At 40.3% G+C, this 72,089-nt stretch overlaps 1 protein-coding gene and 1 pseudogene across 1 annotated transcript; both read left to right on the top strand.

Annotated features, from left to right (window-relative positions):
- Nucleotides 1-319: 319 nt before the first annotated feature.
- LOC115963180 (cytochrome P450 CYP82D47-like) lies at nt 320-2,908 on the top strand. The gene is made up of 2 exons (XM_031082094.1): nt 320-1,324; nt 2,115-2,908. The coding sequence occupies exons 1-2, from the start codon at nt 371-373 to the stop codon at nt 2,736-2,738; spliced, it is 1,578 nt and encodes a 525-aa protein (XP_030937954.1). The 5' UTR covers nt 320-370; the 3' UTR covers nt 2,739-2,908.
- Nucleotides 2,909-6,831: 3,923 nt separating this feature from the next.
- On the top strand, nt 6,832-13,797 carry LOC115964594 (annotated as a pseudogene).
- The last annotated feature ends 58,292 nt before the right edge of the window (nt 13,798-72,089 follow it).

Raw genomic sequence — 72,089 nt, forward strand, 5'->3', positions numbered from 1 at the left:
ATTTGATTTTGTGTGATTTATATGAATCTTTTAACACCATTGATTTTTTAAATATCACATATCTTATTTGTGTCGGAATTAAAATTAGAGAAAAATGAAGGATTTTAATGCGAAGATCCCTTCCCATCAATGTTTCTGTTTTTGGATTTTTGGGTCCGTGATTGGCTGAAAAATATTAGAAAAGTCAAACTTTGCGGCTACCGTTCATTAAACAATGCATGAACAGTAGCCGCAAGTCTCAAAAACGCGTAAAAAAAATAAAAAAACAACACAGCCGCGCGAAATCAGCCCAATCCAAACGTACTCTAAGTTCGGGCTATATATATTTTCCCACAAAACCATTAATTGTCACTCACCAGAAACATCAACCATGCTCTTCTCCTGCCCATTCTTCACAAATTCTATGGCTAGCATATTCACCATTTTCATGTTCATATTCTTTCTAATATGGATATCAAGAAGAGTTCAAAGAACTCTCACTAAACAAAGATCAGTTCTACCTGAAGCTGGTGGGGCTTGGCCTTTGATTGGCCACCTCCACCTGTTAGGAAGGTCACAACCGGCTCATATAGCCTTGGGTAACATGGCTGAAAAGTATGGACCAATCTTCACAATTTGGTTGGGTGTGCATCGAACAATAATAGTAAGCAGTTGGGAGATAGCCAAAGAGTGTTTTACTACCAATGACAAAGCCTTTGCCAACCGTCCTAAAGGTTTAGCTCTAGAAATCTTGGGCTACAACTATGCTGTGATGGGGTTCAGCCCTTATGGTCCCTTCTGGCGCCAAGTGAAAAAAATGGTCACACTAGAGGTCCTCTCAAACCACCGCCTTGAAACGCTCAAACACATTCGAGAGGCTGAGGTAAATGATTCTATAAAAGAGATACATAAGCTATTGGTCAAAAACAACAAGGTGTTACTGGAGATGGAGAGGTGGCTAGGGTGCACAGCCCTAAACATAATATGTAGGATGGTTGTAGGACAACGATTTGGTAAGGCTACAACCAAGGTTGAGAATGATAAAAATGATCAGTGTCGAAAGGCATTGAGAGAGTTTATGGATTTGAGTGGAGAGTTTGTGGTCTCAGATGCACTTCCATATCTAAGGTGGTTGGACATGGGGGGAAGCGAGAAAGCCCTGAAGAAAACTGCAAAAGAATTAGATGATGTGACTAAAGAATGGCTAGAGGAGCATAAGCACAGGAAAATTTATGGTGGGGTGAAGGAACCCCAAGATTTTATGGATGTAATGCTATCCATTGTCACTGATGATGATGAGACTTCCAGTTATGATGTTGATACAATTGTCAAAGCTACATGCCTGGTAAGCTTTTGATAACCCCATTAATTCACACATAGTATAATATATTTCCAAAATCCCATTTGCTACATATATTCAATTAAGTTAACTTGTTAAACACACGTTATTTTACACAATTTTTAATACGTGAAAAAAAAAATGAAATTATAACCTTTTTTTTGTGTTTGTAAAATTGTATAAAATAATTTGTGTAATAAACACTGCTCTATTGAATTTGTAGAGTTGATCCGTTGACTTTGTAGACTAATAATTAAATTTCTTAGATAGATGAACACATGCATGGCCCATGTAAGAAATACAAATTCTCTGTACTACTTTTTGTATTCTATTTTATATTCTACGAATCACAACTTATTATATATTGTTTTGACTTTTTTTAATTTTGTAAAATAATTGAAGTTTTAAATGAAATAAAATCAAATCCAACACATGGCATACTATAATTAATGGAGCATAAAGTACAACACAAAAAGTGATACAGAATATTCGTATTCCCCATGTCTCACATAAAATTCAACATGGATCTGGAACTTCATTTTACAGAATTAAAATGTTCAAAAAATTTCATGATAATTATCTTGTGCATAATGGTTTATTTAAATCCTGAACTTGAAGGCGTGTCATTTTCTTGTCGAATATTAAGCCATATATAATCAAATAGCACAAGTTTTGAATTCTTAATGCAATATGAATTCTTGCTGCTACTAAAGATTCTTGGACCATGGCTAGAAATCTTAAAGCTTTAGCCAACCATCTAACATTCTAACCAATTCATATTATGTTACTTTTGTAGGGCCTTATCTTAGCGGCTTCAGACACATCAACAATAACATTGACATGGGCTCTCTCTTTACTTCTCAACAACCCTGAGACCTTAACAAAAGTTCAAGAAGAATTAGATATCCATATCGGTAGAGAAAGGCAAGTGAAAGAATCAGATATGAAAAATTTGGTATATCTCCAAGCTATCCTCAAAGAAACAATGCGTTTGTACCCTCCTGCACCACTCCTAGTGCCACACGAGTCAATGGAAGACTGTACTTTGGTTGGTTACCACGTCCCCGCAGGCACACGACTTATTGTTAATCTTCCAAAACTCCATCGAGACCCAAATGTGTGGGTGGATCCTAGTGAATTTCGACCTGAAAGATTTCTTACAACTCACAAGGATGTTGATGTTAGAGGCCAAAATTTTGAATTGATACCATTTGGTAGTGGTAGAAGAATGTGCCCTGGGATTTCATTTGCCTTGCAAGTTACGCAACTCACACTTGCTACTTTGTTGCATGCTTTTGAAATTTCAAGCCCATCAAATGAACCTGTGGACATGACAGAGAAAGGTGGACTTACAAACCCGAAAGCTACCCCACTTGAAGTTTATCTCACTCCTCGCCTTCATGCTCAAGTTTATGCATAATTTGACCAGGTATAATAAAATATGGTGTGGTGCGATATGCATAATTTGACTACGTATCATTTGATAAATTAAAATATGCATGGTGTGGTGCAATGAATTGGTGTATGCCATTTCCATGTAACCATTCCAGAGGCAAACATTAGAAAAGTAAAAGTCATTTGAAAAAGTTATCATCTTAGTTAATTGTTTGAAAATAAGTTCTGTATTTGTCAAGTCATATTACGTGTGACTTGTAATTTGCATTTGTCTTGTGAGTTCTATTTTTGAACGTTGGATCTTTTTCTAAAAATAAGTTTTTTTTTTTTTTTTTTTTTTTTTTTTAATTTATTTTATGTGTGTCTTGTAATTCAGCATTTGACTTATATATGAGTTATATCTAAAAATAAGTGACTGCTTTTTAGGATTTAAAAAAGAAAAAATTGATGTTACATTATACCGTAATATTACATTATTGTAATCTTACATTAATGTAATCTTAATGTAAGAATATAACATTACTTTGTTTAGGAAGGTGATGTGATATATTTTGTAATGTTAGATTATGGTAATGTTAGGAAAAAAAAAATGTCACATCATCGTAATCTGCATCACATCAAGAGCGTATGATCACAATGAACCAAACGCCATTTAAATAGATAGTCAAGAGATGTGCCCATTTTAAAATATGTATGGTGCCCAGTCCAATTCACTCTCACACTAGAAGCAAACCAAACTTTGTGAAAAAAAAAAAAAAGAAAAAAAAAAAAGAAGGAAGAAGAAGAAGAAAAGATCAAATTCGTGACATCCAGCCGAAAATGGAATTCAACAAAGGCAACACATGTTTGAGGACATTCACGGACAAGGAATTTTGTTGACTTATTTGGGGAAGGTACAAGTCCATTCTCAAATTCTAGGTTTTAAATTTTGTGTTCATCTTTAATCTAACGTGGATCTAATGTTTAATTTTAATTCTGTTTTTTATTTAGTTAAAATTGATAATTTTAAATTTTAAATTTTAAATTTTAAATTTAAGTTGCTAATGTGGCATTTTTTAAATGCCAAATAATTTCTTTTTTTTTTTTTTAATTTTAATAGCCACATCAATATTTAGTATGTTAATAGTGCATTCCGTCTGTCACGTTGACAGTTTCCGCTAGTGAGATGATGATTGGGACCAAAATAAAATACATTTTTCATTTTGGGAACTAAAAGCAATAAAATAGAAAAGTAGAAACCGAAATGGAAAAAAGGTCAAATTATAGGGACGGAATATATATTTCCGCCTATTTTTAAGAAGCCAATGAGAATGATCTAAGGTAAAATATTATAGATGTGCAATCCTTGTCACATATCTAAGTATGTAACTCATGATATCATTATAGATGTGCAATTCTTGTCACATACCTAAGTATGTAACTCATGATATCATTAGTAGGTTTAGAGCATCACAAGATGATTGACAATCTCGATGGCTAGGGGTATTTTCAAGAAATTTCAACCTTTGCCAAGAGATTTCTCAAGTACCATCATGGAGAGCAGGAGAGGGACATCCTAGGGGGGAAAAAAGAGAAGACTTTTGTTCAGTATTTGAAAACACTGGATGGATAGTCAAGACATGTGCCCATTTTTTAATATGTATGGTGTCCATGACTCTAAAATGATGTTTAAAATATAATTTTTAGTTATTTTTTTTATAAATCTAATCTATCAAATTTTAACCAGACCATCGTTTATTAATAACCGAATCTTAATAATTTTTTACAATTAAAATATACTGAACAAAGACTTAACGTTAAAAGTTAGCAAAATAATTCCTAAAAGAATTATTATTTTTTAGCCAGACACTAAAGTCATGCAAGAAGCCGTGTCCGACACGGACATGCAGCCCATTCCGTTGTGTCTATACTCTATGCTACCTAGCCCTTAAAGCAAGTTAGAATAAAATTTACTTAAACACACTTTTTTTTAATAAATACTAAACCTTGGTGTGAAAGACCGGAAACGGCAACCAATTCCCATTTAAAATAGAAACAAAAGAAACAGCAACCATGCTCATCTCGTACCCATCCCACACAACTTCTATTGCCAGCATTTTTGGCCTTTTCCTGATTTTCTTCTTTCTACTCTGGATATCAAGAAGAGTTCAAAGAACTGCTAGTAAAAAGACAGTTACACCTATTGGGAGGGTCACAACCGCCCTATACAACTTTGGTTAACATGCTTGGCTGACAAGTACTGACCACTCTTCACTATCTACTTGGGTGTGCATCGAATGCTAGTAGTAACCAATTGGGAAATAGCTAAAGAATGTTTTACCACCAATGATAAAGCCTTTGCCAACCGTCCAAAAGCTTTAGCTGGAAAACTTTTGGGCAACAATTATAGCATGTTTGGTTTCAGCCCTTAAAGCGTTCGCATCTCATATTTTCATTCTATTCTATTTTACCATTTCAAAAAGTCATTTTATCAATTATACAATACCATTTTACAATACACCAGCATCCCAACTTTTATTTTACCATACTACACATTAAAATAATATAAATTATATAATAAAATATATTCAATTCTCTCTCTCATTTCTGTCTCCCTTCCTCTTTCTCAACCAGTGGTCAAGTACTAGAGAAAACTCAATACACCCATCTACATAGCAACCACCCTCTCAACCACACCACCTCCACACAACAACTCGGTCACCACCACACAGCAACCACCGTGACACCAAAACCCGTTAACCAACAAAACCTTTCTTCTTCTTCATCCTCGAGAGTCGTCACCTTCTTCATTGAGATCAGTCACTTCAACCCAAAACCCCAACTACAAGAACAAGCCTTTCCCACCACCACCGAGATCTTCCTCTTCCGTGACCCGATCATCGACCCAAACCCACACCACCACCACGGTCTCCGATCTCCGCCAGTCCACGCCGATCCCAAACCCAAAATCAACACCTAGCTCCGTCACGCCGATCCTAAATCCAAAATCAACACCCAAATCCAAAATCTCCAATCAATGCCCAAATCAACACCCAGCTCCGTCACGCCTAAATCAACCCGAATCCATAACCTATAACCCACAGCCCACCACACTAATCCACCACTTGACCCATGATACACTGATCAGAGCAAACCACCCCATATTGGAGCAAACCCATCGGAGCAAACAACACTGAGACAGAGGAAAGGGACAGGGAGAAATCTGAAAGAGAGAGAGACAAGGACATAGTTGAGAGAGTGGGAGAGTTAGAGCAGATGAGAGAGAAAAGGAATAAGATAATGTTTTTATTTGCACAATTGCAATTTTTTTTGCAATAGTGTACATATACAATTCCTTACATTTGGCATTTGCAATCCCTAGTGTGAATGCTCTTATGGTCCCTATTGGTGCCAATTATGCAAAATAGCAGTTTTTGAGGTAAATAAAGAAAGTTAAGAGATAGTTTTCCTTTGATCCATTTTTTTGAATACTACCAAATACGAGAAGATGTGAAAAATTATCTTCACATAATGGTTTCCATTAAAACAAACAGATCGATCGCATACCACTTATTAATTCCTCACATTACAATTATATTACTTTTGCAGGCCTTTATCTTAATGGCCATAGACACAACAACAGTAACATTGACATAGGCTCTCTTTACTTCTCAATAACTGTGAAGTTCTAAAGAAAGCTCAACAAGAGTTAGACAACCAAGTTGGTAGAGAAAGGCAAGTGAAGGAATCAAACGTGAATATTTTGGAATACCTCCAAGCTATCCTCAAAGAAACAATATGTTTATTCCCTGCTGGACCACCCTTAGTGCCACATGAGTCCTTGGAAGACTGTACTTTGGCTGGCTATAACATCCCAACCGGTACACGGCTCTTGTTAATATTCCAAAACTCCATCGAGACTCAAGTGTATGGGTGGATCCAACTGACTTTCGATCTGAAAGATTCCTTACAACTCACAAGGATGTTGATGTCAAGAGCCAACATTTTGAGTTGATGCCATTTGGCAGCGGTAAAAGAATGTGCCTACGATTTCATTTGCTCTACAAGTTACACAACTCATACTACGTATTTTGTTGCATGCTTTTGAAATCGCAACCCCATCTGATGATCCCGTGGACATGACTGAGAAAGTTGGACTTACCCACCTAAAAGCCACCCCAATGGAAGTCAATCTTACTCCTTGCCTTGCTACTCAAGCATATACGTATTTTGAACGGTATTATATGATAAATCATATCAATTGATCATATGTAATATGAAAATAATAAATAAAAAACTTTGATCTTATGAGTTGTACTACAAAGCTGGGTGTTTTCTTCATATAGGTCACTATAAATACATTAATTTTCTTTAGCTAAAACTATTCTGTCAAAGTTTTAAATATTACCTTCAATTTAAAACAGATCAGTTAGAGTGTTATTTAAATAATTAAATTTATTATTTCGTAAATTTAAATTTTTGGATAATCAATAATCTACTACAATATATCAAAGTAGGTGATTTGGTGTTAGAATTAATCTTGTCTCCTATTAGAGAAGCATTTGATTGCTAGCTACGCCTTGTTACATGTTTAAATCTGTAAAGTTGTAATTTACAACTATATTTTATGTTGGCTTTATTCTATGACAAAAAGTGTTGTAATTTCTTTAATTTTGTTCCTTGTATTTTGTGGGATTTTATTGTATTGGGTTTAGTATTAAGTTGTGAAGACTCAAGCTTAATTGAAGATCAGTAGATTTTGCGAGAAGCTCGCGAGAAGCTAACCTGCGAAAAGGGCATGTGAGAAATATATGATTGGAAGCTAAAGAGTCGTGCCAAGCTATCAATTTCACGAGTATTTCGCAGGTAAGGCCTTCCCGCGAGATACTCGCAAGACTCTCTGCCTTGAGGATTTTTAAGAGTGACTCTCTTACCCTTCATCCATATTATATATACTCTCATTAGCCACAAATGTAATAAAACCCCCAATATCTTGAAACTTTTATCGAGCTGGCCTGGGCATTTGGTACAACAAAAACCAAATAGTCTTCGGATATATTGACCACTCCACTTCGGATATATTACAATTTTTTACTTTTGTGAGCCACTCCACGTGACTAGCATTATAATAATACAATTCAAAAGGAGAGTTAATAGGTTGCAGGCTTTGTGTCTTTTCTATCCTCTGTGATTTTTTTTTTTTTTTTGGGTCTAGTAAATATTATTGTTATTACGTTTTAAAAAACTTGTTAGTTATTATAATAATAATTATTAATATTAAATATGGGCTTATAACTTTAAGATTCATGGTAATTTTTATAGGTTTGACCAAAAATATATATCAAAATGGTAAATATATATATTATGATGGTACTTCTGAAATAGTACACCAGTATTTATCGGTATTGATCGGTACCGAAATATTCCATTCCAATGAACAAACCGAAACAGGATCCAAAACGGTATTCATAACATTGGGAATACAATAAGGTAGCTCATGAGCTAGCTAGTTATGCTTGATGTAATGGTACTTATCAGGTTTGGAAGTGGATTGATCCTCCTATGGTTCAACATCTCCTCCAACTGGAACGTGCCTAAATTGTACCCTTAGTAGTTTAGTTGCCTTGTTGTACTTCAATTTCATCTTAATGAACTCAGTTTCCTATCCAAAAAAAAAAAAAAAAAGTTTAAATCCTATCATATTTATAGTAATAATATCTGTCATGTCAAAATTCTTTATCTCTAAAGTTTCCAGATGCAATATCAACCTAGAATTGATTTATTTTCATGTGTTAATACTATTCATTCAAGTCTAGTACAGGTTTGAATTTTTTTTTCTTATTTATAATTAGAAAGCTGGAAGTTTATTAGAACACACTAACAAACTCATTCATAGAAGCTTGAAACACTTGTTTGCAAACAAACTCGTTTATTGTTGGCAAAGAGAAAACTCTATAACTACAATTTTCTAATATACAAAACAGACAACGAAATTTATATATTATCTAAAGTTGAAATGTAGTATTTATTGTTGTTACGCTCTTATTGAGCCACATCAATATAGCATTAGGTGAAGTATTTCGATCATAATCAAAGTGATAGTAACGGCTACATTTGTAAAAGAGAAATTTTATGCCTACCAAATGATATTTTATCCAATTTCATTTTACTGACAAGGTAAGATGGATCTTGAACCATTAATATGATAATAACAATTATTGATATTTATGATATAATAAAGAAAATTGAGACAGAAGTTAAAAAATTGAGAAGAAGTTAATTGAAAAACTTGACAAGTTTCTAACTTATTTGAGCAAATTACAACTTACTCACCTATAGTTTAACTAAAATTTAAGTTGCTTACTTGTAGTTTAAAATTTGAAATTTTACCCATTTAAGATTTGACTGAAATTTAAGTTGTCTATCTGTGGTTTGAAATCTCATAATGCAAGTTCTGCTAGATTTTTATTTTATTTTATTTTATCTTATTTTATCTTATCTTATTTGATCTTGTATTATTATTATTATATATTTTTTTTGTATTCTTGGAGGAGAGAGACATAAAAGTGGAGCAAAATTATATATTTAGCCGAGTTTTTAACAGAGATAGGTTATAGAAATCTAACTGAGCTAACCTCAAATGGGTAAAGTGTCAAATTTCAAATCATGAGTAGGTAATTTAAATTTCGACCAAACCACAGGTAGGTAAGTTATAAGTTGTAATTTGCCAAACTTATTTTCTTGGATCCATCATACAAACTAATCCATTCTATAGAACCATGCATCAGCTTTAAAAAAAAAAAAAAAAAAAAAAAAAAAAAAAAATTAGAAGGATAAATGTTCTCATTTCATACCAAATTGCAGAGGTTTCTGAACTTTTTTTTTTGCAAAAGCCTACTCTACATTTTCGGGATTTTATTTTATTTTATTTTTCCTAGAATAAAGGTAGATTTGATTGCTTGGTATGGTTTCTAGCCCAACGTTTGATCCTTCTATTTCCCTCTCTAATCTTGCTGGGGCCTGGGGCATGTGCAGAATCGTTCTCTGTTCTGCGTGTATGGGAAAAGCAAGACCTTCTCAATAAGCTTGCATGCAGTTTTGAGTCCTCCACTAAATGACCTTCTCTTCTATTTTTCTGTCAAAATCCTTGACTTCACGCTCAAACAAACAAAGCAACAAGCTGACAAGCAAGCTGAAATGAGGTAAGACGAGAGAAGATATTTGGGTACGTAAGAGCATCCCAATAGCTTCTTCAGATTTTTATACTGTTTGAAGAGTAAACAGTTAATTTCACATTTTACCTACCTATTTTTTCAAATATACTTTCTAACATATTTTCTATCATTTCTTTATCTCATTTAAATATTATTTCTTCATTCCTTTTTTACTATATTTTTTTCAACCTTCCTTCATTCACTATAATTTTCAAATTCTCAAATACTATATATTTTAAATCTCCCAACAGTAATATTTTTAAATTTTCCGATGATGTTTTTTTAACAAATTTAGTGGAGCACTTGTAGCAATGATATAATGAGTCGGAGAATTGTCTAATTTTAATAAGAAGTGTTTCGTTCTAAACATTTTTATAATATTTTCACAAGTTATATGTGGTAAATTTTTATTGATTTTAATTTGAACACACAACTTAAATTATTTTTTTCTCACCAGTATTAGTTAGTAATAACCCACTACTTAAAATTTATTATGAAAACATTGTGAAAATATTGCATAAGCATATCTCAATTTTAATTTCTTATTCTTTATTTTATTTTCCCTTATCTCTTTATTTTATTTTTCATCCACATGTTTCTTTATTTTTTTTCCCCTCTTTTTTTCTCCACCACACACGTAATTCTTTCCCTTCTCTCTATCTTCACTTTTCTTTTAGCTTTTCTTCTCTACCACTCCAAAACAAACCAGATTCTCTCTCTCTCTCTCTCTCTCTCTCTCTCTCAAAGATCGCCAGCGGATGACAGAGGCTAGGAAGATAACATTTTAAATTAGCGTTCATGCATGCCTGTCCTTCTCTTGTCCCCCTGCCCACCACAGCTTGTCTTACTCCCTACTACTGCTAAAATGGGTCAAATTTGTCTTTTTTTTTTTTTTTTTTTTCTAATTTGATTAGTTTTAAAATTTTGATTTGAGTCCGTATTTTGATTGACATTGAGTTTAGAGATGTTTGAGAGAGAAAATATCTAGAATGATTTTTATGTTACCGTTGTGAATATTGAGTAAAAATTAAATATTTTAATTGGTCGTTGAATTTTTTATTTGAATTAATCATTTTGCTTAGTAGGTCATCAGATCAAGAGAGTGACTGTTCAATAGCAAACATTTTTTACTAATGAATAGTAACTTAGAAAGACTGTTGGAACATCATTTTGTTGCTTTAGTCTTTAAATTTTGGGTTTAGAGTATTTGTTGGAGATGCTCTAAGATGTTAAATTGACAATCCAAATTTATTTTCAGCTTGCTTGCCACGTATCTCGTAAGAACCAACTCGTTACTAGTTTGGGCTATATATATTTTACCACAAAACCATTAATTGTCAGTTTGTCACTCACCAGAAACATCAACCATGCTCTTCTCCTACGCATTCTTCACAAATTCTATGGCTAGCATATTCAACATTTTCATGTTCATATTCTTTCTAATATGGATATCAAGAAGAGTTCAAAGAACTGCTAGTTAAATAAAGTTCTACCTGAAGCTAGTGGCCGGCGCATTGCCTTTGATTGACCATCTCCACCAGTTTGGACGGTCACAACCGGCTCATATAGCCTTGGGTAACATGGCTGAAAAGTATGGACCAATCTTCACAATTTGGTTAGGTGTGCATCGAACAATAGTAGTAAGCAATTGGGAGATAGCCAAAGAGTGTTTTACTACCAATGACAAAGCCTTTGCCAACCGTCCAAAAGGTCTAGCTCTAGAAGTCTTGGGCTACAACTATGCCATGATTGGGTTCAGCCCTTATAGTCCCATCTGGCGCCAAGTGAGAAAAATGGCCACGCTAGAGGTCCTCTCAAACGACCACCTTGAAACGCTTAAACACATTTGAGAGGCTGAGGTAAATGATTCTATAAAAGAGATATATAAGCTATGTTTGGATTGCGTTTTTGGCTCACGTGTCTGCATCTGCCATTTTTTTTTTTTTTTTTAAGTCCATAGCCTGTTGCACTGTTCATGGGACATGAACAGTACAAACAGGCAAATGAACATTGATTTCATTAATAAATAGTAACCGAAATATATATATATTTTTTATTGTTTTCAGTTTTCAGTTTTCAATTTTCAACAAAATAAGTAGTATACCAACGCACACATAAGCTATTGGTCAAAAACAACAAGGTGTTATTGGAGATGGAGAGATGGCTTGGGTACACAACCCTAAACGTTATATGTTGGACAACGATTTGGTAAGGCTACGACCAAGGTTGAGAATGATAGAAATGATCAGTGCCGAAAGGCATTGAGAGAGATTATAGATTTGAGTGGAGAGTTTGTGGTCTCAGATGCACTACCGTATCTAAGGTGGTTTGACATAGGGGGGAGCGAGAAAGCCATGAAGAAAACTGCAAAAGAATTGGATGATGTGACTGAAAAATGGCTAAAGGAGCATAAGCAGAGGAAAATTTCTGGTGGGGTGAACGATTACCAAGATTTTATGGATGTAATAATATCCACTGTCACTGATGATGATGAGACTTCCGGTTATGGTGTTGATACAATCATCAAAGTTACATGCTTGGTAAGCTTTTGATAACCCTATTAATTCACACATAGTATAATATATTTCCAAAATCTCATTTGCTACATATTTTGAATTAGGTTAACTTGTTACACACACGTTATTTAAGACAATTTTTAACAGGTGAAAAAAAAAACTGAAATAATAACTTTTTTTTTTTTTCATGTTTGTAAAATTGTATAAAATAATTTGTGTAATAAACACTGCTTTATTGAATTTGTATTGACTTCCAAGAGTAACAATTAAATTTTTTAGATAGATAAACACATGGCTCATATAAGAAATACAAATTCTCTATACTACTACTTTTTGTATTCCACTTTATATTTTATGAATCTCAACTTATCATATATTGTTTTTACATTTTTTTTTTATAAAATAATTGAAGTTTATAATGAAATATAATAAAATCAAGCATATGACGTACCACAATTAATGGAGCATATATACATCACAAAAAGTAGTGTTGAATATTTATATTCCCCACGTAAGAAGCATTTACCACATCTATCTCACATAAAATTCAACGTGGATTTGGAACTTTATGTTACAGAATTAAAAGGTTCAAACAATTTCATGATAATTATCTTGTGCATAATGGTTTATTTAGATCCTAAACTTGAAGGCATGTCATTTTCTTGTCGAATATTAAGCCATATATAATCAAATAGCATAAGTTTTGAATTCTTAAAGCAATCTGAATTTTTGCTGCTATTGAATTTGATTCTTGGACCATGGCTAGAAAGCTTAAAGCTTTAGCCAACCATCTAACATTCTAACCTCCAATTCATATTATGTTACTTTTGTAGGTCCTTATCTCAGCGGCTTCAGACACATCAACAATAACATTGACATCGGCTCTCTCTTTGCTTCTTAGCAACCCTGAGACCTTAACAAAAGTTCAAGAAGAATTAGACATCCATATCTGTAGAGAAAGGCAAGTGAAGGAATTAGATATGAAAAATTTGGTATGTCTCCAAGCTATCCTCAAAGAAACAATGCGTTTATACCCTGCTGCACCACTCCTATTGCCACACGAGTCAATGGAAGACTGTACTTTGGTTGGTTACCACATCCTAGCAGGTACACGACTTATTGTTAATCTTCCAAAACTCCATCGAGACCAAAATGTGTGGGTGGATCCTAGTGAATTTCAACCTGAAAGATTTCTTACAACTCACAAGGATGCTGATGTTAGGGGCCAAAATTTTGAATTGATACCATTTGGTAGTGGTAGAAGAATGTGCCCTGGGATCTCATTTGCCTTGCAAGTTATGCAACTCACACTTGCTACTTTGTTGCATGCTTTAGAAATTCAGATGAACCTGTGGACATGACAGAGAATTTCTAAACAAATTTTCTAAACAATTATTTTTAGGGTAGTCTTATTAATATATATATATATATATATATAGAGAGAGAGAGAGAGAGAGAGAGAGAGAGAGAGAGAGAGAGAGAGAGAGAGAGAGAGAGAGAGAGAGAGAGAGGTTCAAGTTACACCGAGTGTAACTTTAAAGAGTTACACACTTTTTAAATCATTGGATTTAAGTAGATCTAACGGTAAAAAAAAGACCTTTATTAATGCTAATATTCTAATTCATCTCATTTATTATCCCTTATTTAATACATTTCATACTTATTTCTAAACCCAAAAAAAATTATAACACCACTATTGCTTTTAGTTGTTCTCTATCTCTACGTTTCTCTCTCTAGAACACTCTCTCTTTTGTTGCATCTCATGCCCAAATGTTTATCATCATTAGTAGATTGTTACGAAAGTTAAAAAATAGATAAACATAGGGACACTCTGCCAACAAAAACAAAAGTTAAAAACAAATATAAGAAACTCTGATTTTGAGGATAAATTTGATTTTTTAAGGGGCCATTACAATGACCAATGGCTTATTTCGAACTTTCAGCCTTAGAAACAAAAGGGTAAATTAGTTGATCTTCATAGCTACAACATCTAACGTTGTTGCAGTGGATCATGTCCAATTGTTTGTCATCATTAGCACATAGTTTACAAATTAATTTACACAAACATAATAACATAAGGAACTTAAATCTACAAACAAAAACAAAAGAGAAGGAGAAACACTTTCTTAATGAATAAAAAAAAAAAAAAATCCAAAGAAGTGTGTTCTAGAGAGAGAAAAATAGAGATAGAGAACAACTAAAAGCAATAGTTGTGTTATAAATTTTTTTGGGTTTAAAAATAAGTATGGAATGTATTAAATAATGGATAATAAATGAGTTGAAATAGAATAGTAGCATTAATGATGGTCTTTTTCTTACCATTGGATCTACTTAAATCTAATGGTTTAAAAAATGTGTAACTCTTTAAAGTTACACCAGGTATAACTTGAACCCATCTCATATATATATATATATATATATATAATTTGGACTAATTTAAAAAAGTGTAATGTAATTAATAGTCATATTTTCATTAATTATAGTGAAAATCACATATGTAATATATATAATTTTTGTCGTACAAAAATCAAAACAATATAACTTTTCTTTAGAATTCAAAAGGTAAGTTAATGAAAATATTAATTTTTTAATAAAATTTATTTATAATATTTTGTGTATTATTAAAAAGTATATAACATTTGGAAGTTATTCTTTTAGTTTTAAACAAAATTTCTCAACCCCAATTTTTCTACCATACAATCAAAAACACTGAGAAATGTATTTAAAAATTAATAAAACTCAACAAAATTAAAATTTAAAATAAAAAAGAAAGGGAAAAATAAAAGATTGTAACTATTTTTTTATTTTAGAAAAAAACAAAGAGTACAATTCCAAAGGGGAAAAAGTGGAGAATTAAAAAAAAAAAATAGAGGAAGTATTGTGTTAATGTTATCATAATCTAATCTAATCTAACATCTAATCCAACATGTGAAAAATCAATAGATAAATAAATAATATTAAACACAAAATTTATTTATTTTTCCTTAAAAATCTCAAAGAATACACTAATAAGATAAAGATGATGAAGAATAATATAAAATATTCGTAAACACTTAAAACAATTACTCAAGCATTTAAGAATGTCATATAACAAAAGCATAACAATTTACTACTAATTTGTTAAACAAAATATTTATAAATAGTGAAAGGAAATTGCAAGAAGACCATTGTTTTCAATTGCATTAACTGTTCTTCATTAGCTTGTCCAAACTATCCTTTTGTTTTCCAAATAAACTAAAACTTGACAACAAATATGACATATTATAATATGATTTTTCCCCAAATTAGATCAACAAATAACACCATTCATTAAATGTATTATTGTTGTAAATAAAATGATAAAAAAAATTGCATCAAGGAACACATATGAATTAGTCAATAATAGGACAATGAGGGTACAAACCTCTAGTTGGAGATCCTCCTATGGGCAATTATCAGGTTGTATCTTTTCTACCATCAATAATTAAGCAAGACTTGTAAATACATTTTTAGTTATAAACAATCAAAAGTAGAATTCTAAAATTTAAAGTAGAAATGCAAGAAAAAAAATCCAACAGAAAATGAAAAGAGAGAGAGAGAGAGAGAGAGAGAGAGAGAGAGAGAGAGAAATTTTTTTGTATGGGAATCATATGCATAGAATGGAAGAGAGTAGCAAATTTATAGTAAGAGAATGAAAATAAGAAGAGCCAAAATAAATGAAGATAAAAAGGCAAAATAATATTTAAATTTAAAATCGCTCAAGAGGAATATATGTAGACAACACTTTTGTTTTGATTTTCCATTGATTTATTGTTTAGTTATAATATCAAAATTAAAATAGATGAATATGTAAAATTAAAACCACCTAAAATGAATTTGTAAAGTCAATATATTTATATACCTAATATTGTAAAAAATTAAAGATAAAAAATAAATATGAAAAAGACTAATGATGTGGCGGATGAGGTGGTTCAACCAGAGCGTAGCAATAATAAATGTTACGTTTCAACTTTTAGATATATATAGATAAATTTGAATCCACAACTTAAATTACTTTTTTGCCCACTCATAATAACTAATAACAATCTAATACTTAAGATTTCTTATGAAAGTGTTTTAAAAATATTGTAAACATAGTGTTGAAAAATGAAATTTAAAAGCAAAATGTGGTTACATAAAAAAATGTCCAAGCAAGATTTATCAAAGAATATAAATTTTGGACAAGTTTATGGGACCCAAAATAAATGCCCTCTCCAAAATTAACAAAGTCAATAGTTGATATATATATATATATATATATATATATTTATATATTTATATATATATTGAATAACCTCAAACCCTTGTGCAAAAGAAGTGAGGTTAATTCTTTGTCAAATTGATGGCTCAATGTCATTACCATTTAAAAAAAAAAAAAAAAAGACACACGGACAGAGCAAAAAGAAGAGAAGGAGGAGCACGCAGAGGTTTGGAAAAGTTTCAGGAACAGGTTTGTATGTGGAAATATGTCAATTCCTTTCTAAATCTCTCTCTTCCTCTTTCTCTAAACCGAATTTTCGTTTGGTAAAACAAATAGTATCAGATTTTATAAGGAGTTCCTAACTCCATATATAAAACTTGGAGTAAGAGTCCCTGACTCGCAAATCTTATTTGAGAATTACCAAATAAAAATTCTCTTAATCTTTGTCCAATATTTTTTCAATTAAAATCCTTGACTCTATTAAATTAAATACATCAACGGAGTCCTTGACTCTACCAATTAAATAAATTAATGAAGTTCTTGACTCTATAGTAATTAAATTAATGGAGCCCTTAACTCTACCATTATGAATTAATTTGATTGAGTCCTTGACTCTACCATGATGAATTACATCAACTGAGTCCTTGACTTTACAAATCAAACAAACAAATAGAGTCTTTGACTCTACCATTTTGAATTAAATTTATAGAATCCTTGATTCTACCAATTTTTGTCTTCGACTCTCCACCATTTAAACAATTTGGAATTCTTGACTCCGCTAATTTAAAATAATATGCTTCAATGGAGTCTTTGACTCCCAAAATTATTTTAAATAGAGTGGGAGTTTCTAATTCTTTCTAATTCTTTGGGATTCCTAATTCCTTAGCCAAAATTGGAATTTCCAATTCCCAAAATAAAATGATCATAAAATTGATGTGTGGAAATTTTCCAATTCCCAATTTCTAAAACATGTTCATAAAAATAAAATTGCTTCAATTGAATTTTCTTTCTCTTAATTAAATTTGGGAACTTCAATCAAACTATCATTGCTTGTTAAAATTCCTACAAAGAGGCAAACGAAAGAAAGGGAAATTTGCTTGGACATTCAACTTCTTAAAAAAAGAATCCTTGGTTCAATTTCCATAAAAACATGGTCCTTGACTTACCCTTGAAATTAAAATCAATTATCTCATCCAAAAAAAAGAAAAAGTCAATGCTTAATTAAACACCAAGTATTTGACTTAAATGTCCATCGTTTAAATTGGACAAAAGCATATTTGAGGATTTTAGATCTAAAACCTCAAAATAAGAATTACGAATCAGCTTAATCCCCGTCAAGGGTACGTAGGCAACCTAAATAAATTATTAGATGTAGCCACAAATAAATAAAAACACATATCCCCTCAAACACAAAAAAAAAAAAAAAAAAAAAAAAAAAAAAAAAAAAAAAAAACCAAAAAAAAAAAAAAAAACTTATGTAGAAAGGCAACGTGGTTGGAATCAAAGGGTCTTCCCTTGAAACAAGGAATCATATTTAAGAGATACATTATCTTGAATGGGCATTGCTCACATCAATAAAACCTATATGCCGAAAGACCTATGGGTGAAATTATGTTTGATGAACTTTATTAAATAACAATTTTTGTTAAATATAATTTAACAATTTTTCTTACACATAATTTGACAATCTTTGTTAAACAAAATGTAACAAATTAAACATAATTTGACAATTTTGTTAGACATAATTTAACAATTTTTGTTAAACGTGAGTTAACAATTTTCGTCAACACATAGCATTTCTCTAATGTTAATGAATCGGATCTAAAAAGGCTCTTGATTAGATATCTAAAAATTTAATAACGAAGATACACACTAAAAGTGATCCTTACAAGTGACATTAATATTAAGGAATGTAAATCATGCATTTTAAAATGAAGCAAGAACAAATATGATACATAAATCAAAATGTTGAGAATGAGAGATCTGGATTAAACTGAAAAATTAAAGAGCTGAAAGAGAGCCACTGATCTGAAACCAAAAATAATCAAACGACTCAAACTGGCAACAATCAAACGAAAAAATTTACTTAATGTATGAGAAAAATAACACAAAACTAAAAAAATTTCTTCTCTATACATTAATTTATTTCTCATGCTCTTTTTGCCTCTCCCTCTCTGTTCTGTCCTTGTCTTTATCATCTCTCACACTCTAGTTCAGATCGATGGTAGCTTTGGGTCATAGTGGCTTCGGTGGTGACTATGGAGGAGCATGAGGTGGCTGCGTTGGGTTTGGTCTGGGTTATGAGAAGGAGCACAACATTGGGTTAGGTCTGGGTTTTGAAGAGGAGCGTGGCTACATTGGTTGGGGTCTAGGTTTTAAGTAGGAGCACGCCGTTTTGCAATTTCAGTTTTGGTTGTGGTTGATCTGATCTCTCTTTCCTTTTCAATTAATCTTTATGCTTCAACAGTGTTGGTTATGTTTTCTTCATCTTTTTCACTTCCATTTATTTCTTTTGGCTTTTCATTTTCTTTTCAACTTTACTACGGATGGGCTGCATCTTGTACATAATTATTTTTGTTTTTGTTTCGATTCTTTCTCCATTATTGAATATTTAAATGGGTACCTTGACTTTTTTTCTTTTTAGTAGCTATGTTGGTAGGGAACATTTAATTGAAATCAGTAGCTACGTTAGGCATTATAGCTTGTTGTCATCATCTGGGTATCAGAATCAAGCCATAGGCAGTGAAAATGATAAGATCTCTTATTCATTTTGAGTTTTGTCTATCTTTGTGTATCTGTGAAGAAGAAGATGAGTTTTCTCTTTCTTGTTTTCAATCCTTAGCGAGGAACTTTGTTGTTGTCAAGGTTGTCAAAATCGGGATCCTACGTAGGATCGTGAGAGGTAGGTGTGATCGTGGATCGTAGGATCGGATTGTGGATCGTAAAATCCTACATATTTTCAAATTAAAGCAAAAAACACATTGATTGTTGGAAAAATAGCATGGAGTAAATAAGAAATTGATGTTTTTTATATTCACTTAAAGATGTTATTATTGTTATTAAAAGTGGTAAAAATCCTGAGTCCAACATAGGAAAGGAAAGAGATAATATATGACTTTATATGCTCATGAGTTGGACATTGGGTTGAGCCTTTGGCATATGTGGACTGAGCCTACTTGTTCAAATAATAATATTTTATTATTTTAATTTTGGAGTCAATTAGTCTGTGCACAGCAGTTATTACTGAAATAGAGTGCTTGTTCAATAACGTATAATTTTTCATTGTCCCTTGTTCATAAGAAACCACTTTTTTGAAACTCTCCAAGTGTGAATATTTTTGTGCATTTTCATTTTATGTCAAAGAGAGAAAGAGACATTGAGTAGTTCGTAGAGCACGACCTTGTGTGATTCGTTTTCGTGCTATAGATCATTTGATCTTGGGAGGCAAACGTTCGTGAGTCTCAAAGTACCACAGTGATGGTGTGAGGGGGCGAAATTTGCTTTAAGGAGATTGTGTCAAACACAAGACTTGATCTGAATTATTCATCCTTTACGCATTTGGTTTGTGAGTTTTTAATTATTTGCAGATTTCTTCTTATATATATTCAATGTTTGCTTATTACTTTTGCCCATCACATCTATTTGTGTTATTGCTTATATTTAGATCTGTATGTTGTTCCTTTTGCTTTATCATAAAAGTAAATTGTTGAAATATATCCAACATTGATAATAACTTTGTATGTTTAATAATCACGTAAATTGTGATTTTATCCATAAAAAAACAAATATTTGCATCGCTACGTCTATACTATGATTCAATTTACATGTTATACATTGCTACATCTATACTAACGAAATAAATATATTTAAGTTTTGACCCAATGTTTCTAAAAAATTTAATAAATGTTTAATTAGCAACCAAGTACCAAAATATTTATCAACACATAGGAAATATTTTCCAAGTTCTAAGTTTAAAATCCAAAAATAAGTTATCAAATGGAAACTAGTTAACTAAAATATGAATTCTAAAAGTAAGATGAATATTAAGGTGAAGTGAACATTTAATTATTCTCATTCTAGGTTTCTTATAACCACCGTCCTAATCATCACCATCCGGTTCATCATCTATGTAGACATTGTATATTTGTATACAAGAGCTGCAAAAGAGATCAAGATACAACTTCACACTTAACTATTTAAGTTATACCACTCAACAATAATTGTAGAGCATGCTCAAAAAAATCAATCAATCAATATACAAATACAAGAAAAACATTTTAGTAATATTAGAACACTGTAGGGTCTCGTTTTTCAGCCCAATACCACACGGTGGGTAGGATCTTGGACCAACGGGCCCAATACAATGAATTTGTAGAGAGTGGGCTAAAAAGCTAGGCCCTGGTGAACGGACAGTCGTTAGTCATGGTGTTCATGATGATCGCACAGAAGTGAACTGAGCTTATCTAAGAAGACTTTCTCTTCGGCACGGCCTGGGTGGCTCCGATTCTTAGACCTGGTCCCCGTCCTCTTTCTAGACTGCTTTTTCCTCCTTTTATACTAGCTTTTTCCCCTTTTTACGAATGTCCACGTGTAGGTTCAGTTTTATAGAGCTGATACTTGTCCCATCAGTCCATACCCAAAGTGGTTGGGGGTGGTTGTAAAAGCTGAAAAGCATGGCTCTGTTAGGTGCAGAGTACTTAATTGCAGTAATGGCAGTCTTTCCCTTGTTCTTTGTTATTTTAGTACTTTTCCTGTTCGGCGAAATGACCTGGAATGTCATCACCAGGACCGAGTTACTCCCTTTGCCCTCGGCTACATTTATGGCCGATGAGGGTCCTTCCCATAGCCGAGGAGGATCCTTCCTATGGCCAAGGGGTGGGCCTTCCTTGGATTGGGCCCTGGGCCCAGCGTAGACATTGACATGGGCTTCCCAGTTTTATACCCCCCCACAATAGCCCCTCAAAATTCTGCTGTCCGGCTCCTCGGACGGAGAGGAGGGTTTTGGTGACATCGGGCTTATGTCATGGCTTGCCAAGTCTTGTCCTTCATCAATGCCGGAGCCTCTTCGTTTGCCTGGGGCACGTTCCTGGTTGTGAGACATTCTTTTAGTTTACCCACGCCGCGTTCCTGCCGTTTCGGTACACGAGGCAACGCAAATCCAACAGCTAAAGACTGCTTTGGGAATTGAGTGGGACTTATCTTGTTTGTAGTTTTTCTTGGAGATTTGTACAGATTAAATGCCACCAGGCTTGCCCCCCACATAAGAAGCACGATGGGAGGTCATTCCCTTTATTTGCAGACCCTTTAAGCTTTTCAAATTCCTAACCCTCCAATTGTGCCTAAAGTCCCCATTACCAGTGTGACTGAGCCTTAGGGGGTGACAAGGTCAAGGCCAGGATGTGGGTGAAGGGACCACACTTTCTTCAGAAGCCTTGGGTATCTTCGAGATTCAAAATGGCCTAGTCAGGGCAAGGGAGACAAAGACTCAAGACATTTCTTCTCCTCGATAAGGCAAGAAATGAGCCTCTTCTTCCTTCAGCCAAAATCCGAAGCAAGTGGAGGTCGCATCAGATTTTTGGTCCGACAGCACTGAGATTTCCCATTGCCGGTAACATCCGTTCTCGCTCGATTGCTGCTAATACTATACTTGCTCGATTGATGTTAGAGCTGGTATGGGGATTTGGCATCCCCGCTTCTTCCTCTCTTTCATCACTGGTGCCATCCGGACTTGCTTAGTCGCTGCTAGAGCAAGGTCGTGGACCAGGTGCCTCTGCTTCTTCTTCTCTTCAATCACTGGTGCCATCCAAACTTGCTTAGTCGCTGCTCGAGTAAAATTGAAGGATCTATCTTTCCCGTGTATCCCTTTTTTTTTTTTTTTTTTCCTGTAGTTAGCTTCTGGTATAGGCTTGTTTAAGCCCCTTTTTTGTATGCTGTACTACTTCTTTGTCTAATAAAAGATGACTTTATCCCATTTTGCGTGTTCTTTCTTTTCTGCAATAATTATTTTGTGAATGGATGTGCTGGTGTCCTTTTCTTTCGAATAGAACTTAGGGCCGATGCCCTTGTTAGCAAAGAGTTATCACATTGAAATTATCAAAACTGACGGGCACAACAATGCCGACTTCAAGTAGGTTAACCATATGAGACTAACCGGGATAATAGCTGAATGTTCTGCATTGCGTATGGGGTGATCACCCGAGGACGTGTAACCTAAAATGAACTGTCCGAGGGCGTCGCCGGGCACTAGGGTGCTTTGCCACGTTTCAGATGATATTCGTAGCCTTAACTTGATTTGGGCATCCGATCCGAGAACCGAGGCATGACTATACCAGGTCTAAACACTTGGTTGTGTTAGTTTCCTTAGAGCTGGGGGTCCGAGGACCGCGCCGGATTTCCATTCTGTCTAGGACTTAAGCCTTTTTTGATGTAATTAGTTTCCCGTAGGTTTGAGTCCGATGACCATGAAAGATCTTGGTTCTGTCTAGCACTTTGTTCTTGAAATAGCTGGTTTCCCCATAGGTTTGAGTTAGAGTACCATGCAAGACCTAGGTTCTGTCCAACACTTATATTTCCTAGTGACTACTTTCCCCATAGGTTTGAGTCCGAGGACCATGCAAGACCTTGGTTCTGTCTAACACTTTCTTCTTGAAGTAACTGGTTTCCCCATAGGTTTGAGTCTGAGGACCATGCAAGACCTTAGTTCTGTCCAACACTTATATTTCCCAATGACTAGTTTCCACATAGGTTTGAGCCTGAGGACCATGCAAGACCTTGGTTCTGTCTATCACTTTCTTCTTGAAGTGGCTGGTTTCCCCATAGGATTGAATCCGAGGACAATGCAAGACCTTAATTCTGTCCAACACTTATATTTTCTAGTGACTAGTTTCCCCATAAGTTTGAGTACGAGGACCATGCAAGACCTTAGTTGTCCAAAACTTATATTTCCTAGTGACTAGTTTCCCCATAGATTTGAGTCCGAGGACCATGCAAGACCTTGGTTCTGTTTAGCACTTCCCTCTTGAAGTAGCTGGTTTCCCCATAGGTTTGAGTCCGAGGAGCATGCAAGACCTTGGTCTGTCCAACACTAATATTTTCCAGTGATTAGTTTCCCCATAGGTTTGAGTCCGAAGACTAAACAAAACCTAGGTTATGTCCAGCACTTTCTTCTTGAAGTAGCTGGTTTCCCCATAGATTTGAGTCCGAGGACCATGCAAGACCTTGGTTCTGTCCAATACTTATATTTCCTAGTGATTAGTTTCCCCATAGGTTTGAGTTCGATGACCACGCAAAAACTTGGATCTGTCTAGCACTTTCTTCTTGAGATAACTGGTTTCCCCATAGGCTTGAGTCCGAGGACCATGCAAGAACTTGGTTCTGTCCAACACTTATATTTTATAGTGACTAGTTTACCCATAGGTTTGAGTCCGAGCACCATGCAAGACTTTAGTTCTGTCTAGCACTTTCTTCTTGAAGTAGCTGGTTTCCCCATAGGTTTGAGTCCGAGGACCATCCAAGACCATGGTTTTGTCCAACACTTACATTTCCTAGTGACTAGTTTCCCATAGGTTTGAGTTCGAGGACCATACAAGACCTTGGTTCTGTCGAGCACTTTCCTCTTGAAGTAGTTGGTTTCCCCAAGGGTTTGAGTCCGAGGAGCATGTAAGATCTTGTTCTGTCCAACACTTATATTTCCCAGTGACTAGTTTCCCCATAGGTTTGAGTCCGAGAACCATAAAAGACCTTGGTTCGGTCTAGCACTATCTCCTTGAAGTAGTTGGTTTCCCCATAGGTTTGAGTCCGTGGACCATGCAAGACCTTGGTTCTGTCTAGCACTTCCCTCTTGAAGTAGCTGGTTTCCCCATAGGTTTGAGTTCGAGAAGCATGCAAGACCTTGTTCTGTCCAACACTTATATTTCTCAGTGACTAGTTTCCCCATAGGTTTGAGTCCGAAGACCATACAAGACCTTGGTTATGTCAAGCACTTTCTTCTTGAAGTAGCTAGTTTCCCCATAGGTTTGAGTTCGAAGACCATGCAACACCTTGGTTCTGTCCAAAACTTATATTTTCTAGTGACTAGTTTCCCCATAGGTTTGAGTCCGATGACCACGCAAAAACTTAGTTCTGTCTAGCACTTTTTTCTTGAGGTAACTGGTTTCCCCATAGGCTTGAGTCCGAGGACCACGCAAGAACTTGGTTCTGTCCAACACTTATATTCTCTAGTGACTAGTTTCCCCATAGGTTTGAGTCCGAGCACCATGCAAGACTTTAGTTCTGTCTAGCACTTTCTTCTTGATGTAGCTAGTTTCCCATAGGTTTGAGTCCGAGGACCATGCAAGACCATGGTTCTGTCCAACACTTATATTTCCTAGTTACTAGATTCCTCATAGGTTTGAGTCCGAGGACCATACAAGACCTTGGTTCTGTCTAGCACTTCCCTCTTGAAGTAGCTGGTTTCCCCATCGGTTTGAGTCCGAGGACAGTGTAAAAACTTGGTTCTGTCTAGAACTTTTTTCTTGAGGTAACTGGTTTCCCTATGAGCTTGAGTCTGAGGACCATGCAAGAACTTGGTTTTTTCAAACACTTATATTTTCTAGTGACTAGTTTCCCCATAGGTTTAAGTCCGAGCACCGTGCAAGACTTTAGTTCTATCTAGCACATTCTTCTTGAAGTAGCTGGTTTCCCGATAGGTTTGAGTCTGAGGACCATGCAAGACCATGGTTTTGTCCAACACTTATATTCCCGGTGACTAGTTTCCCTATAGGTTTGAGCCTAAAGGTTTGAGTCCAAAGAGTATACAAGACCCTCGTTATGTCAAACACTTTCTTCTTGAAATAGCTGGTTTCCCCATGGGTTTGAGTCCGAGGAGCATGCAAGACCTTGTTCTGTCCAACACTTATATTTTCTAGTGACAAGTTTCCCCATAGGTTTGAGTCCAAGGACCACAAAAGACCTTCGTTCTATCTAGCACATTCTTCTTGAAGTAGCTGGTTTCCCCACAAGTTTGAGTCCGAGGACCATGCAAGACCTTGATTGTGTCCAACACTTATATTTTCTAGTGCCTAGTTTCCCCATAGGTTTGAGTCCGAGGACCACGCAAAACCTAGGTTCTTCCTAGCACTTTCTTCTTGAAGTAGCTGGTTTCCCCATAAGTTTGAGTTCGAGGAGCATGCAAGACCTTGTTCTGTCCAACACTTATATTTCTCAGTAACTAGTTTCCACATAGGTTTGAGTCCGAAGACTATACAAGACCCTGGTTATGTCAAGCAATTTCTTCTTGAAGTAGCTGGTTTCCCCATAGGTTTGAGTTCGAGGACCATGCAAGATCTTGGTTCTGTCTAGCATTTTCCTCTTGAAGTAGCTGGTATCCCCATAGGTTTGAATCTGAGGACCGTGCAAGACCGTATTCTGTCCAACACTTATATTTTCTAGTGACTAGTTTCCCCATAAGTTTGAGCCCGACGATCATTCAAGACCTTGATTCTGTCTTGTACTTTCTTCTTGAAGTAGCTGGTTTCCCCATAGGTTTGAGCCCAAGGACCATGCAAGACCTTGGTTCTGTCCAACACTTATATTTCCTAGTGACTAGTTTCCCCATAGATTTGAGTCCAAGGACCATGCAAGACCTTGATTCTGTCTAGCACTTTCCTCTTGAAGTAGATGGTTTCCCCATAGGTTTGAGTCCAATGACCATACAAGACCTTAGTTCTGTCCAACACTTCTATTTTCTAGTGACTAGTTTCCCCACAGGTTTGAGTCCGAGCACCGTGCAAGACTTTAGTTCTATCTAGCACATTCTTCTTGAAGTAGCTGGTTTCCCGATAGGTTTGAGTCTGAGGACCATGCAAGACCATGGTTCCGTCCAACACTTATATTCCCGGTGACTAGTTTCCCCATAGGTTTGAGCCTAAAGGTTTGAGTCCAAAGAGTATACAAGACCCTCGTTATGTCAAACACTTTCTTCTTGAAATAGCTGGTTTCCCTATGGGTTTGAGTCCGAGGAGCATGCAAGACCTTGTTCTGTCCAACACTTATATTTTCTAGTGACTAGTTTCCCCATAGGTTTAAGTCCGAGCACCGTGCAAGACTTTAGTTCTATCTAGCACATTCTTCTTGAAGTAGCTGGTTTCCCGATAGGTTTGAGTCTGAGGACCATGCAAGACCATGGTTCTGTCCAACACTTATATTCCCGGTGACTAGTTTCCCCATAGGTTTGAGCCTAAAGGTTTGAGTCCAAAGAGTATACAAGACCCTCGTTATGTCAAACACTTTCTTCTTGAAATAGCTGGTTTCCCCATGGGTTTGAGTCCGAGGAGCATGCAAGACCTTGTTCTGTCCAACACTTATATTTTCTAGTGACAAGTTTCCCCATAGGTTTGAGTCCAAGGACCACAAAAGACCATCGTTCTATCTAGCACATTCTTCTTGAAGTAGCTGGTTTCCCCACAAGTTTGAGTCCGAGGATCATGCAAGACCTTGATTGTGTCCAACACTTATATTTTCTAGTGCCTAGTTTCCCCATAGGTTTGAGTCCGAGGACCACGCAAAACCTAGGTTCTGTCTAGCACTTTCTTCTTGAAGTAGCTGGTTTCCCCATAAGTTTGAGTTCGAGGAGCATGCAAGACCTTGTTCTGTCCAACACTTATATTTCTCAGTAACTAGTTTCCACATAGGTTTGAGTCCAAAGACTATACAAGACCCTGGTTATGTCAAGCACTTTCTTCTTGAAGTAGCTGGTTTCCCCATAGGTTTGAGTTCGAGGACCATGCAAGATCTTGGTTCTGTCTAGCATTTTCCTCTTGAAGTAGCTGGTATCCCCATAGGTTTGAATCTGAGGACCGTGCAAGACCTTATTCTGTCCAACACTTATATTTTCTAGTGACTAGTTTCCCCATAAGTTTGAGTCCGACGATCATGCAAGACCTTGATTCTGTCTTGTACTTTCTTCTTGAAGTAGCTGGTTTCCCCATAGGTTTGAGCCCAAGGACCATGCAAGACCTTGGTTCTGTCCAACACTTATATTTCCTAGTGACTAGTTTCCCCAAAGTTTGAGTCCAAGGACCATGCAAGACCTTGATTCTGTCTAGCACTTTCCTCTTGAAGTAGATGGTTTCCCCATAGGTTTGAGTCCAATGACCATACAAGACCTTAGTTCTGTCCAACACTTCTATTTTCTAGTGACTAGTTTCCCCACAGGTTTGAGTCCGAGCACCGTGCAAGACTTTAGTTCTATCTAGCACATTCTTCTTGAAGTAGCTGGTTTCCCCATTGGTTTGAGTCTGAGGACCATGCAAGACCATTGTTCTGTCCAACACATATATTTCCTAGTGACTAGTTTCCCCATAGGTTTGAGTCCGAAGACCATACAAGACCTTGGTTATGTCAAGCATTTTCTTCTTGAAGTAGCTGGTTTCCCCATAGGTTTGAGTCCGAGGACCATGCAAGACCTTGATTGTGTCCAACACTTATATTTTCTAGTGCCTAGTTTCCCCATAGGTTTGAGTCCGAGGACCACGCAAAACCTAGGTTCTGTCTAGCACTTTCTTCTTGAAGTAGCTGGTTTCCCCATAAGTTTGAGTTCGAGGAGCATGCAAGACCTTGTTCTGTCCAACACTTATATTTCTCAGTAACTAGTTTCCACATAGGTTTGAGTCCAAAGACTATACAAGACCCTGGTTATGTCAAGCACTTTCTTCTTGAAGTAGCTGGTTTCCCCATAGGTTTGAGTTCGAGGACCATGCAAGATCTTGGTTCTGTCTAGCATTTTCCTCTTGAAGTAGCTGGTATCCCCTTAGGTTTGAATCTGAGGACCGTGCAAGACCTTATTCTGTCCAACACTTATATTTTCTAGTGACTAGTTTCCCCATAAGTTTGAGTCCGACGATCATGCAAGACCTTGATTCTGTCTTGTACTTTCTTCTTGAAGTAGCTGGTTTCCCCATAGGTTTGAGCCCAAGGACCATGCAAGACCTTGGTTCTGTCCAACACTTATATTTCCTAGTGACTAGTTTCCCCAAAGATTTGAGTCCAAGGACCATGCAAGACCTTGATTCTGTCTAGCACTTTCCTCTTGAAGTAGATGGTTTCCCCATAGGTTTGAGTCCAATGACCATACAAGACCTTAGTTCTGTCCAACACTTCTATTTTCTAGTGACTAGTTTCCCCATAGGTTTGAGTCCGATCACCATGCAAAAACATGGTTCTATCTAGCACTTTCTTCTTGAGGTAACTGGTTTCCCCACAGGCTTGAGTCCGAGGACCATGTAAGAACTTGGTTCTGTCCAACACTTATATTTTCTAGTGACTAGTTTCCCCAAAAGTTTGAGTCCGAGCACCGTGCAAGACTTTAGTTCTATCTAGAACTTTCTTGTTGAAGTAGCTGGTTTCCCCATAGGTTTGAGTCCGAGGACCATGCAAGACCGTGGGTCTGTCCAACACTTATATTTTCTAGTGACTGGTTTCCTTATAGGTTTGAGTCCGAGGACTATGCAAAACCTTGGTTCCGTCTAACACTTTCCTATTGAAGTAGTTGGTTTCCCCAAAGGTTTGAGTCCAAGGAGCATGCAAGACCTTATTCTGTCCAACACTTATATTTCCCAGTGACTAGTTTCCCCATAGGTTTGAGTCCGAGCACCGTGCAAGACTTTAGTTCTATCTAGCACTTTCTTGTTGAAGTAGTTGGTTTCCCCATTGGTTTGAGTCCGAGGCCCATGCAAGACCATTGTTCTGTCCAACACTTATATTTCCTAGTGACTAGTTTCCCTATAGGTTTGAATCCGACGAACGTATAAGACCTTGGTTGTGTCTAGCACTTTCCTCTTGAAGTAGTTGGTTTCCCGAAGGGTTTGAGTCCGAGGAGCATGCAAGACCTTGTTCTGTCCAACATTTATATTTCCCAGTGACTAGTTTCCCCATAGGTTTGAGTCCGAGAACCATAAAAGACCTTGGTTCGGTTTAGCACTATCTTCTTGAAGTAGCTGGTTTCCCCATAGGTTTAAGTCCGAGGACCATGCAAGACCTTGGTTCTGTCTAGCACTTCCCTCTTGAACTAGCTGGTTTCCCCATAGGTTTGAGTTCGAGGACCATGCAAGATCTTGGTTCTGTCTAGCATTTTCCTCTTGAAGTAGCTGGTATCCCCATAGGTTTGAGTCCGAGGACCGTGCAAGACCTTATTCTGTCCAACACTTATATTTTCTAGTGAATAGTTTCCCCGAAAGTTTGAGTCCGACAATCATGCAAGACCTTGATTCTGTCTTGTACTTTCTTCTTGAAGTAGCTGGTTTCCCCATAGGTTTGAGCCCAAGGACCATGCAAGACCTTGGTTCTGTCCAACACTTATATTTCCTAGTGACTAGTTTCCCCAAAGGTTTGAGTCCGAGGACCACACAAAACCTAGGTTCTGTCTAGCACTTTCTTCTTGAAGTAGCTGGTTTCCCCATAAGTTTGAGTTCGAGGAGCATGCAAGACTTTTTTCTGTCCAACACTTATATTTCTTAGTAACTAGTTTCCACATAGGTTTGAGTCCGAAGACTATACAAGACCCTGGTTATGTCAAGCACTTTTTTCTTGAAGTAGCTGGTTTCCCCATAGGTTTGAGTTCGAGGACCATGCAAGATCTTGGTTCTGTCTAGCATTTTCCTCTTGAAGTAGCTGGTATCCCCATAGATTTGAGTCCGAGGACCGTGCAAGACCTTATTCTGTCCAACACTTATATTTTCTAGTGACTAGTTTCCCCGAAAGTTTGAGTCCGACGATCATGCAAGACCTTGATTCTGTCTTGTACTTTCTTCTTGAAGTAGCTGGTTTCCCCATAGGTTTGAGCCCAAGGACCATGCAAGACCTTGGTTCTGTCCAACACTTATATTTCCTAGTGACTAGTTTCCCCAAAGGTTTGAGTCCGAGCACCGTGCAAGACTTTAGTTCTATCTAGCACTTTCTTGTTGAAGTAGCTGGTTTCCCTATAGGTTTGAGTCCGAGAACCATGCAAGACCGTGGTTCTGTCCAACACTTATATTTTCTAGTGACTGGTTTCCTTATAGGTTTGAGTCCATGGACCATGCAAAACCTTCGTTCCGTCTAACACTTTCCTATTGAAGTAGTTGGTTTCCCCAAGGGTTTGAGTCCAAGGAGCATGCAAGACCTTGTTCTGTCCAACACTAATATTTCCCAGTGACTAGTTTCCCCATAGGTTTGAGTCCGAGCACCGTGCAAGACTCTAGTTCTCTCTAGCACTTTCTTGTTGAAGTAGTTGGTTTCCCCATAGGTTTGAGTCCGAGGACCATGCAAGTCCTTGGTTCTGTCTAGCACTTTCCTCTTGAAGTAGTTGGTTTCCCCATAGGTTTGAGTCCGCAGAACATGCATGATCTTGTTCTGTCCAACACTTATATTTTCCAGTGACTAGTTTCCCCATAGGTTTGAGTCCGAGGACCATAAAAGACCTTGGTTCTGTATAACACTTTCCTATTGAAGTAGTTGGTTTCCCCAAGGGTTTGAGTTCAAGGAGCATGCAAGACCTTGTTCTGTCCAACACTAATATTTCCCAGTGACTAGTTTCCCCATAGGTTTGAGTCCGAGCACCGTGCAAGACTCTAGTTCTATCTAGCACTTTCTTGTTGAAGTAGTTGGTTTCCCCATTGGTTTGAGTCCGAGGACCATGCAAGACCATTGTTCTGTCCAACACTTATATTTCCTAATGACTAGTTTCCCTATAGGTTTGAATCGGAGGACCGTATAAGACCTTGGTTCTGTCTAGCACTTTCCCCTTGAAGTAGTTGGTTTCCCCAAGGGTTTGAGTCCGAGGTGCATGCAAGACCTTGTTCTGTCCAACACTTATATTTCCCAGTGACTAGTTTCCCCAAAGGTTTGAGTCCGAGAACCATAAAAGACCTTGGTTCGGTCTAGCACTTTCCTCTTCAAGTAGTTGGTTTCCCCATAGGTTTGAGTCCGAGAACCATGCAAGTCCTTGGTTCTGTCTAGCACTTTCCTCTTGAAGTAGTTGGTTTCCCCACAGGTTTGAGTCCGCGGAGCATGCAAGATCTTGTTCTGTCCAACACTTATATTTTCCAGTGACTAGTTTCCCCATAGGTTTGAGCCCGAGGACCATAAAAGACCTTGGTTCTGTATAGCACTTTCTTCTTGAAGTAGCTGGTTTCCCCACAGGTTTGAGTCCGAGGACCATGCATGACCTTGTTTTGTCCAACACTTATATTTTCCAGTGACTAGTTTCCCCATAGGTTTGAGTCCAAGGACCACAAAAGTCCTTCGTTCTATCTAGCACATTCTTCTTGAAGTAGCTGGTTTCCCTACAGGTTTGAGTCCGAGGACCATGCAAGACCCTGATTGTGTCCAACACTTATATTTTCTAGTGCCTAGTTTCCCCATAGGTTTGAGTCCGAGGACCACACAAAACCTAGGTTCTGTCTAGCACTTTCTTCTTGAAGTAGCTGGTTTCCCCATAAGTTTGAGTTCGAGGAGCATGCAAGACTTTGTTCTGTCCAACACTTATATTTCTCAGTAACTAGTTTCCAAATAGGTTTGAGTCCGAAGACTATACAAGACCCTGGTTATGTCAAGCACTTTCTTCTTGAAGTAGCTGGTTTCCCCATAGGTTTGAGTTCGAGGACCATGCAAGATCTTGGTTCTGTCTAGCATTTTCCTCTTGAAGTAGCTGGTATCCCCATAGGTTTGAGTCCGAGGACCGTGCAAGACCTTATTCTGTCCAACACTTATATTTTCTAGTGACTAGTTTCCCCGAGAGTTTGAGTCCGATGATCATGCAAGACCTTGATTCTGTCTTGTACTTTCTTCTTGAAGTAGCTGGTTTCCCCATAGGTTTGAGCCCAAGGACCATGCAAGACCTTGGCTCTGTCCAACACTTATATTTCCTAGTGACTAGTTTCCCCAAAGGTTTGAGTCCGAGCACCGTGCAAGACTTTAGTTCTATCTAGCACTTTCTTGTTGAAGTAGCTGGTTTCCCTATAGGTTTGAGTCCGAGGACCATGCAAGACCGTGGTTCTGTCCAACACTTATATTTTCTAGTGACTGGTTTCCTTATAGGTTTGAGTCCGTGGACCATGCAAAACCTTGGTTCCGTCTAACACTTTCCTATTGAAGTAGTTCATTTCCCCAAGGGTTTGAGTCCAAGGATCATGCAAGACCTTCTCTGTCCAACACTTATATTTCCCAGTGACTAGTTTCCCCATAGGTTTGAGTCCGAGCACCGTGCAAGACTTTAGTTCTATCTAGCACTTTCTTGTTGAAGTAGCTAGTTTCCCCATAGGTTTGAGTCCGAGGACAATGCAAGACCATTGTTCTGTCCAACACTTATATTTCCAAGGTTTGAGTCCGAAGACTATACAAGACCTTGGTTATGTCAAGCACTTTCTTCTTGAAGTAGCTGGTTTCCCCATAGGTTTGAGTTCGAGGACCATGCAAGATCTTGGTTCTGTCTAGCATTTTCCTCTTGAAGTAGCTGGTATCCCCATAGGTTTGAGTCCAAGGACCGTGCAAGACCTTATTCTGTCCAACAGTTATATTTTCTAGTGACTAGTTTCCCCGAAAGTTTGAGTCCGACGATCATGCAAGACCTTGATTCTGTCTTGTACTTTTTTCTTGAAGTAGCTGGTTTCCCCATAGGTTTGAGCCCAAGGACCATGCAAGGCCTTGGTTCTGTCCAACACTTATATTTCCTAATGACTAGTTTCCCCATAGATTTGAGTCCAAGGACCATGCAAGACCTTGGTTCTATCTAGCACTTTCCTCATGAAGTAGCTGGTTTCCCCATAGGTTTGAGTCCAATGACCATACAAGACCTTAGTTCTGTCCAACACTTATATTTTCTAGTGACTAGTTTCCCCAATGGTTTAAGTCCGATGACCATGCAAGACCTTTGTTCTATCTAACACTTATATTTCCTAGTGACTATTTTCCCCATAGGTTTGAGTCCAAGGACCATGTAAGACCTTGGTTCTGTCTAGCACTTTCCTCTTCAAGTAGTTGGTTTCCTCATATGTTTGATTCCGAGGACCATGCAAGACCTTGGTTCTGTCTAGCACTTTCCTCTTGAAGTAGTTGGTTTCCCCATAAGTTTGAGTCCGAGGAGCATGCAAGACCTTGTTTTGTCCAACACTTATATTTTCCAGTGAGTAGTTTCCCCATAGTTTTGAGTCCGAGGACCATAAAAGGCTTTGGTTCTGTCCAGCACTTTCTTCTTGAAGTAGCTGGGTTCCCCACAGGTTTGAGTCCGAGGACCACGTAATACCTTGGTTATGTCCAACACTTATATTTTCTAGTGCCTAGTTTCTCAATTGGTTTGAGTCCGAGGACCACGCAAAACCTTGGTTCTGTCCAACACTTATATTTTCTAGTGACTAGTTTCCCCATAGGTTTGAGTCCATGGACTGTGGAAGACCTTGGCTCTGTTTAACACTTATATTTTCTAGTGACTAGTTTCCTTATAGGTTTGAGTCCAAGGACCACGTAAGACCTTGGTTATGTCTAGCACTTTCCTCTTTAAGTAGTTGGTTTCCCCATAGGTTTGAGTCCGAGGACTATGCAAGTCCTTGGTTCTGTCTAGCACTTTCCTCTTGAAGTAGTTGGTTTCCCCATAGGTTTGAGTCCGCGGAGCATGCAAGATCTTGTTCTGTCCAACACTTATATTTTCCAGTGACTAGTTTCCCCATAGGTTTGAGTCCGAGGACCATAAAAGACCTTGGTTCTGTATAGCACTTTCTTCTTGAAGTAGCTGGTTTCCCCACAGGTTTGAGTCCGAGGACCATGCAAAATCTTGGTTATGTCCAACACTTATATTTCCTAGTGACTAGTTTCCCCAAAGGTTTGAGTCCGAGCACCGTGCAAGACTTTAGTTCTATCTAGCACTTTCTTGTTGAAGTAGCTGGTTTCCCCATAGGTTTGAGTCCGAGGACCATGCAAGACCGTGGTTCTGTCTAACACTTATATTTTCTAGTGACTGGTTTCCTTATAGGTTTGAGTCCGTGGACCATGCAATACCTTGGTTCCGTGTAACACTTTCCTATTGAAGTAGTTGGTTTCCCCAAGGGTTTGAGTCCAAGGAGCATGCAAGAACTTGTTCTGTCCAACACTTATATTTCCCAGTGACTAGTTTCCCCATAGGTTTGAGTCCGAACACCGTGCAAGACTCTAGTTCTATCTAGCACTTTCTTGTTGAAGTAGTTGGTTTCCCCATTGGTTTGAGTCCGAGGAGCATGCAAGACCATTGTTCTGTCCAACACTTATATTTCCTAGTGACTAGTTTCCCTATAGGTTTGAATCCGAGGACCATATAAGAGCTTGGTTCTGTCTAGCACTTTCCTCTTGAAGTAGTTGGTTTCCCCAAGGGTTTGAGTCCGAGGAGCATGCAAGACCTTGTTCTGTCCAACACTTATATTTCCCAGTGACTAGTTTCCCCATAGGTTTGAGTCCGAGAACCATAAAAGACCTTGGTTCGGTCTAGCACTATCTTCTTGAAGTAGCTGGTTTCCCCATAGGTTTAAGTCCGTGGACCATGCAAGACCTTGGTTCTGTCTAACACTTCCCTCTTGAACTAGCTAGTTTCCTCAGAGGTTTGAGTTCGAGGAGTATGCAAGACCTTGTTCTGTCCAACACTTATATTTCTCAGTGACTAGTTTCCCCATAGGTTTAAGTCCAAAGAGTATACAAGACCCTCGTTATGTCAAGCACTTTCTTCTTGAAGTAGCTGGTTTCCCCATGGGTTTGAGTCCGAGGAGCATGCAAGACCTTGTTCTGTCCAACACTTATATTTTCCAGTGACTAGTTTCCCCATAGGTTTGAGTCCAAGGACCACAAAAGTCCTTCGTTTTATCTAGCACATTCTTCTTGAAGTAGCTGGTTTCTCCACAGGTTTGAGTCCGAGGACCATGCAAGACCTTGATTGTATCCAACACTTATATTTTCTAGTGCCTAGTTTCCCCACAGGTTTGAGTCCGAGGACCACACAAAACCTAGGTTCTGTCTAGCACTTTCTTCTTGAAGTAGTTGGTTTCCCCACAAGTTTGAGTTCGAGGAGCATGCAAGACTTTGTTCTGTCCAACACTTATATTTCTCAGTAACTAGTTTCCACATAGGTTTGAGTCCGAAGACTATACAAGACCCTGGTTATGTCAAGCACTTTCTTCTTGAAGTAGCTGGTTTCCCCATAGGTTTGAGTTCGAGGACCATGCAAGATCTTGGTTCTGTCTAGCATTTTCCTCTTGAAGTAGCTGGTATCCCCATAGGTTTGAGTCCGAGGACCGTGCATGACCTTATTCTGTCCAACACTTATATTTTCTAGTGACTAGTTTCCACGAAAGTTTGAGTCCGACGATCATGCAAGACCTTGATTCTGTCTTGTACTTTCTTCTTGAAGTAACTGGTTTCCCCATAGGTTTGAGCCCAAGGACCGTGCAAGACCTTGGTTCTGTCCAACACTTATATTTCCTAGTGACTAGTTTCCCCAAAGGTTTGAGTCCGAGCACCGTGCAAGACTTTAGTTCTATCTAGCACTTTCTTGTTGAAGTAGCTGGTTTCCCCATAGGTTTGAGTCCGAGGACCATGCAAGACCGTGGTTCTGTCCAACACTTATATTTTCTAGTGACTAGTTTCCCCAAAGGTTTAAGTCTGAGGAGCATGCAAGACCTTGTTTTGTCGAACACTTATATTTTCCAGTTACTAGTTTCCCATAGGTTTGAGTCCAAGGACCACAAAAGTCCTTCGTTCTATCTAGCACAATCTTCTTGAAGTAGCTGGTTTCCCCACAGGTTTGAGTCCGAGGACCATGCAAGACCTTGATTATGTCAAACACTTATATTTTCTAGTGCCTAGTTTCCCCAAAGGTTTGAGTCTGAGGACCACACAAAACCTAGGTTCTGTCTAGCACTTTCTTCTTGAAGTAGCTGGTTTCCCCATAAGTTTAAGTTCGAGGAGCATGCATGACTTTGTTCTGTCCAACACTTATATTTCTCAGTAACTAGTTTCGACATAGGTTTGAGTCCGACGACTATACAGGACCCTGGATATGTCAAGCACTTTCTTCTTGAAGTAGCTGGTTTCCCCATAGGTTTGAGTTCGAGGACCATGCAAGATCTTGGTTCTGTCTAGCATTTTCCTCTCGAAGTAGCTGGTATCCCCATAGGTTTGAGTCCAAGGATCGTGCAAGACTTTATTCTGTCCAACACTTATATTTTCTAGTGACTAGTTTCCCCGAAAGTTTGAGTCCGACGATCATGCAAGACCTTGATTCTGTCTTGTACTTTCTTCTTGAAGTAGCTGGTTTCCCTAGAGGTTTGAGCCCAAGGACCATGCAAGACCTTGGTTCTGTCCAACACTTATATTTCCTTGTGACTAGTTTTCCCATAGATTTGAGTCCAAGGACCATGCAAGATCTTGGTTCTATCTAGCACTTTCCTCTTGAAGTAGCTGGTTTCCCCAAAGGTTTGAGTCCAATGACCATAAAAGGCCCTAGTTCTGTCCAACACTTATATTTTCTAGTGACTAGTTTCCCCAAAGGTTTAAGTCCGATGACCATGCAAGACCTTTGTTCTGTCTAACACTTATATTTCCTAGCGACTATTTTCCCCATAGGTTTGAGTCCAAGGACCGTGTAAGACCTTGGTTCTGTCTAGGACTTTCCTCTTCAAGTAGTTGGTTTCCCCATATGTTTGATTCCGAGGACCATGCAAGACCTTGGTTCTGTCTAGCACTTTCCTCTTGAAGTAGTTCGTTTCCCCATAAGTTTGAGTCCGAGGAGCATGCAAGACCTTGTTTTGTCCAACACTAATATTTTCCAGTGACTAGTTTCCCCATAGTTTTGAGTCCGAGGACCATAAAAGGCTTTGGTTCTGTCTAGCACTTTCTTCTTGAAGTAGCTGGTTTCCCCACAGGTTTGAGTCCGAGGACCATGCAAGACCTTGATTCTGTCTTGTACTTTTTTCTTGAAGTAGCTGGTTTCCCCACAGGTTTGAGCCCAAGGACCATGCAAGGCCTTGGTTCTGTCCAACACTTATATTTCCTAATGACTAGTTTCCCCATAGATTTGAGTCTAAGGACCATGCAAGACCTTGGTTCTATCTAGCACTTTCCTCTTGAAGTAGCTGGTTTCCCCATAGGTTTGAGTCCAATGACCATACAAGACCTTAGTTCTGTCCAACACTTATATTTTCTAGTGACTAGTTTCCCCAAAGGTTTAAGTCCGATGACCATGCAAGACCTTTGTTCTGTCTAACACTTATATTTCCTAGTGACTATTTTCCCCATAGGTTTGAGTCCAAGGACCATGTAAGACCTTGGTTCTGTCTAGCACATTCCTCTTCAAGTAGTTGGTTTCCTCATATGTTTGATTCCGAGGACCATGCAAGACCTTGGTTCTGTCTAGCACTTTACTCTTGAAGTAGTTGGTTTCCCCATAAGTTTGAGTTCGAGGAGCATGCAAGACCTTGTTTTGTCCAACACTTATATTTTCCAGTGAGTAGTTTCCCCATAGTTTTGAGTCCGAGGACCATAAAAGGCTTTGGTTTTGTCTAGCACTTTCTTCTTGAAGTAGCTGGTTTCCCCACAGGTTTGAGTCCGAGGACCATGTAATACCTTGGTTATGTCCAACACTTATATTTTCTAGTGCCTAGTTTCTTAATTGGTTTGAGTCCGAGGACCACGCAAAACCTTGGTTCTGTCCAACACTTATATTTTCTAGTGACTAGTTTCCCCATAGGTTTGAGTCCATGGACTGTGGAAGACCTTGGCTCTGTTTAACACTTATATTTTCTAGTGACTAGTTTCCTTATGGGTTTGAGTCCAAGGACCATGTAAGACCTTGGTTCTGTCTAGCACTTTCCTCTTCAAGTAGTTGGTTTTCCCATAGGTTTGAGTCCGAGGACCATGCAAGTCCTTGGTTCTGTCTAGCACTTTCCTCTTGAAGTAGTTGGTTTCCCCATAGGTTTGAGTCCGCGGAGCATCCAAGATCTTGTTCTGTCCAACACTTATATTTTCCAGTGACTAGTTTCCCCATAGGTTTGAGTCCGAGGACTGTGCAAGACCTTATTCTGTCCAACACTTATATTTTCTAGTGACTAGTTTCCCCGAAAGTTTGAGTCCGACAATCATGCAAGACCTTGATTCTGTCTTGTACTTTCTTCTTGAAGTAGCTGGTTTCCCCATAGGTTTGAGCCCAAGGACCGTGCAAGACCTTGGTTCTGTCCAACACTTATATTTCCTAGTGACTAGTTTCCCCAAAGGTTTGAGTCCGAGCACCGTGCAAGACTTTAGTTCTATCTAGCACTTTCTTGTTGAAGTAGCTGGTTTCCCCATAGGTTTGAGTCCGAGGACCATGCAAGACCGTGGTTCTGTCCAACACTTATATTTTCTAGTGACTAGTTTCCCCAATGGTTTAAGTCCGAGGAGCATGCAAGACCTTGTTTTGTCGAACACTTATATTTTCCAGTTACTAGTTTCCCATAGGTTTGAGTCCAAGGACCACAAAAGTCCTTCGTTCTATCTAGCACAATCTTCTTGAAGTAGCTGGTTTCCCCACAGGTTTGAGTCCGAGGACCATGCAAGACCTTGATTGTGCCCAACACTTATATTTTCTAGTGCCTAGTTTCCCCATAGGTTTGAGTCCGAGGACCACACAAAACCTAGGTTCTGTCTAGCACTTTCTTCTTGAAGTAGCTGGTTTCCCCATAAGTTTAAGTTCGAGGAGCATGCATGACTTTGTTCTGTCCAACACTTATATTTCTCAGTAACTAGTTTCGACATAGGTTTGAGTCCGACGACTATACATGACCCTGGTTATGTCAAGCACTTTCTTCTTGAAGTAGCTGGTTTCCCCATAGGTTTGAGTTCGAGGACCATGCAAGATCTTGGTTCTGTCTAGCATTTTCCTCTTGAAGTAGCTGGTATCCCCATAGGTTTGAGTCCAAGGATCGTGCAAGACCTTATTCTGTCCAACACTTATATTTTCTAGTGACTAGTTTCCCCGAAAGTTTGAGTCCGACGATCATGCAAGACCTTGATTCTGTCTTGTACTTTCTTCTTGAAGTAGCTGGTTTCCCCAGAGGTTTGAGCCCAAGGACCATGCAAGACCTTGGTTCTGTCCAACACTTATATTTCCTAGTGACTAGATTCCCCATAGATTTGAGTCCAAGGACCATGCAAGATCTTGGTTCTATCTAGCACTTTCCTCTTGAAGTAGCTAGTTTCCCCAAAGGTTTGAGTCCAATGACCATACAAGACCTTAGTTCTGTCCAACACTTATATTTTCTAGTGACTAGTTTCCCCAAAGGTTTAAGTCCGATGACCACGCAAGACCTTTGTTCTGTCTAACACTTATATTTCCTAGTGACTATTTTCCCCATAGGTTTGAGTCCAAGGACCGTGTAAGACCTTGGTTCTGTCTAGGACTTTCCTCTTCAAGTAGTTGGTTTCCCCATATGTTTGATTCCGAGGACCATGCAAGACCTTGGTTCTGTCTAGCACTTTCCTCTTGAAGTAGTTGGTTTCCCCATAAGTTTGAGTCCGAGGAGCATGCAAGACCTTGTTTTGTCCAACACTTATATTTTCCAGTGACCAGTTTCCCCATAGTTTTGAGTCCGAGGACCATAAAAGGCTTTGGTTCTGTCTAGCACTTTCTTCTTGAAGTAGCTGGTTTCCCCACAGGTTTGAGTCCGAGGACCATGCAATACCTTGGTTATGTCCAACACTTATATTTTCTAGTGCCTAGTTTCCAAATAGGTTTGAGTCCGAGGACCACGCAAGACCTTGGTTCTGTCCAACACTTATATTTTCTAGTTACTAGTTTCCCCATAGGTTTGAGTCCATGGACCGTGGAAGACCTTGGCTCTGTTTAACACTTATATTTTCTAGTGACTAGTTTCCTTATAGGTTTGAGTCCAAGGACCATGTAAGACCTTGGTTCTGTTTAGCACTTTCCTCTTCAAGTAGTTGGTTTCCCCATAGGTTTGTGTCCGAGGACCATGCAAGTCCTTGGTTCTGTCTAGCACTTTCTTCTTGAAGTAGCTGGTTTCCCCACAGGTTTGAGTCCGAGGACCATGCAAAATCTTGGTTATGTCCAACACTTATATTTTATAGTGCCTAGTTTCCCCAAAGTTTTGAATCCGAGGACCATGCAACACCTTGGTTCTGTCTAGCACTTTCTTCTTGAAGTAGCTGGTTTCCCCATAGGTTTGAGTTTGAGGACCACGCAAGACCTTGGTTCTATCCAACACTTATATTGTCTAGTGACTAGTTTCCCCATAGGTTTGAGCCCGATGACCATGCAAAAAATTGGTTCTATCTTGCACTTTCTTCTTGAGGTAACTGGTTTCCCCATAGGCTTGAGTCTGAGGACCATGCAAGAACTTGGTTCTGTCCAACACTTATATTTTCTAGTGACCAGTTTCCCATAGGTTTGAGTCCGAGGACCATACAAGACCTTGGTTCTGTCTAGCACTTTCCTCTTGAAGTAGTTGGTTTCCACATGGGTTTGAGTTCGACGAGCATGCAAAGTCTTGTTCTGTCCAACACTTATATTTTCCAGTGACTAGTTTCCCCATAGGTTTGAGTCCAAGAACCATAAAAGACCTTCGTTCTATCTAGCACTTTCTTCTTGAAGTAGCTGGTTTCCCCACAAGTTTGAGTCCGAGGACCATGCAAGACCTTGGTTATGTCCAACACTTATATTTTCTAGTGCCTAGCTTCCCCATAGATTTGAGTCCAAGGACCATGCAAGACCTTGGTTTTGTCTAGCACTTTCTTCTTGAAATAGCTGGTTTCCCCAAAGGTTTGAGTTCGAGGAGCATGCAAGACCTTGTTCTGTCCAACACTTATATTTCTCAGTGACTAGTTGCCCCATAGGTTTGAGTCCGAAGACTATACAAGACCCGGGTCATGTCAAGCGCATTCTTATTGAAGTAGCTGGTTTCCCCATAGGTTTGAGTTCGAGGACCATGCAAGATCTTGGTTCTGTCTAGCATTTTCCTCTTGAAGTAGCTGGTATCCCCATAGGTTTGAGTCCGAGGACCGTGCAAGACCTCATTCTGTCCAACACTTATATTTTCTAGTGACTAGTTTCCCTATAGGTTTGAGTCCGACGATCAAGCCAGACCTTGTTTCTGTCTTGTACTTTCTTCTTGAAGTAGCTGGTTGCCCCATAGGTTTGAGCCCGAGGACCATATAAGACCTTGGTTCTGTCCAACACTTATATTTCCTAGTGACTGTCTTCCCCATAGATTTGAGTCCAAGGACCATGCAAGACCTTGGTTCTGTCTTGCACTTTCCTCTTGATGTAGCTGATTTCCCCATAGGTTTGAGTCCAATGACCATACAATACCTTGGTTCTGTCCAACTCTTATATTTTCTAGTGACTAGTTTCCCTAAAGGTTTAAGTCCGATGACCATGCAAGACCTTTGTTCTGTCTAACACTTATATTTCCTTGTGACTATTTTCCCCATAGGTTTGAGTCCAAGGACCATGTAAGACCTTGGTACTGTCTAGCACTTTCCTCTTCAAGTAGTTGATTTCCCCATAGGTTTGATTCCGAGGACCATGCAATACCTTGGTTCTGTCTAGCACTTTCCTCTTGAAGTAGCTGGTTTCCCCATAAGTTTGAGTCCGATGACCATGCAAGACCATTGTTCTGTCTAACACTTATATTTCCTTGTGACTATTTTCCCCATAGGTTTGAGTCCAAGGACCATGTAAGACCTTGGTTCTGTCTAGCACTTTCCTCTTCAAGTAGTTGATTTCCCCATAGGTTTGATTCCGAGGACCATGCAAGACCTTGGTTCTGTCTAGCACTTTCCTCTTCAAGTAGTTGATTTCCCCATAGGTTTGATTCCGAGGACCATGCAAGACCTTGGTTCTGTCTAGCACTTTCCTCTTGAAGTAGCTGGTTTCCCCATAAGTTTGAGTCCGAGCAGGATGCAAGACCTTGTTTTGTCCAACACTTATATTTTCCAGTGACTAGTTTCCCCATAGGTTTGAGTCCGAGGACCATGAAAGACTTTGGTTCTGTCAAGGACTTTCTTTTTGAAGTAGCTGGTTTCCCCACAGGTTTGAGTCCGAGGACCATGCAAGACCTTGGTTATGTCTAACACTTATATTTTCTAGTGCCTAGTTTCCCCATAGGTTTAAGTCCGAGGACCACGCAAGACCTTTGTTCTGTCTAACACTTATATTTCCTAGTGACTATTTTCCCCATAGGTTTGAGTCCAAGGACCGTGTAAGACCTTGGTTCTGTCTAGGACTTTCCTCTTCAAGTAGTTGGTTTCCCCATATGTTTGATTCCGAGGACCATGCAAGACCTTGGTTCTGTCTAGCACTTTCCTCTTGAAGTAGTTGGTTTCCCCATAAGTTTGAGTCCGAGGAGCATGCAAGACCTTGTTTTGTCCAACACTTATATTTTCCAGTGACCAGTTTCCCCATAGTTTTGAGTCCGAGGTCCATAAAAGGCTTTGGTTCTGTCTAGCACTTTCTTCTTGAAGTAGCTGGTTTCCCCACAGGTTTGAGTCAGAGGACCATGCAATACCTTGGTTATGTCCAACACTTATATTTTCTAGTGCCTAGTTTCCAAATAGGTTTGAGTCCGAGGACCACGCAAGACCTTGGTTCTGTCCAACACTTATATTTTCTAGTTACTAGTTTCCCCATAGGTTTGAGTCCATGGACCGTGGAAGACCTTGGCTCTGTTTAACACTTATATTTTCTAGTGACTAGTTTCCTTATAGGTTTGAGTCCAAGGACCATGTAAGACCTTGGTTCTGTTTAGCACTTTCCTCTTCAAGTAGTTGGTTTCCCCATAGGTTTGTGTCCGAGGACCATGCAAGTCCTTGGTTCTGTCTAGCACTTTCTTCTTGAAGTAGCTGGTTTCCCCACAGGTTTGGGTCCGAGGACCATGCAAAATCTTGGTTATGTCCAACACTTATATTTTATAGTGCCTAGTTTCCCCAAAGTTTTGAATCCGAGGACCACGCAACACCTTGGTTCTGTCTAGCACTTTCTTCTTGAAGTAGCTGGTTTCCCCATAGGTTTGAGTCCAAGGACCATGCAAGACCTTGGTTCTGTCCAACACTTATATTTTCTAGTGACTAGTTTCCCTATAGGTTTGAGTCCGAGGACAATGCAAGACCTTGGTTCTGTCTAACACTTTCCTATTGAAGTAGTTGGTTTCCCCATAAGTTTGAGTCCGAGGACCACACAATACCTTTGTTCTGTCTAACACTTATATTTCCTTGTGACTAGTTTCCCCATAGGTTTAAGTTTGAGGACCATGCAAGATCTTGGTTCTATCTAGCATTTTCCTCTTTAAGTAGATGGTATTCCCAAAGGTTTGAGTTCGAGGACCATGCAAGACCTTATTCTGTCCAACACTTATATTTTCTAGTGACTAGTTTCCCCATAGGTTTAAGTCTGAGAATCATGCAAGTCCTTGATTTTGTCTTGTATTTTCTTCTTGAAGTAGCTGGTTTCCCCAAGGGTTTGAGCCCGAGGACCATGCAAGACCTTTGTTCTGTCCAACACTTATATTTCATAGTGACTAGTTTCCCCACAGGTTTGATTCCAAGGACCACGCAAGACCTTGGTTCTGTCAAACAGTTTCCTCTTGGAGTAGCTGGTTTCCCCATAGGTTTGAGTGCAATGACCATACAAGACCTTGGTTCTTTCCAACACTTATATTTTCTAGTGATTAGTTTCGCCAAAGGTTTAAGTCCGATGAACATGCAAGACATTGGTTCTGTCTAACACTTATATTTCCTCGTGACTATTTTCACCATAGGTTTGAGTCCAAGGGCCATGTAAGACCTTGGTTCTGTCTAGCACTTTCCTCTTCAAGTAGTTGGTTTCCCCATAAGTTTGAGTCCGAGGGCCATGCAAGACCTTGGTTCTATCTAGCACTTTCCTCTTGAAGTAGCTGGCTTCCCCATAGGTTTGAGTCCGAGGAGCATGCAAGACCTTGTTCTGTCCAACACTTTTATTTTCCAGTGACTAGTTTCCCCATAGGTTTGAGTCCGAGCACCGTGCAAGACTTTAGTTCTATCTAGCGCTTTCTTCTTGAAGTAGCTGGTTTCCCCATAGGTTTGAGTTTGAGGACCACGCAAGACCTTGGTTCTATCCAACACTTATATTGTCTAGTGACTAGTTTCCCCATAGGTTTGAGCCCGATGACCATGCAAAAAATTGGTTCTGTCTTGCACTTTCTTCTTGAGGTAACTGGTTTCCCCATAGGCTTGAGTCTGAGGACCATGCAAGAACTTGGTTCTGTCCAACACTTATATTTTCTAGTGACCAGTTTCCCCATAGGTTTGAGTCCGAGGACCATACAAGACCTTGGTTCTGTCTAGCACTTTCCTCTTGAAGTAGTTGGTTTCCACATGGGTTTGAGTTCGACGAGCATGCAAAGCCTTGTTCTGTCCAACACTTATATTTTCCAGTGACTAGTTTCCCCATAGGTTTGAGTCCAAGAACCATAAAAGACCTTCGTTCTATCTAGCACTTTCTTCTTGAAGTAGCTGGTTTCCCCACAAGTTTGAGTCCGAGGACCATGCAAGACCTTGGTTATGTCCAACACTTATATTTTCTAGTGCCTAGCTTCCCCATAGATTTGAGTCCAAGGACCATGCAAGACCTTGGTTTTGTCTAGCACTTTCTTCTTGAAGTAGCTGGTTTCCCCAAAGGTTTGAGTTCGAGGAGCATGCAAGACCTTGTTCTGTCCAACACTTATATTTCTCAGTGACTAGTTGCCCCATAGGTTTGAGTCCGAAGACTATACAAGACCCGGGTCATGTCAAGCGCATTCTTATTGAAGTAGCTGGTTTCCCCATAGGTTTGAGTTCGAGGACCATGCAAGATCTTGGTTCTGTCTAGCATTTTCCTCTTGAAGTAGCTGGTATCCCCATAGGTTTGAGTCCGAGGACCGTGCAAGACCTCATTCTGTCCAACACTTATATTTTCTAGTGACTAGTTTCCCTATAGGTTTGAGTCCGACGATCAAGCCAGACCTTGTTTCTGTCTTGTACTTTCTTCTTGAAGTAGCTGGTTGCCCCATAGGTTTGAGCCCGAGGACCATACAAGACCTTGGTTCTGTCCAACACTTATATTTCCTAGTGACTGTCTTCCCCATAGATTTGAGTCCAAGGACCATGCAAGACCTTGGTTCTGTCTTGCACTTTCCTCTTGATGTAGCTGATTTCCCCATAGGTTTGAGTCCAATGACCATACAATACCTTGGTTCTGTCCAACTCTTATATTTTCTAGGTACAAGTTTCCCTAAAGGTTTAAGTCCGATGACCATGTAAGACCTTTGTTCTGTCTAACACTTATATTTCCTTGTGACTATTTTCCCCATAGGTTTGAGTCCAAGGACCATGTAAGACCTTGGTACTGTCTAGCACTTTCCTCTTCAAGTAGTTGATTTCCCCATAGGTTTGATTCCGAGGACCATGCAAGACCTTGGTTCTGTCTAGCACTTTCCTCTTGAAGTAGCTGGTTTCCCCATAAGTTTGAGTCCGATGACCATGCAAGACCATTGTTCTGTCTAACACTTATATTTCCTTGTGACTATTTTCCCCATAGGTTTGAGTCCAAGGACCATGTAAGACCTTGGTTCTGTCTAGCACTTTCCTCTTCAAGTAGTTGATTTCCCCATAGGTTTGATTCCGAGGACCATGCAAGACCTTGGTTCTGTCTAGCACTTTCCTCTTCAAGTAGTTGATTTCCCCATAGGTTTGATTCCGAGGACCATGCAAGACCTTGGTTCTGTCTAGCACTTTCCTCTTGAAGTAGCTGGTTTCCCCATAAGTTTGAGTCCGAGGAGCATGCAAGACCTTGTTTTGTCCAACACTTATATTTTCCAGTGACTAGTTTCCCCATAGGTTTGAGTCCGAGGACCATGAAAGACTTTGGTTCTGTCAAGGACTTTCTTTTTGAAGTAGCAGGTTTCCCCACAGGTTTGAGTCCGAGGACCATGCAAGACCTTGGTTATGTCTAACACTTATATTTTCTAGTGCCTAGTTTCCCCATAGGTTTAAGTCCGAGGACCAGGCAAAATCTTGGTTCTGTCCAACATTTATATTTTCTAGTGACTAGTTTCCCCATAGGTTTGAGTCCAAGGACAATGCAAGACCTTGGCTCAGTCCAACACTTATATTTTGTAGTGACTAGTTTCCTTATAGGTTTGACTCCGAGGACCATGCAAGACCTTGGTTTTGTCTAACACTTTCGTCTTGAAGTAGTTGCTTTCCCCATAGGTTTGAGTTCGAGGACCTTGCAAGATCTTTGTTTTGTCTAGCATTTTCCTCTTGAAGTAGCTGGTATCCCCATAGGTTTAAGTCCGAGGACCGTGAAAGACCTTATTCTGTCCAACACTTATATTTTCTAGTGACTAGTTTTCCCATAGGTTTGAGTCCGACGATCATGCAAGACCTTGATTCTGTCTAGCACTTTCCTCTCGAAGTAGCTGGTTTCCCCATAGGTTTGAATCCAATGACCATACAAGAACTTGGTTCTGTCCAACACTTATATTTTCTAGTGACTAGTTTCCCCGATGGTTTAAGTCCGATGACCATGCAAGACCTTGGTTCTATCTAACACTTATATTTCCTCGTGACTATTTTCCCCATAGGTTTGAGTCCAAGGACCATGTAACACCTTGGTTCTGTCTAGCACTTTCCTCTTCAAGTAGTTGGTTTCCCCATAAGTTTGAGTCCGAGGAGCATGCAAGACCTTGATTGTGTCCAACACTTATATTTTCTAGTGCCTAGTTTCCCCATAGGTTTGAGTCCGAGGACCACGCAAAACCTAGGTTCTGTATAGCACTTTCTTCTTGAAGTAGCTGGTTTCCCCATAAGTTTGAGTTCGAGGAGCATGCAAGATCTTGGTTCTGTCTAGCATTTTCCTCTTGAAGTAGCTGGTATCCCCATAGGTTTGAATCTGAGGACCGTGCAAGACCTTATTCTGTCCAACACTTATATTTTCTGGTGACTGGTTTCCCCATAAGTTTGAGTCCGACGATCATGCAAGACCTTGATTCTGTCTTGTACTTTCTTCTTGAAGTAGCTGGTTTCCCCATAGGTTTGAGCCCGAGGACCATGCAAGACCTTGGTTCTGTCCAACACTTATATTTCCTAGTGACTAGTTTCCCCATAGATTTGAGCCCAAGGACCATGCAAGACCTTGATTCTGTCTAGCACTTTCCTCTTGAAGTAGATGGTTTCCCCAAAGGTTTGAGTCCAATGACCAAACAAGACCTTAGTTCTGTCCAACACTTCTTTTTTCTAGTGACTAGTTTCCCCACAGGTTTGAGTCCGAGCACCGTGCAAGACTTTAGTTCTATCTAGCACATTCTTCTTGAAGTAGCTGGTTTCCCCATTGGTTTGAGTCTGAGGACCATGCAAGACCTTGGTTCTGTCCAACACTTATATTTTCTAGTGACTAGTTTCCCCATAGGTTTGAGTCCGATCACCATGCAAAAACTTGGTTCTATCTAGCACTTTCTTCTTGAGGTAACTGGTTTCCCCACAAGCTTGAGTCCGAGGACCATGCAAGAACTTGGTTCTGTCCAACACTTATATTTTCTAGTGACTAGTTTCCCCAAAGGTTTGAGTCTGAGCACCGTGCAAGACTTTAGTTCTATCTAGCACTTTCTTGTTGAAGTAGCTGGTTTCCCCATAGGTTTGAGTCCGAGGACCATGCAAGACCGTGGGTCTGTCCAACACTTATATTTTCTAGTGACTGGTTTCCTTATAGGTTTGAGTCCGAGGACTATGCAAAACCTTGGTTCCGTCTAACACTTTCCTATTGAAGTAGTTGGTTTCCACAAAGGTTTGAGTCCAAGGAGCATGCAAGACCTTGTTCTGTCCAACACTTATATTTCCCAGTGACTAGTTTCCCCAAAGGTTTGAGTCCGAGCAATGTGCATGACTTTAGTTCTATCTAGCACTTTCTTGTTGAAGTAGTTGGTTTCCCCATTGGTTTGAGTCCGAGGCCCATGCAAGACCATTGTTTTGTCCAACACTTATATTTCCTAGTGACTAGTTTCCCAATAGGTTTGAATCCGAGGACCGTATAAGACCTTGGTTGTGTCTAGCACTTTCCTCTTGAAGTAGTTGGTTTCCCGAAGGGTTTGAGTCCGAGGAGCATGCAAGACCTTGTTCTGTCCAACATTTATATTTCCCAGTGACTACTTTCCCCATAGGTTTGAGTTCGAGAACCATAAAAGACCTTGGTTCGGTCTAGCACTATCTTCTTGAAGTAGCTGGTTTCCCCATAGGTTTAAGTCCGAGGACCATGCAAGACCTTGGTTCTGTCTAGCACTTCCCTCTTGAACTAGCTGGTTTCCCCATAGATTTGAGTTCGAGGACCATGCAAGATCTTGGTTCTGTCTAGCATTTTCCTCTTGAAGTAGCTGGTATCCCCATAGGTTTGAGTCCGAGGACCGTGCAAGACCTTATTTTGTCCAACACTTATATTTTCTAGTGACTAGTTTCCCCGAAAGTTTGAGTCCGACGATCATGCAAGACCTTGATTCTGTCTTGTACTTTCTTCTTGAAGTAGCTGGTTTCCCCATAGGTTTGAGCCCAAGGACCATGCAAGACCTTGGTTCTGTCCAACACTTATATTTCCTAGTGACTAGTTTCCCCAAAGGTTTGAGTCCGAGCACCGTGCAAGACTTTAGTTCTATCTAGCACTTTCTTGTTGAAGTAGCTCGTTTCCCCATAGGTTTGCGTCCGAGGACCATGCAAGACCGTGGTTCTGTCCAACACTTATATTTTCTAGTGACTGGTTTCCTTATAGGTTTGAGTCCGTGGACCATGCAAAACCTTGGTTCCGTCTAACACTTTCCTATTGAAGTAGTTGGTTTCCCCAAGGGTTTGAGTCCAAGGAGCATGCAACACCTTGTTCGGTCCAACACTTATATTTCCCCGTGACTAGTTTCCCCATAGGTTTGAGTCCGAGCACCCTGCAAGACTCTAGTTCTATCTAGCACTTTCATGTTGAAGTAGTTGGTTTCCCCATTGGTTTGAGTTCGAGGACCATGCAAGACCATTGTTCTGTCCAACACTTATATTTCCTAGTGACTAGTTTCCCTATAGGTTTGAATCCGAGGACCGTATAAGACCTTGGTTCTGTCTAGCACTTTCCTCTTGAAGTAGTTGGTTTCCCCAAGCGTTTGAGTCCGAGGAGCATGCAAGACCTTGTTCTGTCCAACACTTATATTTCCCAGTGACTAGTTTCCCCATAGGTTTGAGTCCGAGAACCACAAAAGACCTTGGTTCGGTCTAGCACTATCTTCTTGAAGTAGTTGGTTTCCCCATAGGTTTAAGTCCGAGGACCATGCAAGACCTTGGTTCTGTCTAACACTTCCCTCTTGAAATAGCTGGTTTCCCCATAGGTTTGAGTTCAAGGAGTATGCAAGACCTTGTTCTGTCCAACACTTATATTTATCAGTGACTAGTTTCTCCATAGGTTTAAGTCCAAAGTGTATACAAGACCCTCGTTATGTCAAGCACTTTCTTCTTGAAGTAGCTGGTTTCCCCATGGGTTTGAGTCCGAGGAGCATGCAAGACCTTGTTCTGTCCAACACTTATATTTTCCAGTGACTAGTTTCCCCATAGGTATGAGTCCAAGGACCACAAAAGTCCTTCGTTCTATCTAGCACATTCTTCTTGAAGTAGCTGGTTTCCCCACAGGTTTGAGTCCGAGGACCACGCAAGACCTTGATTGTGTCCAACACTTATATTTTCTAGTGCCTAGTTTCCCCATAGGTTTGAGTCCGAGGACCACACAAAACCTAGGTTCTGTCTAGCACTTTCTTCTTGAAGTAGCTGGTTTCCCCATAAGTTTGAGTTCGAGGAGCATGCAAGACTTTGTTCTGTCCAACACTTATATTTCTCAGTAACTAGTTTCCAAATAGGTTTGAGTCCGAAGACTATACAAGACCCTGGTTATGTCAAGCACTTTCTTCTTGAAGTAGCTGGTTTCCCCATAGGTTTGAGTTCGAGGACCATGCAAGATCTTGGTTCTGTCTAGCATTTTCCTCTTGAAGTAGCTGGTATCCCCATAGGTTTGAGTCCGAGGACCGTGCAAGACCTTATTCTGTCCAACACTTATATTTTCTAGTGACTAGTTTCCCCGAGAGTTTGAGTCCGATGATCATGCAAGACCTTGATTCTGTCTTGTACTTTCTTCTTGAAGTAGCTGGTTTCCCCATAGGTTTGAGCCCAAGGACCATGCAAGACCTTGGCTCTGTCCAACACTTATATTTCCTAGTGACTAGTTTCCCCAAAGGTTTGAGTCCGAGCACCGTGCAAGACTTTAGTTCTATCTAGCACTTTCTTGTTGAAGTAGCTGGTTTCCCTATAGGTTTGAGTCCGAGGACCATGCAAGACCGTGGTTCTGTCCAACACTTATATTTTCTAGTGACTGGTTTCCTTATAGGTTTGAGTCCGTGGACCATGCAAAACCTTGGTTCCGTCTAACACTTTCCTATTGAAGTAGTTGGTTTCCCCAAGGGTTTGAGTCCAAGGAGCATGCAAGACCTTGTTCTGTCCAACACTAATATTTCCCAGTGACTAGTTTCCCCATAGGTTTGAGTCCGAGCACCGTGCAAGACTCTAGTTCTATCTAGCACTTTCTTGTTGAAGTAGTTGGTTTCCCCATTGGTTTGAGTCCGAGGACCATGCAAGACCATTGTTCTGTCCAACACTTATATTTCCTAGTGACTAGTTTCCCTATAGGTTTGAATCCGAGGACCGTATAAGACCTTGGTTTTGTCTAGCACTTTCCTCTTGAAGTAGTTGGTTTCCCCAAGGGTTTGAGTCCGAGGAGCATGCATGACCTTGTTCTGTCCAACACTTATATTTCCCAGTGACTAGTTTCCCTATAGGTTTGAATCCGAGGACCGTATAAGACCTTGGTTTTGTCTAGCACTTTCCTCTTGAAGTAGTTGGTTTCCCCAAGGGTTTGAGTCCGAGGAGCATGCATGACCTTGTTCTGTCCAACACTTATATTTCCCAGTGACTAGTTTCCCTATAGGTTTGAGTCCGAGAACCATAAAAGACCTTGGTTCGGTCTAGCACTATCTTCTTGAAGTAGCTGGTTTCCCCATAGGTTTAAGTCCGAGGACCATGCAAGACCTTGGTTCTGTCTAACACTTCCCTCTTGAAATAGCTGGTTTCCCCATAGGTTTGAGTTCGAGGAGTATGCAAGACCTTGTTCTGTCCAACACTTATATTTCTCAGTGACTAGTTTCCCCATAGGTTTAAGTCCAAAGAGTATACAAGACCCTCGTTATGTCAAGCACTTTCTTCTTGAAGTAGCTGGTTTCCCCATGGGTTTGAGTCCGAGGAGCATGCAAGACCTTGTTCTGTCCAACACTTATATTTTCCAGTGACTAGTTTCCCCATAGGTTTGAGTCCAAGGACCACAAAAGTCCTTCGTTCTATCTCGCACATTCTTCTTGAAGTAGCTGGTTTCCCCACAGGTTTGAGTCCGAGGACCATGCAAGACCTTGATTGTGTCCAACACTTATATTTTCTAGTGCCTAGTTTCCCCAAAGGTTTGAATCCGAGGACCACACAAAACCTAGGTTCTGTCTAGCACTTTCTTCTTGAAGTAGCTGGTTTCCCCATAAGTTTGAGTTCGAGGAGCATGCAAGACTTTGTTCTGTCCAACACTTATATTTCTCAGTAACTAGTTTCCACATAGGTTTGAGTCCGAAGACTATACAAGACCCTGGTTATGTCAAGCACTTTCTTCTTGAAGTAGCTGGTTTCCCCATAGGTTTGAGTTCGAGGACCATGCAAGATCTTGGTTCTGTCTAGCATTTTCCTCTTGAAGTAGCTGGTATCCCCATAGGTTTGAGTCCAAGGACCGTGCAAGACCTTATTCTGTCCAACACTTATATTTTCTAGTGACTAGTTTCCCCATATGTTTGATTCCCAGGACCATGCAAGACCTTGGTTCTGTCTAGCACTTTCCTCTTGAAGTAGTTGGTTTCCCCATAAGTTTGAGTCCGAGGAGCATGCAAGTCCTTGTTTTGTCCAACACTTATATTTTTCAGTGAGTAGTTTCTCCATAGTTTTGAGTCCGAGGACCATAAAAGGCTTTGGTTCTGTCTAGCACTTTCTTCTTGAAGTAGCTGGTTTCCCCACAGGTTTGAGTCCGAGGACCATGCAATACCTTGGTTATGTCCAACACTTATATTTTCTAGTGCCTAGTTTCTCAATTGGTTTGAGTCCGAGGACCACGCAAAACCTTGGTTCTGTCCAAAACTTATATTTTCTAGTGACTAGTTTCCCCATAGGTTTGAGTCCATGGACTGTGGAAGACCTTGGCTCTGTTTAACACTTATATTTTCTAGTGACTAGTTTCCTTATAGGTTTGAGTCCAAGGACCATGTAAGACCTTGGTTCTGTCTAGCACTTTCCTCTTCAAGTAGTTGGTTTCCCCATAGGTTTGAGTCCGAGGACCATGCAAGTCCTTGGTTCTGTCTAGCACTTTCCTCTTGAAGTAGTTGGTTTCCCCATAGGTTTGAGTCCGCGGAGCATGCAAGATCTTATTCTGTCCAACACTTATATTTTCCAGTGACTAGTTTCCCCATAGGTTTGAGTCCGAGGACCATAAAAGACCTTGGTTCTGTATAGCACTTTCTTCTTGAAGTAGCTGGTTTCCCCACAGGTTTGAGTCCGAGGACCATGCAAAATCTTGGTTCTGTCTAGCATTTTCCTCTTGAAGTAGCTGGTATCCCCATAGGTTTGAGTCCGAGGACCGTGCAAGATCTTATTCTGTCCAACACTTATATTTCCTAGTGACTAGTTTCCCTAAAGGTTTGAGTCCGAGCACCGTGCAAGACTTTAGTTCTATCTAGCACTTTCTTGTTGAAGTAGCTGGTTTCCCTATAGGTTTGAGTTCGAGGACCATGCAAGACCGTGGTTCTATCCAACACTTATATTTTCTAGTGACTGGTTTCCTTATAGGTTTGAGTCCGTGGACCATGCAAAACCTTGGTTCCGTCTAACACTTTCCTATTGAAGTAGTTGGTTTCCCCAAGGGTTTGAGTCCAAGGAGCATGCAAGACCTTGTTCTGTCCAACGCTTATATTTCCCAGTGACTAGTTTCCCCATAGGTTTGAGTCCGAGCACCGTGCAAGACTCTAGTTCTATCTAGCACTTTCTTGTTGAAGTAGTTGGTTTCCCCATTGGTTTAAGTCCGAGGACCATGCAAGACCATTGTTCTGTCCAACACTTATATTTCCTAGTGACTAGTTTCCCTATAGGTTTGAATCCGAGGACCATATAAGACCTTGGTTCTGTCTAGCACTTTCCCCTTGAAGTAGTTGGTTTCCCCAAGGGTTTGAGTCCGAGGAGCATGCAAGACCTTGTTCTGTCCAACACTTATATTTCCCAGTGACTAGTTTCCCCATAGGTTTGAGTCCGAGAACCATAAAAGACCTTTGTTCGGTCTAGCACTATCTTCTTGAAGTAGCTGGTTTCCCCATAGGTTTAAGTCCGTGGACCATGCAAGACCTTGGTTCTGTCTAACACTTCCCTCTTGAACTAGCTGGTTTCCCCATAGGTTTGAGTTCGAGGAGTATGCAAGACCTTGTTCTGTCCAACACTTATATTTCTCAGTAACTAGTTTCCCCATAGGTTTAAGTCCAAATAGTATACAAGACCCTCGTTATGTCAAGCACTTTCTTCTTGAAGTAGCTGGTTTCCCCATGGGTTTGAGTCCGAGGAGCATGCAAGACCTTGTTCTGTCCAACACTTATATTTTCCAGTGACTAGTTTCCCCATAGGTTTGAGTCCAAGGACCACAAAAGTCCTTCGTTTTATCTAGCACATTCTTCTTGAAGTAGCTGGTTTCCCCACAGGTTTGAGTCCGAGGACCATGCAAGACCTTGATTGTGTCCAACACTTATATTTTCTAGTGCCTAGTTTCCCCATTGGTTTGAGTCCGCGGACCACACAAAACCTAGGTTCTGTCTAGCACTTTCTTCCTGAAGTAGCTGGTTTCCCCACAAGTTTGAGTTCGAGGAGCATGCAAGACTTTGTTCTGTCCAACACTTATATTTCTCAGTAACTAGTTTCCACATAGGTTTGAATCCGAAGACTATACAAGACCCCGGTTATGTCAAGCATATTCTTCTTGAAGTAGCTGGTTTCCCCACAGGTTTGAGTTCGAGGACCATGCAAGATCTTGGTTCTGTCTAGCATTTTCCTCTTGAAGTAGCTGGTATCCCCATAAGTTTGAGTCCGAGGACCGTGCAAGACCTTATTCTGTCCAACACTTATCTTTTCTAGTGACTAGTTTCCCCGAAAGTTTGAGGCCGACGATCATGCAAGACCTTGATTCTGTCTTGTACTTTCTTCTTGAAGTAGCTGGTTTCCCCATAGGTTTGAGCCCAAGGACCATGCAAGACCTTGGTTCTGTCCAACACTTATATTTCCTAGTGACTAGTTTCCCCAAAGGTTTGAGTCCGAGCCCCGTGCAAGACTTTAGTTCTATCTAGCACTTTCTTGTTGAAGTAGCTGGTTTCCCCATAGGTTTGAGTCCGAGGACCATGCAAGACCGTGGTTCTGTCCAACACTTATATTTTCTAGTGACTAGTTTCTCCAAAAGTTTAAGTCCGAGGAGCATACAAGACCTTGTTTTGTCGAACACTTATATTTTCCAGTTACTAGTTTCCCATAGGTTTGAGTCCAAGGACCACAAAAGTCCTTCGTTCTATCTAGCACATTCTTCTTGAAGTAGCTGGTTTCCCCACAGGTTTGAGTCCGAGGGCCATGCAAGACCTTGATTGTGTCCAACACTTATATTTTCTAGTGCCTAGTTTCCCCATAGGTTTGAGTCCGAGGACCACACAAAACCTAGGTTCTGTCTAGCACTTTCTTCTTGAAGTAGCTGGTTTCCCCATAAGTTTAAGTTCGAGGATCATGCATGACTTTGTTCTGTCCAACACTTATATTTCTCAGTAACTAGTTTCCACATAGGTTTGAGTCCGATGACTATACAGGACCCTGGTTATGTCAAGCACTTTCTTCTTGAAGTAGCTGGTTTCCCCATAGGTTTGAGTTCGAGGACCATGCAAGATCTTGGTTCTGTCTAGCATTTTCCTCTTGAAGTAGCTGGTATCCCCATAGGTTTGAGTCCAAGGATCGTGCAAGACCTTATTCTGTCCAACACTTATATTTTCTAGTGACTAGTTTCCCCGAAAGTTTGAGTCTGACGATCATGCAAGACCTTGATTCTGTCTTGTACTTTCTTCTTGAAGTAGCTGGTTTCCCCAGAGGTTTGAGCCCAATGGCCATGCAAGATCTTGGTTCTGTCCAACACTTATATTTCCTAGTGACTAGTTTCCCCATAGATTTGAGTCCAAGGACCATGCAAGATCTTGGTTCTATCTAGCACTTTCCTCTTGAAGTTGCTGGTTTCCCCAAAGGTTTGAGTCCAATGACCATACAAGAACTTAGTTCTGTCCAACAATTATATTTTCTAGTGACTAGTTTCCCCAAAGGTTTAAGTCCGATGACCATGCAAGACCTTTGTTCTGTCTAACACTTATATTTCCTAGTGACTATTTTCCCCAAAGGTTTGAGTCCAAGGACCGTGTAAGACCTTGGTTCTGTCTAGGACTTTCCTCTTCAAGTAGTTGGTTTCCCCATATGTTTGATTCCGAGGACCATGCAAGACCTTGGTTTTGTCTAGCACTTTCCTCTTGAAGTAGTTGGTTTCCCCATAAGTTTGAGTCCGAGGAGCATGCAAGACCTTGTTTTGTCCAACACTTATATTTTCCAGTGACCAGTTTCCCCATAGTTTTTAGTCCGAGGACCATAAAAGGCTTTGGTTCTGTCTAGCACTTTCTTCTTGAAGTAGCTGGTTTCCCCACAGGTTTGAGTCCGAGGACCATGCAATACCTTGGTTATGTCCAACACTTACATTTTCTAGTGCCTAGTTTCCCAATAGGTTTGAGTCCGAGGACCACGCAAAACCTTGGTTCTGTCCAACACTTATATTTTCTAGTTACTAGTTTCCCCATAGGTTTGAGTCCATGGAACGTGGAAGACCTTGGCTCTGTTTAACACTTATATTTTCTGGTGACTAGTTTCCTTATAGGTTCGAGTCCAAGGACCATGCAAGTCCTTGGTTCTGTCTAGCACTTTCTTCTTGAAGTAGCTGGTTTCCCCACAGGTTTGAGTCCGAGGACCATGCAAAATCTTGGTTATGTCCAACACTTATATTTTCTAGTGCCTAGTTTCCCCAAAGTTTTGAATCCGAGGACCACGCAACACCCTGGTTCTGTCTAGCACTTTCTTCTTGAAGTAGCTGGTTTCCCCATAGGTTTGAGTCCAAGGACCATGCAAGACCTTGGTTCTGTCCAACACTTATATTTTCTAGTGACTAGTTTCCCTATAGGTTTGAGTCCGAGGACAATGCAAGACCTTGGTTCTGTCTAACACTTTCCTATTGAAGTAGTTGGTTTCCCCATAAGTTTGAGTCCGAGCACCACACAATACCTTTGTTCTGTCTAACACATATATTTCCTTGTGACTAGTTTCCCCATAGGTTTGAGTTTGAGGACCATGCAAGATCCTGGTTCTGTCTAGCATTTTCCTCTTTAAGCAGATGGTATCCCCAAAGGTTTGAGTTCGGGGACCATGCAAGACCTTATTCTGTCCAACACTTATATTTTCTAGTGACTAGTTTCCCCATAGGTTTAAGTCTGAGAATCATGCAAGTCCTTGATTCTGTCTTGTATTTTCTTCTTGAAGTAGCTGGTTTCCCCAAGGGTTTGAGCCCGAGGACCATGCAAGACCTTGGTTCTGTCTAACACTTATATTTCATAGTGACTAGTTTCCCCACAGGTTTGATTCCAAGGACCATGCAAGACCTTGGTTCTGTCAAACAGTTTCCTCTTGAAGTAGCTGGTTTCCCCATAGATTTGAGTGCAATGACCATACAAGACCTTGGTTCTGTCCAACACTTATATTTTCTAGTGATTAGTTTCGCCAAAGGTTTAAGTCCGATGACCATGCAAGACATTGGTTCTGTCTAACACTTATATTTCCTCGTGACTATTTTCACCATAGGTTTGAGTCCAAGGGCCATGTAAGACCTTGGTTCTGTCTAGCACTTTCCTCTTCAAGTAGTTGGTTTCCCCATAAGTTTGAGTCCGAGGGCCATGCAAGACCTTGGTTCTATCTAGCACTTTCCTCTTGAAGTAGCTGGCTTCCCCATAGGTTTGAGTCCGAGGAGAATGCAAGACCTTGTTCTGTCCAACACTTTTATTTTCCAGTGACTAGTTTCCCCATAGGTTTGAGTCCGAGCACCGTGCAAGACTTTAGTTCTATCTAGCGCTTTCTTCTTGAAGTAGCTGGTTTCCCAATAGGTTTGAGTCCGAGGACCATGCATGACCATTGTTCTGTCCAACACTTATATTTCCCAGTGACTAGTTTCCCCATAGGTTTGAGTCAGAAGACCATACAAGACCTTGGTTACGTCAAGCGCTTTCTTCTTGAAGTAGCTGGTTTCCCCATAGGTTTGAGTTTGAGGACCACGCAAGACCTTGGTTCTATCCAACACTTATATTGTCTAGTGACTAGTTTCCCCATAGGTTTGAGCCCGATGACCATGCAAAAAATTGGTTCTGTCTTGCACTTTCTTCTTGAGGTAACTGGTTTCCCCATAGGCTTGAGTCTGAGGACCATGCAAGAACTTGGTTCTGTTCAACACTTATATTTTCTAGTGACCAGTTTCCCCATAGGTTTGAGTCCGAGGACCATACAAGACCTTGGCTCTGTCTAGCACTTTCCTCTTGAAGTAGTTGGTTTCCACATGGGTTTGAGTTCGAGGAGCATGCAAAGCCTTGTACTGTCCAACACTTATATTTTCCAGTGACTAGTTTCCCCATAGGTTTGAGTCCAAGAACCATAAAAGACCTTCGTTCTATCTAGCACTTTCTTCTTGAAGTAGCTGGTTTCCCCACAAGTTTGAGTCCGAGGACCATGCAAGACCTTGGTTATGTCCAACACTTATATTTTCTAGTGCCTAGCTTCCCCATAGATTTGAGTCCAAGGACCATGCAAGACCTTGGTTCTGTCTAGCACTTTCTTCTTGAAGTAGCTGGTTTCTCCAAAGGTTTGAGTTCGAGGAGCATGCAAGACCTTGTTCTGTCCAACACTTATAATTCTCAGTGACTAGTTGCCCCATAGGTTTGAGTCCGCAGACTATACAAGACCCGGGTCATGTCAAGCGCATTCTTATTGAAGTAGCTGGTTTCCCCATAGGTTTGAGTTCGAGGACCATGCAAGATCTTGGTTTTGTCTAGCATTTTCCTCTTGAAGTAGCTGGTATCCCCATAGGTTTGAGTCCGAGGACCGTGCAAGACCTCATTCTGTCCAACACTTATATTTTCTAGTGACTAGTTTCCCTATAGGTTTGAGTCCGACGATCAAGCAAGACCTTGTTTCTGTCTTGTACTTTCTTCTTGAAGTAGCTGGTTGCCCCATAGGTTTGAGCCCGAGGACCATACAAGACCTTGGTTCTGTCCAACACTTATATTTCCTAGTGACTAGCTTCCCCATAGATTTGAGTCCAAGGACCATGCAAGACCTTGGTTCTGTCTTGCACTTTCCTCTTGATGTAGCTGATTTCCCCATAGGTTTGAGTCCAATGACCATACAATACCTTGGTTCTGTCCAACTCTTATATTTTCTAGTGACTAGTTTCCCTAAAGGTTTAAGTCCGATGACCATGCAAGACCTTTGTTCTGTCTAACACTTATATTTCCTTGTGACTATTTTCCCCATAGGTTTGAGTCCAAGGACCATGTAAGACCTTGGTTCTGTCAAGCACTTTCCTCTTTAAGTAGTTGATTTCCCCATAGGTTTGATTCCGAGGACCATGCAAGATCTTGGTTCTGTCTAGCACTTTCCTCTTGAAGTAGCTGGTTTCCCCATAAGTTTGAGTCCGAGGAGCATGCAAGACCTTGTTTTGTCCAACACTTATATTTTCCAGTGACTAGTTTCCCCATAGGTTTGAGTCCGAGGACCATGAAAGACTTTGGTTCTGTCAAGGACTTTCTTTTTGAAGTAGATGGTTTCCCCACAGGTTTGAGTCCGAGGACCATGCAAGACCTTGGTTATGTCTAACACTTATATTTTCTAGTGCCTAGTTTCCCCATAGGTTTAAGTCCGAGGACCATGCAAAATCTTGGTTCTGTCCAACACTTATATTTTCTAGTGACTAGTTTCCCCATAGATTTGAGTCCAAGGACAATGCAAGACCTTGGCTCTGTCCAACACTTATATTTTGTAGTGACTAGTTTCCTTATAGGTTTGAGCCCGAGGACCATGCAAGACCTTGGTTTTGTCTAACACTTTCCTCTTGAAGTAGTTGCTTTCCCCATAGGTTTGAGTTCGAGGACCTTGCAAGATCTTGGTTTTGTCTAGCATTTTCCTCTTGAAGTAGCTGGTATCGCCATAGGTTTAAGTCCGAGGACCGTGAAAGACCTTATTCTGTCCAACACTTATATTTTCTAGTGACTAGTTTTCCCATAGGTTTGAGTCCGACGATCATGCAAGACCTTGATTCTGTCTAGCACTTTGCTCTCGAAGTAGCTAGTTTCCCCATAGGTTTGAATCCAATGACCATACAAGAACTTGGTTCTGTCCAACACTTATATTTTCTAGTCACTAGTTTCCCCAAAGGTTTAAGTCCGATGACCATGCAAGACCTTGGTTCTATCTAACACTTATATTTCCTCGTGACTATTTTCCCCATAGGTTTGAGTCCAAGGACCACGTAACACCTTGGTTCTGTCTAGCACTTTCCTCTTCAAGTAGTTGGTTTCCCCATAGGTTTGAGTCCGAGGAGCATGCAAGACCTTGTTCTGTCCAACACTTTTATTTTCCAGTGACTAGTTTCCCATAGGTTTGAGTCCGAGCACCATAAAAAACCTTGGTTCTGTCTAGCACTTTCTTCTTGAAGTAGTTGGTTTCCCCACAGGTTTGAGTCCGAGGACCATGCAAGACCTTGGTTATGTCCAACACTTATATTTTCTAGTGCCTAGTTTCCCCATAGGTTTGAGTCCGAGGACCACGCAAAACCTTGGTTCTGTCTAGCACTTTCTTCTTGAAGTAGCTGGTTTCCCCATAGGTTTGAGTTCAAGGTCCATGCAAGACCATGGTTCTATCCAACACTTATATTTTCTAGTGACTAGTTTCCTTATAAGTTTGAGTCCGAGGACCATGCAAGACCTTGGTTCAGTCTAACACTTTCCTCTCGAAGTAGATGGTTTCCCCATAAGTTTGAGTCCGAAAACCATACAATACCATTGTTCTGTCTAACACTTATATTTCTTTGTGACTAGTTTCCCCATAGGTTTGAGTTCGAGGATCACGCAAGATCTTGGTTCTGTCTAGCATTTTCCTCTTGAAGTAGCTGGTATTCCCATAGGTTTCAGTCTGCGGAGCATACAAGACCTTATTCTGTCCAACACTTAAATTTTCTAGTGAGCAGTTATCCCATAGGTTTGAGTTCGAGGATGATGCAAGACTTTGATTCTGTCTTGCACTTTCTTCTTGAAGTAACTGGTTTCCCCATAGGTTTGAGTCCGAGGAGCATGCAAGATCTTGTTCTGTCCAACACTTATATTTCCCAGTGACTAGTTTCCCCATAGGTTTGAGTCTGAAAACCATAAAAGTCCTTGGTTCGGTTTAGCACTATCTTCTTGAAGTAGCTGGTTTCCCCATAAGTTTGTGTCCGAGAACCATGCAAGACCTTGGTTCTGTCTAGCACTTCCCTCTTAAAGTAGCCGGTTTTCCCATAGGTTTGAGTTCGAGGAGCATGCAAGACCTTGTTCTGTCCAACACTTATATTTCTTAGTGACTAGTTTCCCCATAGGTTTGAGTCAGAAGACCATAAAAGACCTTGGTTATGTCAAGCACTTTCTTCTTGAAGTAGCTGGTTTCCCCATAGGTTTGAGTTCGAGGACCATGCAAGACCTTGGTTCTGTCCAACACTTATATTTTCTAGTGACTAGTTTCCCCGTAGGTTTGAGTCCGATGACCACGCACAAACTTGTTTCTGTCCAGCACCTTCTTCTTGAGGTAACTGGATTCCCCAGAGGCTTGAGTCCGGCAACCATGCAAGAACTTGGTTCTGTCCAACACTTATATTTTCTAGTGACTAGTTTCTCCATAGGTTTGAGTCCGAGGACCATGCAGGACCATTGTTCTGTCCAACACTTATATTTCCTAGTGACTAGTTTTCCCAAATGTTTGAGTCCGAGAACCATGCAAGATATTAGTTCTGTCTAACACTTTCTTCTTGAAGTAGCTGGTTTCTTCATCGATTTGTGTCCGAGGACCGTGCAAGACCATGGTTCTGTCCAACACTTATATTTCCTAGTGACTAGTTTTCCCATAGGTTTGATTCCAAGGACCATACAAGGCCTTGGTTCTGCCTAGCACTTTCCTCTTGAAGTAGTTGGTTTCCCCAAAGGTTTGAGTCCGAGAAGCATGCAAGACTTTGTTCTGTCCAACACTTATATTTCCCAGTGACTAGTTTCCCCATAGGTTTGTCTAGCACTTCCCTCTTGAAGTAGCTGGTTTCCCCATAGGTTCAAGTTAGAGGAGCATGCAAGACCTTGTTCTGTCCAACACTTATATTTCTCAGTGACTAGTTTCCCATAGGTTTGAGTCCGAAGACCATACAAGACCTTGGTTATGTCAAGCACTTTCTTCGTGAAGTAGCTGGTTTGCCATAGGTTTGAGTTCGAGGACCATGCAAGACTTTGGTTCTGTCCAACACTTATATTTTTAGTGACTAGTTTCCTCATAGGTTTGAGTCCGATGACCATGCAAAAACCTAGTTCTGTCTAGCACTTTCCTCTTGGAGTATTTGGTTTCCCCAAGGGTTTGATTCCGAGGAGCATGCAAGACCTTGTTCTGTCCAACACTTCTGTTTCTCAGTGACTAGTTTTCCCATAGGTTTGAGTCCGATGACCATACAAGACCCTGGTTATGTCAAGCACTTTCTTCTTGAAGTAGCTGGTTTGCCATAGGTTTGAGTTCGAGGACCATGCAAGACTTTGGTTCTGTCCAACACTTATATTTTCTAGTGACTAGTTTCCTCATAGGTTTGAGTCCGATGACCATGCAAAAACCAAGTTCTGTCTAGCACTTTCCTCTTGGAGTATTTGGTTTCCCCAAGGGTTTGATTCCGAGGAGCATGTCAGACTTTGTTCTGTCCAACACTTATATTTCCCAGTGACTAGTTTCCCCATAGGTTTAAGTCCGAGAACCATAAATGACCTTAGTTCAGTCTAGCACTATCTTCTTGAAGTAGCCGGTTTCCCCATAGGTTTGAGTCCGAGGACCATGGAAGATCTTGGTTTTGTCTAGCACTTCCCTCTTGAAGTAGCTGGTTTCCCCATAGGTTCAAGTTAGAGGAGCATGCAAGACCTTGTTCTGTCCAACACTTATATTTCTCAGTGACTAGTTTCCCATAGGTTTGAGTCCGAAGACCATACAAGACCTTGGTTATGTCAAGCACTTTCTTCTTGAAGTAGCTGGTTTCCCCATAAGTTTGAGTTCGAGGACCATGCAGGACCATTGTTCTGTCCAACACTTATATTTCCTAGTGACTAGTTTTCCCAAATGTTTGAGTCCGAGAACCATGCAAGATATTAGTTCTGTCTAACACTTTCTTCTTGAAGTAGCTGGTTTCGCCATCGATTTGTGTCCGAGGACCGTGCAAGACCATGGTTCTGTCCAACACTTATATTTCCTAGTGACTAGTTTTCCCATAGGTTTGATTCCAAGGACCATACAAGGCCTTGGTTCTGCCTAGCACTTTCCTCTTGAAGTAGTTGGTTTCCCCAAGGGTTTGAGTCCGAGAAGCATGCAAGACTTTGTTCTGTCCAACACTTATATTTCCCAGTGACTAGTTTCCCCATAGGTTTAAGTCCGAGAACCATAAATGACCTTAGTTCAGTCTAGCACTATCTTCTTGAAGTAGCCGGTTTCCCCATAGGTTTGAGTCCGAGGACCATGGAAGATCTTGGTTTTGTCTAGCACTTCCCTCTTGAAGTAGCTGGTTTCCCTGTAGGTTCAAGTTTGAGGAGCATGCAAGACCTTGTTCTGTCCAACACTTATATTTCTCAGTGACTAGTTTCCCATAGGTTTGAGTCCGAAGACCATACAAGACCTTGGTTATGTCAAGCACTTTCTTCGTGAAGTAGCTGGTTTGCCATAGGTTTGAGTTCGAGGACCATGCAAGACTTTGGTTCTGTCCAACACTTATATTTTTAGTGACTAGTTTCCTCATAGGTTTGAGTCCGATGACCATGCAAAAACCTAGTTCTGTCTAGCACTTTCCTCTTGGAGTATTTGGTTTCCCCAAGGGTTTGATTCCGAGGAGCATGCAAGACCTTGTTCTGTCCAACACTTCTGTTTCTCAGTGACTAGTTTTCCCATAGGTTTGAGTCCGATGACCATACAAGACCCTGGTTATGTCAAGCACTTTCTTCTTGAAGTAGCTGGTTTGCCATAGGTTTGAGTTCGAGGACCATGCAAGACTTTGGTTCTGTCCAACACTTATATTTTCTAATGACTAGTTTCCTCATAGGTTTGAGTCCGATGACCATGCAAAAACCAAGTTCTGTCTAGCACTTTCCTCTTGGAGTATTTGGTTTCCCCAAGGGTTTGATTCCGAGGAGCATGTAAGACTTTGTTCTGTCCAACACTTATATTTCCCAGTGACTAGTTTCCCCATAGGTTTAAGTCCGAGAACCATAAATGACCTTAGTTCAGTCTAGCACTATCTTCTTGAAGTAGCCGATTTCCCCATAGGTTTGAGTCCGAGGACCATGGAAGATCTTGGTTTTGTCTAGCACTTCCCTCTTGAAGTAGCTGGTTTCCCCATAGGTTCAAGTTAGAGGAGCATGCAAGACCTTGTTCTGTCCAACATTTATATTTCTCAGTGACTAGTTTCCCATAGGTTTGAGTCCGAAGACCATACAAGACCTTGGTTATGTCAAGCACTTTCTTCTTGAAGTAGCTGGTTTCCCCATAAGTTTGAGTTCGAGGACCATGCAAGACCTTGGTTCTGTCCAACACTTATATTTTCTAGTGACTAGTTTCCCCGTAGGTTTGAGTCCGATGACCACGCATAAACTTGCTTCTGTCTAGCACCTTCTTCTTGAGGTAACTGGATTCCCCAGAGGCTTGAGTCCGACAACCATGCAAGAACTTGGTTCTGTCCAACACATATATTTTCTAGTGACTAGTTTCCCCATAGGTTTGAGTCCGAGGACCACGCAAAACATTGGTTCTGTCCAGCACTTTCTTCTTGAAGTAGCTGGTTTCCCCATAGGTTTGAGTCCGAGGACCATGTAGGACCATTGTTCTGTCCAACACTTATATTTCCTAGTGACTAGTTTTCCCAAATGTTTGAGTCCGAGAACCATGCAAGATATTAGTTTTGTCTAACACTTTCTTCTTGAAGTAGCTGGTTTCGCCATTGATTTGTGTCCGAGGACCGTGCAAGACCATGGTTCTGTCCAACACTTATATTTCCTAGTGACTAGTTTTCCCATAGGTTTGATTCCAAGGACCATACAAGGCCTTGGTTCTGCCTAGCACTTTCCTCTTGAAGTAGTTGGTTTCCCCAAGGGTTTGAGTCCGAGGAGCATGCAAGACTTTGTTCTGTCCAACACTTATATTTCCCAGTGACTAGTTTCCCCATAGGTTTAAGTCCGAGAACTATAAATGACCTTAGTTCAGTCTAGCACTATCTTCTTGAAGTAGCCGGTTTCCCCATAGGTTTGAGTCCGAGGACCATGGAAGATCTTGGTTTTGTCTAGCACTTCCCTCTTGAAGTAGCTGGTTTCCCCATAGGTTCAAGTTAGAGGAGCATGCAAGACCTTGTTCTGTCTAACACTTATATTTCTCAGTGACTAGTTTCCCATAGGTTTGAGTCCGAAGACCATACAAGACCTTGGTTATGTCAAGCACTTTCTTCGTGAAGTAGCCGGTTTGCCATAGGTTTGAGTTCGAGGACCATGCAAGACTTTGGTTCTGTCCAACACTTATATTTTCTAGTGACTAGTTTCCTCATAGGTTTGAGTCCGATGACCATGCAAAAACCTAGTTCTGTCTAGCACTTTCCTCATGGAGTATTTGGTTTCCCCAAGGGTTTGATTCCGAGGAGCATGCAAGACCTTGTTCTGTCCAACACTTCTGTTTCTCAGTGACTAGTTTTCCCATAGGTTTGAGTCCGATGACCATACAAGACCCTGGTTATGTCAAGCACTTTCTTCTTGAAGTAGCTGGTTTGCCATAGGTTTGAGTTCGAGGACCATGCAGGACTTTGGTTCTGTCCAACACTTATATTTTCTAGTGACTAGTTTCCTCATAGGTTTGAGTCCGATGACCATGCAAAAACCAAGTTCTGTCTAGCACTTTCCTCTTGGAGTATTTGGTTTCCCCAAGGGTTTGATTCCGAGGAGCATGTAAGACCTTGTTCTGTCCAACACTTATATTTCCCAGTGACTAGTTTCCCCATAGGTTTGAGTCCGAGAACCATAAAAGACCTTGGTTCGGTCTAACACTATCTTCTTGAAGTAGCTGGTTTCTCCATAGGTTTGAGTCCGAAGACCATACAAGACCCTGGTTATGTCAAGCACTTTCTTCTTGAAGTAGCTTGTTCCCCCATAGGTTCGAGGACCATGCAAGACCTTGGTTCTATCCAACACTTATATTTTCTAGTGACTAGTTTCCCCATAGGTTTGACTCCGAAGACCATACAAGTCCTTGGTTCTGTCTAGCACTTTCCTCTTGAAGTAGTTGGCTTCCCCAAGGGTTTGAGTCCGAGGAGCGTGCAAGACCTTGTTCTGTCCAACAATTATATTTTCCAGTGACTAGTTTCCCCATAGGTTTGAGTCCAAGGACCATAAAAGACCTTGGTTCTATCTAGCACTTTCTTCTTGAAGTAGCTGGTTTCCCCACAGGTTTGAGTCTGAGGACCATGCAAGGCCTTGGTTATATCCAACACTTTTATTTTCTAGTGCCTAGTTTCCCCACAGGTTTGAGTCCGAGGACCGCACAAAACCTTGGTTCTGTCTAGCACTTTCTTCTTGAAGTAGCTGGTTTCCCCATAGGTTTAAGTCCAAAGACCATGCAAGACCTTGGTTCTGTCCAGCACTTATATTTCCTTTTAGGTTTGAGTTCGAGGACCATGCAAGATCTTGGTTCTGTCTAGCACTTTCCTCTTCAAGTAGTTAGTTTCCCCATAAGTTTGAGTCCGAGGACCATGCAATACCTTTGTTCTGTCTAACACTTATATGTCCTTGTGACTAGTTTCCCCAAAGGTTTGAGTTCGAGGACCATGCAAGATCTTGATTCTGTCTAGCACTTTCCTCTTCAAGTAGTTGGTTTCCCCATAGGTTTGAGTCTGAGGACCATGCCAGACCTCGGTTCTGTCTAGCACTTTCCTCTTGAAGTAGCTGGTTTCCCCATAGGTTTGAGTCCGAGGACCATACAAGACCATGGTTCTGTCTAGCACTTTCCACTTGAAGTAGTTGGTTTCCCCTAGGGGTTGAGTCCAAGGAGCATGCAAGACCTTGTTCTGTCCAAAACTTATATTTCTCAATGACTAGTTTCCCCATAGGTTTGAGACCGAAGACCAGACAAGACAATGGTTATGTCAAGCACTTTCTTCTTGAAGTAGCTGGTTCCCCCATAGGTTTGAGTTCGAGGACCATGCAAGACCTTGGTTCTGTCCAACACTTATATTTTCTAGTGACTAGTTTCCCCATAGGTTTGTGTCCGATGACCAAGCAAAAACATGGTTCTCTCTAGCACTTTCTTCTTGAACTAACTGGTTTCCCCAAATGTTTGAGTCCGAGAACCATGCAAGACCTTGTGTCTATCCAACACTTATATTTTCTAGTGACTAGTTTCCCCATAGGTTTGAGTCCGAGGATCATGCAAGTCCTTAATTCTGTCTTGCACTTTCTTCTTGAAGTAGCTGGTTTCCTCATAGGTTTAAGACCGAGGACTATGCAAGACCTTGTTTTGTCCAACACTTATATTTCCTAGTGACTAGTTTCCCCATAGATTTGAGTCCACTGACCATGCAAGACCTTGGTTCTGTCTAGCACTTTCCTCTTGAAGTAACTGGTTTCCCCAAAGGTTTGAGTCCAATGACCATACAAGACCGTGCTTCTGTCCAACACTTATATTTTCTAGTGACTAATTTCCCCAAAGGTTTAAGTCCGATGACCATGCAAGACCTTTGTTTTGTCTAACACTTATATTTCCTTGTGACTATTTTCCCCATAGGTTTGAGTCCAAGGACCATGTAAGACCTTGGTTTTGTCTAGCACTTTCCACTTCAAGTAGTTGGTTTCCCCATAGGTTTGAGTCCGAGGAACATGCAAGACCCTTGTTCTTTCTAGCACTTTCCTCTTGAAGTAGCTGCTTTCCCTATACGTTTGAGTCCGAGGAGCATGCAAGACCTTGTTCTGTCCAACACTTATATTTTCCAGTGACTAGTTTCCCCATAGGTTTGAGTTCGTGGACCATGCAAGACCTTGGTTCTGTCTAACACTTTCCTTTTGAAGTAGTTGGTTTCCCCATAAGTTTGAGTCCGAGGACCATGCAATACCTTTGTTCTTTCTAACACTTATATTTTCTTGTGACTAGTTTCCCCACAGGTTTGAGTTCGTGGACCATGCAAGATCTTGGTTCTGTCTAGCATTTTCCGCTTGAAGTAGCTGGTAACCCCATAGGTTTGAGTCCTAGGACCGTGCAAGACCTTATTCTGTCCAACACTTATATTTTCTAGTGACAAGTTTCCCCATAGGTTTGAGTCTGAGGACCACGCAAATCATTGGTTCTGTCTAGGACTTTCTTCTTGATGTAGCTGGTTTCCCCATAGGTTTGAGTCCGACGACCGTGCAAGACCTTATCCTATCCAACACTTATATTTTCTAGTGACTAGTTTCCCCAAAGGTTTGAGTCCGAGGACCATGCAAGACCTTGGTTCTGTCTAACACTTTCCTTTCAAAGTAGTTGGTTTCCCCATAAGTTTGACTCCGAGGACCGTGCAAGACCTTATTCTGTCCAACACTTATATTTTCTAGTGACTTGTTTCGCCATAGGTTTGAGTCCAATGATCATGCAAGACCTTGATTCTGTCTTGTACTTTCTTCTTGAAGTAGCTGGTTTCCCCATAGGTTTGAGCCCAAGGACCATGCAAGACCTTGGTTCTATCCAACACTTATATTTCCAAGTGACTAGTTTCCCCAAAGATATGAGTCCAAGGACCTTGCAAGACCTTGGTTCTGTCTAGCACTTTCCTCTTGAAGTAGCTGGTTTCCCCATAGGTTTGAGTCCAATGACCACACAAGACCTTGGTTTTGTTCAACACTTATATTTTTAGTGACTAGTTTCTCCAAAAGTTTAAGTCCGATGACCATGCAAGACCTTTGTTCTGTCTAACACTTATATTTCCTTGTGACTATTTTCCCCATTGGTTTGAGTCCCAGGACCATGTAAGACCTTGGTTCTGTGTAGCACTTTCCTCTTCAAGTAGTTGGTTTCCCCACAGGTTTGAGTCCGAGGACCATGCAAGACCTTGGTTCTGTCTAGCACTTTCCTCTTGAAGTAGCTGGTTTCCCCGTAGGTTTGAGTCCGAGGAGCATGCAAGACCTTGTTCTGTCCAACACTAATATTTTCCAATGACTAGTTTCCCCATAAGTTTGAGTCCGAGGAGCATAAAAGACCTTGGTTCTGTCTAGCACTTTCTTCTTGAAGTAGCTGGTTTCCCCACAGGTTGGAGTCCAAGGACAATGCAAGACCTTGCTTATGCCCAACACTTATATTTTCTAGTCCCTAATTTCCCCATTGGTTTAAGTCCGAGTACCATGCAAAACCTTGGTTCTGTCATGCACTTTCTTGTTGAAGTAGCTAGTTTCCGCAAAGGTTTGAGTCCAAGGACCATGCAAGACCTTGGTTCTGTCCAACACTTATATTTTCTAGTGACTAGTTTCCCCATAGGTTTGAGTCCGAGGATCACGCAAAACCTTGGTTCTGTCTAGCACTTTCTTCTTGAAGTAGCTGGTTTCCCCATAGGTTTGAGTCCAAGGACCATGCAAGACCTTGGTTCTGTCCAACACTTATATTTTCTAGTGACTAGTTTCCTTATAGGTTTGTGTCCGAGGTCCATGCAAGACCTTGGTTCTGTCTAACACTTTCCTTTTGAAGTAGTTGGTTTCCCCATAAGTTTGAGTCCGAGGACCATGCAATACCTTTGTTCTGTCTAACACTTATATTTTCTTGTGACTAGTTTCCCCATAAGTTTGAGTTCGTGGACCATGCAAGATCTTGGTTCTGTCTAGCATTTTCCTCTTGAAGTAGCTGGTATCCCCATAGGTTTGAGTCCTAGGACTGTGCAAGACCTTATTCTGTCCAACACTTATATTTTCTAGTGACAAGTTTCCCCATAGGTTTGAGTCCGAGGACCACGCAAATCATTGGTTCTGTCTAGGACTTTCTTCTTGAAGTAGTTGGTTTCCCCATAGGTTTGAGTCCGACGACCGTGCAAGACCTTATCCTATCCAACACTTATATTTCCTAGTGACTAGTTTCCCCAAAGGTTTGAGTCCGAGGACCATGCAAGACCTTGGTTCTGTCTAACACTTTCCTTTCAAAGTAGTTGGTTTCCCCAAAAGTTTGACTCCGAGGACCATGCAATACCTTTGTTCTGTCTAACACTTATATTTCCTTGTGACTAGTTTCCCCATAGATTTGAGTCCAAGGACCATGCAAGACCTTGGGTCTGTCTAGCACTTTCCTCTTGAAGTAACTGGTTTCCCCAAAGGTTTGAGTCCAATGACCATACAAGACCTTGGTTCTGTCCAACACTTATATTTTCTAGTGACTAGTTTCCCCAAAGGTTTAAGTCCGACGACCATGCAAAACCTTTGTTCTGTCTAACACTTATATTTCCTTGTGACTATTTTCCCCATAGGTTTGAGTCCAAGGACCATTGAAGACCTTGGTTCTGTCTAGCGCTTTCCTCTTCAAGTAGTTGGTTCCCCATAGGTTTGAGTCCGAGGACAATGCAAGACCTTGGTTATGTCGAGCACTTTTCTCTTGAAGTAGAATAGGTTTGAGTCCGAGGAGCATGCAAGACCTTGTTTTGTCCAACAGTTATATTTTCCGGAGAATAGTTTCCCCATAGGTTTGAGTCCGAGGACTATAAAAGACCTTGGTTCTGTCTAGCACTTCCTTCTTGAAGTAGCCGGTTTCCCCACAGGTTTGAGTCCGAGGACCATGCAAGACCTTGGTTATGTCCAACAATTATATTTTCTAGTGCCTAGTTTCCCCATAGGTTTGAGTTCGAGGACCACGCAAAAACTTTGTTCTGTCTAGCACTTTCTTCTTGAAGTAGCTGCTTTCCCCATAGGTTTGAGTCCAAGGACCATGCAAGACCTTGGTTCTGTCCAACACTTGTATTTTCTAGTGACTAGTTTCCTTATAGGTTTAAGTCCGTGGACTATGCAAGACCTTGGTTCTGTCTAACACTTTCCTTTTGAAGTAGTTGGTTTCCCCATAAGTTTGAGTCCGAGGACCATGCAATACATTTGTTCTGTCTAACACTTATATTTCCTTGTGACTAGTTTCCCCATAGGTTTGAGTTCGAGGACCATGCAAGATCTTGGTTCTGTCTAACATTTTCCGCTTGAAGTAGCTGGTAACCCCATAGGTATGAGTCCGAGGACCGTGCAAGACCTTATTCTGTCCAACACTTTTATTTTCTAGTGACTAGTTTCGCCATAGGTTTGAGTCCAAGGATCATGCAAGACCTTGATTCTGTCTTGTACTTTCTTCTTGAAGTAGCTGGTTTCCCCAAAGGTTTGAGCCCGAGGACCATGCAAGACCTTGGTTCTGTCCAACACTTATATTTCCTAGTGACTATTTTCCCCAAAGATATGAGTCCAAGGACCATGCAAGACCTTGGTTCTGTCTAGCACTTTCCTCTTGAAGTAGCTGGTTTCCCCATAGGTTTGAGTCCAATGACCATACAAGACCTTGGTTTTGTTCAAAACTTATATTTTCTAGTGACTAGTTTCCCCAAAGGTTTATGTCCGATGACCATGCAAGACCTTTGTTCTGTCTAACACTTATATTTCCTTGTGACTATTTTCCCCATTGGTTTGAGTCCAAGGACCATGTAAGACCTTGGTTCTGTGTAGCACTTTCCTCTTCAAGTAGTTGCTTTCCCCATAGGTTTGAGTCCGAGGACCATGCAAGACCTTGGTTCTGTCTAGCACTTTCCTCTTGAAGTAGCTGGTTTCCCCATAAGTTTGAGTCCGAGGAGCGTGCAAGACCTTGTTCTATCCAACACTTATATTTTCTGGTCACTAGTTTCCCCA

Source organism: Quercus lobata, chromosome 10 (assembly GCF_001633185.2).
Source record: "Quercus lobata isolate SW786 chromosome 10, ValleyOak3.0 Primary Assembly, whole genome shotgun sequence".
NCBI lineage: Eukaryota > Viridiplantae > Streptophyta > Magnoliopsida > Fagales > Fagaceae > Quercus > Quercus lobata.

Bases quoted from the DNA above. Each gene is read 5' to 3' on its own strand.
- LOC115963180 (XM_031082094.1), top strand. From the start codon at position 371: ATGCTCTTCTCCTGCCCATTCTTCACAAATTCTATGGCTAGCATATTC. The intron at 1,325-2,114 runs GTAAGCTTTTGA...TTACTTTTGTAG, and splicing joins TTGTCAAAGCTACATGCCTG to GGCCTTATCTTAGCGGCTTC.